The 72089-nt window shown below is 32.9% G+C and overlaps 1 protein-coding gene across 1 annotated transcript; it reads left to right on the top strand.

Moving 5' to 3' along the window:
- The first annotated feature begins 27831 nt into the window (after nucleotides 1–27831).
- LOC142238949 (uncharacterized) lies at nucleotides 27832–62360 on the top strand. Its single transcript, XM_075310711.1, has 4 exons — nucleotides 27832–28445; nucleotides 54862–55623; nucleotides 56123–56269; nucleotides 60749–62360. Exons 1-4 carry the CDS (start codon nucleotides 27954–27956, stop codon nucleotides 62213–62215), a joined length of 2868 nt encoding a protein of 955 aa, XP_075166826.1. The 5' UTR covers nucleotides 27832–27953; the 3' UTR covers nucleotides 62216–62360.
- The last annotated feature ends 9729 nt before the right edge of the window (nucleotides 62361–72089 follow it).

The following is a 72089-nucleotide window of genomic DNA, read 5'->3' as shown; positions in this document are numbered from 1 at the left end:
TGCTTTGTTCTTTTTCAACATTCTCCCCATTAAGATCTTTACATTTTGCATGCGATTGAGTCAATTGTCGAAGCACTTTTGCCACACGCATTGAGATATCTCCAAACATGCATTTTGAACGTATCAACCACTTCTTCAGATGTCGAAAAACCTTGAAAATACGAATCAGGACTACACGGCGGATGACCTATCAAATCGATGTTTTCAGTGCTCAAAAATTCAGTTACGAGTTGTAAGAGCCTGCGTTGTCGTGATGAGGAGAGATCCGTCTTCGGCGGTTGGTTTATCTAATTTTTTAGAAGACAACTGGTAAACTCAGAATTTACTGTTCGGTGTTGTTTTACACCGAAAGAATTTTCTTCGTAAAATGAACGAAAAATTTCGTTAAAAGTACGAAATCTGTCATTGTTTTACAACCAAAGAAACTTTTCATTAAAAGTACGAAATATTTCGTACTTTTTACGAAGAAAAGTTCTTCCAAAATTTTCGTAGTTTGTAAGAAAAAAATTCGTACTTTTTATGAAGAATCTTCGTACTTTTTATGAAAAATCTTCGTACTTTTTATGAAACAATTTCGTTCTTTTTATGAAAATGTTTCGTACTTTTTATGAAAAAATTTCGTAGTTTTTATGAAAAATGTTCGTAATTTAATTTAACGCAAAATGATTCGTAAAAACTTCTTCACAAAATTCATGAAATATAAAGAAAGTTTCGTTAAAAGTACGAACTTTTTACGAAGAAAAGTTAATGTAGAATGTTTCGTAGAAGTTTCGTATATTCGTAAAATGTTCTTCGTAAAATTTAAGAAAATGAATGAAAATTTCGTTATTTTAATGAAGAAGTCAGGAAGAATAGTTAATGAAGAATTCTTCGTAAAATTAACGAAGAGAATTATTTCGGTGTAGAGATACGGTTGCCACATATCGCTTTTTCTGAAAAAAACATGGGATCATTTGCTTGGAGTGTGTCATTGGTGAGTAACTTCCGTTCAGCGGCGGATTATCCCACCTCTGTAATGCTGGTGACATTGCCGAGTGTTTCAAAGCTTCTCTTTGTGGTTTCAATGCAATGTGGGATGCCGTTCGGACTCGGTATGGAATCGGGCAGCACTCAGTGATAAGAGTGAAGTTTACCACTCTGGTATCACAATGGACTGAATAGTCTAAGTGAGCCTGATACATCGGGCTGCCACCTAACCTAACATAATTTCGCGGGATCCAATGCTAAACAATTTTTTCGAGGGTGAAATGTTCATGCAATGTAGAATGTATACTGATGCTACTAATGCCTAAGGTTGCCTCAATTTCACGATAGGTCAAATCAGCTACTGATTCTTTTTTTTTAAATCTATTCAAATCGACTAAACGACTTTTGATAGTGACTAAAATTTACTTGTAATAACAGAATAGAAAACTCGAATTTCGATGCTTCTGCGCTGACAACTAATAATGTTACGGAAAATCCTTACTTCAAAATTCAACTTTCAATAATCTTAGATGTCGAAAATCATCTTTTTCAAATATTGAAATATCGACAACTTGACTCTTAAAAGATGTTAAAAAATCGAAAAGAAGACTTTTTAATTCTCATTCCCATCCCTTAAAGAGTGTACTGCAAAATTTATTTTCTATGTCAGTGCAATGGCCAAGGGATTTCTTGGTGTGTAGTTGTAGCAAGAAGCTGAAGACTTTTGTTATGTGCTACACAGCTTCAGTATGTCTCCGAGTGCTCCTCGACAGAGAAAGTTCTAGAGACCTATACATAAAATTTACAATTTCCCCACAGCTAAAGTAGCCACAAGTAAGAGCCTTTACTTAACCATCACGCTCAATTGCCTATATTCAGCTCTCGATCGTCTTAACATTGCACTATGATGAATCCCAAATTTTTAAATTAATTATCAAAATTCTCTACTTCATTCTCATTATTGAATTCGGCAACAACAATGAATGAAAAATAAATTGCCATTAACTTTGGCAATATCTTCAATGGATTACAAATGCAATACAGAAGTGTGCTTCTACTTTATCAAATTTGACAACATAGATCTCAATTTTCCTGAGAGCAGACAATAACAATTTGGTTATCTTAACGGAGATCTAACGGTTAGTGTCATTCTCTAAAACTATGATGAGAAAAAACGCCACTGCTACCAAGCTACGAAGTAACACCAAATAGCCAAAATCTCTAGCCTTTGGGGAATAAATAGAAGAAACAAAAGAGTAAAGATAACAAATGCTATGAATATTTTAAACATTCATAATGAATGAACAGAAGTCGAATACGATCTTGCTTTTTGGTGGTTGTCTTCTTCTGCTTCTACATTTTCTCATCTTCTTCCTCGTTGCTTTAAGATTCAGATTATAATCATAATGGAAATCATATGGAGTTTTGTCAAATGCAGCTAACACATGCTATGGGCATAAATGCATCTATGAATATGTGCTTGTTGCCACTGAATGAACCTCATTCACGTGATGTCTAGCACAAAGACGACACTTCAAGTTTGTGGCTTAAGTCTTTTGATTTCTATGACTGGAGAGTATTACCTCTTAGAAAGAGAGACAGAAACATTAAATAAATTCATTTATTTTTTTTATTTTTTTTTTTTTCATTTTTTTGTAACATTTATTGGTTTAAATGATTTTCAATTTTAGATTTGTATTTTTACCAAAACCAAAAAAAAAAAAAACATACCGTTACTTGCTGGTAGACAGTCTCCATACCCGTGGCCATTAGGGGATGGTAGTCAGTATAATGGCTGGTAGTAAGCTAACATCGATTTTGATCTCTCATTCATTTGTTTGTGTGATAAAGAAACGAAAAATCTTTTAAAATCCATACACCATCATTGGCCTCTGGAAGCTATTGTAATAATGCATGACCATTGATTGAAAAAAAAACTCAAAAAATGAAAAACCAAAACAACATGGGATCACGTGGTGATTATGATGGCTTGAGATTTTTCCTCTATGATTCACTTGTCGTTTTGTTGAAATTCAAAATGACTTTAAGTCTTGTTATTGCGATGACTATAGAATACTATTCAATTAAATATATGTCAGGCTATGTGTATTGTCATTGCTATACAGTTTTCGTTTAGGCTCATTTTTTCTAATTCTATGAAACATATGTTCATTTCTGTTCCTCTTTAGGCAGTTTTAACAACTTTTGAATACATATTTAGTTTAGACAGGTGCGTATGTTATTTACGGATTTTTCGTTGTAAGCGGGCACATTTATTTTTATAATGCTGTATTTTTGATAAATTATTAATGTGAATCATTAACAGAAAACATTATATAATAAATATTAAAGTTAACTTTATATATACACTAAAAAACATGCCCGATTCCACAGATTTTGTCTTTATGTTAATGATTTTGGTATTGATTTTGAGATAAAGAAGCGGAAAATTGAAGCAAGGATATTTTTAAAACACAACTCAATTTTAAATTTTAATTTTGTGTACTTGATTCTAGGAAACAAATTATTATTTACTGTTTTTTTTTTTTTTTTGTTTTGTTAAATTAAACTTAAATTTCCCTATCCAAACTCGTCTGCAAGTAGAAATTATGTTTTGTTTACACTAAAACAAGTCTTTGAGATCTCTTATTTTTGAACTATTTTTTGTGCCTTGTACACTGAAAAAAAATATCTACGCGATATTAAAGATTACGCAACCTAAATTTTAGAATGCGAACTTATTTTGAGGATTTAGCGACTTTGGTTTAAAGTTTTTTTTTTAATTAAAAAAAAAACATTTTTCACTTTGAAGTATCCGTTATAATTTGCATTTTTTAACTGGCACTTGGTCAAAATCAAAATCTTTGAATCCAAGTAAACTTTTTTTTGAGTGTAGTCAAGCTACAAATAGTCAACAAATTCAAAGACGATATCATTAATTTTGAAGATTTTTTCAGAATTATTAAAGCCAAGTTGACCTTTGTCAAACAAAATTTTCTTTCATATATTGACAACCATTTTAAAGACAAACCACTAAACTATAAGGACAAACCGACTTCATCGAAAAGTTTAGCGATATTTGAACCAGGAAAAAAGCTCTATATATCAGAGAAATGCGTCTTCTATTCTAAACTAAACTTCCCATTCGTATTTTAAAGACATGAAATCATTAGCCTCACTACAATATTATTTTAAATATACAGTAATTGGTCTAGACTATTATGACTGGCATATGCTTTATATTTACAGATGGGTGTAAAAATCAATTCATTAAAGACATAAACCAATTTTACATATCAACAACTGAGAAAGGTTCAACCGCCGATCGATTTATTTGGGGTTTAAATGTGATATATGCTACACAGAAAAAAAAAAATTCAGTAGTTAAACTAACGCTAAATTTAACTTATTTTTATTGGAAAAAATTTATTTGCTTGTAGTTAAATTTTATTATATTTATCGAAATTTTCCACAGCTTAATGAAATCTTACTTTTTTTAAGTATGTCTCAAAAATTTTATGAACTACACGTGAGTGTAGTTCAATATGAACTAAAGCAAATGGAAATTTTCGTACGATTCCCAAAAATAGTAAGAATGAACTACTGTATTGTTAAAATGGTCAATGATTTTCTTCTTTACTTTTAGTTAATTTTTTCTTCTATGAGATGATGTAATTTCGTGAACTGTAGTTAAAAAGTACATGAGGGCATTAAAATTTCCTGGTTTTAACAACGCTTTGTTGAAATCTCAAAATGTGGAGTAAAATTTAGTTCAATTTTCGTGCGACATAGTTCATTCTTCCTATAAAACATTGGGTGATTTATATGGTATTGGGTGATTTATCTACTTATGCACCCTCTAAAAAATCACTTATATTTTTTCAGGATTGGTCCAAACAAAATATTGTTTGTATTGTTCACACTTATTATGTTTCACGCCAATTGGTTACATATATAATTCTTCGCATAAAACATTTCGATTGTGTGTTTATAAAACTGTTACGTTTATTATAATAAAAAGTTTAAGATTGTACTACCAGGTAATTTATATTTGGGGGTGTCTCAGTAGTGTATTTTTTATTTAATCGTTTCTGAGTTAATAAAAGCTCATTAAATCAATTTTTGTCCGGCAGTTTCATTTTGGGCGTGAATGGGTTAATGAGTTAATATTATAACAGATTTTGAAACAAGGATAAAGCAACATTTAAATAAATTATTGTTGAAGCTTGTTTAGCTTTAATCCAATACTTCAATATCTCAATTCATATAAAGATTATTTTTACTAGAAAAAATATTTTCTTTGTATTAAGGCAAATAGGCATTTCTTTAAAACATTCGAAGTTAAAATTTTTGAAAACAAAATTTAAAACACATTATAAACGTTCTTCTACTTAAAAATGAATTTAAAAAAATAAAACCTGACCTGGAAAAAAGCTTGCTATTAAAATAAACTCGCTTACCAATAAATCTCTAGTAGTCTAGTTTAATGCATTTTTTTCCAGCCAAGGATCCAGTTGACTGATTTTACCTCAACTCACAACTTTCGCTATCCTACTGTATAACTATACAAAATATATAATAAAAGATGATAAGGATTTGCACACACATTTGAAATTCACTGTAGACAAATGTTTTCAATAAATTACCTTAAAAAAAATCTTCCATTTTTAAAGACAAGTCGTAAGAATGAAATATTTAAATGGTATTTCATGACTTCTTCATGAATGGCAAACGAACAGGTGAATTTCTTTAACTATCACTCATGTTTACAATATGCGAGTGTGATCTACACGTAGTGTAATCCTCATCAACTCAAGCCTCTACTAATTATAACTCCTTTGCAAATGACTGTTATGGTTGAAAGAAGCCAAACGATGGCCCACCATCATCATTTTTCAATGATTTCATAGCATATATATCTATCCACCAAGTGTGCCGCATTTGCAACAGGTGGCCAGTGATTGCTGAATTTTAAAGAGAAAGATATAAACACGTAGAGGAAGATTCAGGATAAATACAACTACATCACATATGGTCATACTACGTTATTATATTGTCGTTTTAATTTAATATATATTTCTGGCAATTGAATATATCGAGGCCATAGATATTGGAGGCTCTCTCGGAAAGGGTTTTGTTTCAGTGTAATGCCATTGAAAAACATTTAGTATTTTTAAGCAATAACATTTATAAACAAGTCGCCCATGTTACTATATATGACCCACACGGAAATCATAATTTATATTTTAGTTAAACTATTTGTGGAAAATGTTTACAAACATATGCTAGTGGAAAAAATCATTGATTGATTTCCTTTTTTATCAGACAACAAGTGTTTTAACAAACAATTTTGCTGATATGAATAACTTAACTTTTTTGGGTGTATGCTTTCACTCCATTCTTATGAATTTCTGTATATTACGCGAGAATAATCATTTTATCAAACACCTAGAAATGGACCAAATCAGCCCATGAACCCACCGGGAAAGCAAATGTATTGAAGGTACCCTAAGGGAGCCACCGAGATGCAATGGTTAGCATGCCCGCCTTGCGTATAAATGGTCGTGGCTTCAATCCCTGCTTCGACCGAACACCAAAATGTTTTTCAGCGGTGAATAATACCCTCACAGCAAAGCTGGTGACATTTATGAGTGTTTCAAAGCTTCTCTACGTGATTTTACTGAAATGTGAAATGCCGCTGTGACTCGGCTATAAAAAGAAGGTCCCTTGTCATTTTTCTATACATGGAATCGGCCGGCACTCAGTGATAAGAGAGAAGTTCACCACTGTCGGATCACAATGGACTGAATATCCTAAACGAGCCTGACATATCTAACCTAACCTACACTGAAAAAAATATTGTCGTGAGGCCAAAGATTTCATGTCTTTACAATACGAGTGGAAATTTTGCTTAACGTAGAAGACGCATTTCTCTGATCAATTTATCGCAATTTAAGTCAAATCGAATTCAAATCTGACACAAGTATGTGATTGGGTCAGAATAGAACCCTATTGATTTTGGAAGAAATCGGTACAGTTTTAGATATAGCTCTCATATATATCTTTCGCCTGTAAGCACTTATATGGCCCCAGAAGCCAGAATTTTGTCCTGATATGCTTTATATTTTATACTGGGAGTAGAATTAACGATCTCGATACACATTCAAATTTTGGTTTAAATCGGTTCAGAGTTAGATATAGCTCCCATATATATCATTCGCCCGATTTACACTCATATAACCACAGAGGCCACAGTTTTACTCTGCTTTAAGCGAAACTTTACTTAGGGCGTAGAATTAACGTTCTCGATATTCACGTCAAATTTTGTTGAAATCGGTTCAGATTTAGATATAGCTTCCATATATATCTTTCTCCTGATTTTCACACATATGACCACAGAGGTCAGAGTTCTAATCCGATTTACATGAAATACACAGGGGGTAGAATTAAAACTGTAACTACGCATGCCAAATTTGATTGAAATCGATTTCGATTTTGATGTATCTTCCACACGCAAAAAATAATTCTTTCCTCCCAAACGAAATTTTAGACAAACAAAGTTCGTTTCTCATTTGCTTTTCGCTGTAAGGAAGTGTATTTGGAAGAAAAGTATATACTTTTTGTGATCAACGTTTATTCTTTTCCAGGATGTAAAAACAATTTCATAAGGACAAAGTCAAAAAACAAAAACATTGTTTTCTTGCTAATTGCATTTTCCCTCACATCTTTCTCACATCCACGATGTTTTTTAGTTCTTCACACCTTTTCCTGTAATACCAACAATGTAGAAGAAATTATACGATTTTATAAATTTTTAAAATTTTTTTACCTTTGGCCTGGACGGAGAATCGAACCGCGGACCATGCACTTTGTAAGCCAACACACTAACCACTGAGCTATTTACCTGTTATGGTCATGAATAGATAAATATCCATATAAGTTATATTTATATAGCATAGCTTGCGGCGCCCACGAACCGAATCAACAAAGTTTATTTGAGAGAAACAAACATTTAGTTTGGCACCGTGGAGAAGTGGTTGCTACGTCCGACTTGCATGCCAACCGTCGAACGGAACGGACGTGTTTTTTAATAGCGGATAAAATCATCGTAATAAGTACCTACTACGAATTTCAAGTGTGGTGGGATATTAGGCCACCATGCAGAGAAATTCAAAGACATCCACTGGGTTGCTAACTTCAGGGCCCAGTGGACGGGTATCGACTGAAGTTATAAATTTGGGCAATGACCAAGAGTTAGGCCCAATTAGTCGACCTGTAGACGGGTCGACAGGTGGCGACAATTTGACAAGTCGGACCTTATCCAAGGTAACGGCATCAAAAGGAGGTAATCCCTCACGAAAGAGATTCAAAGAACGCAGAAATGCTTTGTTTATCGTATAGAAATTAGGATCAGTCGACCCAAGCACGTTGTCGGCTAAACAAAGCGATTCCTTAAAATGGGCTCAAGGAATTCTTGAGGCTGGAAAAAGGGAACGATCACCGGATGAGCTGCCATCCTCCAAAAGGGATCAACGATCGTTTGCCTCAGTTGCTAAAGACAGCCTTGTGATGGCTATCATAAATAAAGGAGCATTGGACGGTATGGTTCCAAAGCAAAAATGGGGGGAAATTGAGAATGCTTTGTCTGTCGTCTACTCACAGGTGCTGGAAAAGTTTCCCGGCCCAGATCCTCGACACCAAGAGGCTGGTTGGTATCAAGGACGATTTAAGCTAGTCGCATTTGAGGACCAGAGGTCTATAGAATGTTTTAAAGCTGCTCTGATACTAATTGGTGAAGTTTGGGAAGGCGCTGCTCTAGAGTTAGTCGAGAAGAAAGACATACCGGCTAGACCAAGAGCACATGCGTGGATACCTGCAAACCCTCCTGACCCTGAATCTATTTTAAATAGACTGAAACAATGCAATCCAGATCTTCCAACAGCTGATTGGAAGGTTGGCCGTTTGGATGAAGTGGATGGGCCAAGACGGCATGCAGTGTTTATATTGAACACTCAGTCTTTGCCACATCTAGCAAAGTCCCAGGGCCGTGTGTGTTATGGCTTTCATTATATCCAAATGAAGGTGTATAAAAACGATCAGCTAAAGGATTCAGAAATGGACAAGCCTCTGTCTGAATCAGAAGTAAGCGGATCCTCTTGCGAAGTCGAGGGGGATACCAAGACATTTGAAGACATGGATAGATACCGTATGCGTGAGGAGGCTTCTACTGCCTCAGAACTCACCAAAGTTGAACCTATGGTTATTGCGAGAGTCACCGATATCTCTGAAGAGGACATTCTTGATGACTCGATTGAAGCGGCTGATGTGACGGTTGTTGAAAATCTCGATGGTCCTACGGATCCTCCAGATAAATCTTCATCATTATAAGGCTGCATGTGCTGCCTTAAAAGTTCTCCTGATGAAAGGGGACATAGATATAGTTCTTATTCAAGAACCATATGTTTATAAAAACAAAATATGTGAATTAAGTACTCCGGGGTTCAAACTATTGCAGTATAGTGGTAATGATGTAAATCGAGCCTGTATAATTGCTAAAAACGAGCTCAACTTGTTTCTGCTTCCTTCAATGTGCAATACAGACACTGTCGTTGCAAGTTTAGAAATAGCCAAATGCAAATATTGGGTATCTTCGGTCTACATGGGACATGACAGGGAGATGCCTCCATATGCCGTTAAGACCTTAGTGGAGGAGTCACTGAAAACAAAGACGAAACTCATTATGGGATGCGATGCGAATGCACATCATAGTATATGGGGAAGTAGTGATACTAATGCAAGGGGAGAGTCGCTAATAGAGTTTATTTTGCGTACTAATCTGGTAGTTTGCAACAAGGGAGATGTCCCAACCTTTGTCACTAAAAACAGGCAAGAGGTTTTGGACATCACCTTGGCCTCGCAAGAACTGAATGAAATGATATCTGAGTGGCAGGTTTTAAGTGAACACAGCTTCTCAGATCATCGCTACATCAGTTTCAAATTTGATGTTCATATCACCAAGATCATATTTCCGCCAAATGTTAGGAAAGCTGACTGGAATAGGTATAGGGAATCGTTCAATATGATGGTACCGGAAATAACAGAGACAAATATGAGAAATGTGCAAGATATCGAACACGCAGTGGAGCGGATTACTAAGGCCTTCAACATCTCACTGAAAGCTGCATGCCCTAGAGGAAAGCCAAGGGGGAAACATCGACCACCATGGTGGTCTACGGAAATAAGTAATATGAGGAAATCTTGCAGGAAGCTCTTTAACAAGGCAAAGTCCACCAGAGCCCCTGAGGACTGGGACGCTTACAAGAAGAATCTGAGAGGATACAAGCGAGAACTGAGAAAGGCTCAGCATAACTCTTGGAATGCTTACTGCAGCAGTATTGAGAATACGTCCGAGGCTTCCAGACTACGGAAGGTTCTAGCATCCACCAACTCCGCTCCAGGTTTCATTAAAACATCGGAGGGCAATTGGACAACGTCCAGTGAGGAGACGCTGGAGGTACTATTGGACACACATTTTCCTGGAAATCAGACGGTTGAACCATGTACTGGCGGTGCCACAGTTGCTCAGCGGTCGTTTCCTGTCGAGGACATTGTATCGGAAACTAGTATAAGATGGGCGCTAAATAGCTTTGGACCATTCAAATCCCCTGGACCTGATGGAATTACTCCGGCGGAGTTACAAGCTGTAACTGACAAAATTATCCCCTGGTTGTCGGTGATATATAAAGGATGTATCAACTTATCATATATCCCAGGAAAGTGGAGGGAAACAAAAGTCGTTTTCATACCTAAAGCGGGAAAAGCCTCTCACTCGAGGGCGAAGGATTTCCGACCAATCAGCTTATCCTCATTCCTACTTAAGACTCTGGAGAGGATGATAGATATTTATATTAGAACTAGCATCGATTCAAGTTTGTTCTCGAAACGACAGCATGCATACTCGAAGGGCAGGTCTACTGAGACCGCACTACATGAACTAGTCAGCTTTATTGAAAGCTCACTATCTGTCAAAGAATACACAATCGTGGCGTTTCTAGACATCGAAGGGGCGTTCAATAATGTCCATCCGAGCTCGATATTAAATGGACTGACAACTCTGAATGTTGATCCATGTATACTCAGGCTGTTAGACGAACTGCTAATGAAGAGACGTATTTCAGCCACACTAGGACAAGCAAACATACAAAAGTATGTGAACAGAGGCACTCCTCAAGGAGGAGTTCTATCACCTCTTCTTTGGAATGTTGCTATAAACGACCTTCTGGTTTCCCTAGAAAAAGAAAGGATACAAGTGGTGGCATACGCAGATGATGTGGCGCTAGCAGTCAGGGGAAAATTCCCATCAACAATTAGAGATATTATACAGAGAGCCCTCCGGATGACTGAGAAATGGGCGAAAGATAATGGTCTTGGGGTAAATCCTGCAAAGACAGAAATAGTCATGTACTGCAAAGATCGCAAAACTCCCACGGTTAGGCCCATTTCCTTAGGGGGTATTGAAATTCCCTTTAGGGAGTGTGCAAAATACCTTGGCGTTATTTTGGACAGGAAGCTGAACTTTAAGCTTAATATTGAAGAAAGGGCGAGGAAAGCAACGGTAGCTTTATACTCGTGCAAAAAGGCAATAGGGAAAAAGTGGGGACTGAAACCAAAAATTGTACATTGGCTATACACGGCAGTGGTTAGACCTATAATGCTATATGGTGTTGTAGTCTGGTGGCCGGCACTTCAGCAACCGGCAGGTTTAGATAAAGTTCAGCGTATGGCGTGCTTGTGTATCTCAGGTGCATTCAGCAAGACAGGAACAAACTCCCTTAATGTCATACTGCATCTATTGCCTTTAGACATTTTGGCCAAACAGTCAGCTGCAACAACGGCTGTGCGGTTGCGCGAGCTATCGCTGTGGTCGGAAAAAAGTTACGGTCACAGTTCGGTCCTCAAAATAATGCCAGATGTGCCTAACGTAGTGGATTACACTTTGGCGAGTCCACTTTTCGACAAAAAGTTTGAGACTCTAATTCCCAACAGTGAGGCGTGGTGTACACGGACCCCGGGGAATAAAAGATATATAGATTTCTACACTGATGGCTCCAAATTGGATGGCCAAGTGGGTTTCGGAGTATATTCTAAAGATCTGGAACTTCGAATAGCGAAAAGATTACCTGATCACTGTAGTGTTTTTCAGGCTGAAATATTAGCAATAAGAGAGGTGGCGAATTGGCTGAGAAGTAATGTTCCAAAAAATGTGGGCATTAATATATACTCAGACAGTCAACCTGCAATAAAATCCTTGGACTCTGTGTTCCTCAACTAGAAAACGGCCATCGATTGCCGCAAATCTCTCAATGAGATGGCTGAGCAGTACAATATTCACCTAATATGGGTGCCTGGCCATAGGAACATACCGGGGAACTGCGAAGCGGATGAGTTGGCAAGGCTAGGGACTACCTTACATATTCCAGGGGAACTAGAATTTGTTGGTATGCCCCTAGCTACCTGCAAGCTCATGCTGCGTGAGAAGGCTGTTATGATGGCAAATGTTCGATGGGAGAATTGCAAGGGTTGTAACGACACCAAGCAAATATGGCCCCATTTCAACTTAAACCGCACACTAGATATGCTAATGTTCTCGAGACGTCAGATATCACTCCTGATATCTGCTATAACGGGTCGCTGCCTGATAGGAGATTTTGCAAAAACTATTGGCGCGAAGTATAATGACTATTGTATGAGCTGTCATGATGCGGAGGAAAAAGAATCAATTAAACACCTCTTGTGTGAGTGTCCTGCATTTTGTGTAAAGCGCAAGCAACTTTTAGGAGCATATAGCTTCAGATTACTGGCGGATCTGGAAAACGTTAACTTAAGCAGTCTGCTAATATTTTTGGAACAATCTGGTTGGTTCAACAAAGAAAAATAATCAAGAAGGTTCAGCGGTTAAAACTAGAAGTGCCCATATGTAATAGGTACTTTTAGTTAATGTGGTATCACAATGGACTGAATAGTCTAAGTGAGCCTGAATCTTAATCGGGCTGCCACTTTAACCTAACCTAACCTTCGATCCCTGCTTCGACCAAAGTTTTTTTATTTTTTTTTTTTTAATTTTTTTTACATATATTCCAGATATGTTCAGAAGATTCCGAAAAAATGTTCAACATTACATTGTAGTATATTAAATTTTGAACTGTAAAATGTGTCTTATTAACGACCTAAACGAAACGAAATGGACTGTGTTGTTGATTCAAAAATAACTTTTTTTATTGGAAAAATAAAAATTTTGTAACAAACGAATTTTTTGTTGATAAAAGTTTAAAATTTTCGAAGCAATTCAAAAAACTCTAGCAAAAGAAAAACGTTTTCGGTACACGTTTTCCAAACGGATTTTTTTTCTTTGCGTGCATATATATGTTTTTGTGATTTCGGCAAAAATGGCCAAAATACTAACATATTCCTTGTAAAATCGCCACTGTTAAGTCGAAGACTTTTAAAAATGACTAAAATTTTCATATATTTCTAATACATATCTATCGACCGATAAATCATAAGTACATTTTTGCGATGTTGTCTAAAAACTGCTTCAGATTTAAAGGTTTCCTATATTTTTTTACTAACATAGTGTTCCACCCCAGGGCATAAGCCGACTTAAATTTTAAGTCTATATATTTTGTAGAAGTCTAACAATTTTTTTCAGATCGAATCAGATTTAAATGTACGTATTTGGGACAAAAACCTTTATACATGCCACCCAACTGTGCCATATATCGGTATCGAAAATGTGGATCTACAAAGTGGTGCAGGGTATAATATAGTTGGCCCGGCCCGACTTTCCTTACTTCTTATACAAAGAAAAATTCCTCTTTCTTGTAAGGAACTTTTTTATGAGAAAATAAACCCGATTTTTTTGTCTCAAATTTTTTGTTTTTGCTTTAATTTTTTGCGTCAAGAGAAAAGTTCGCTTTTCTAAAATTTCATTGCTCATAAAAATAAAACTCTCTTTTCGTTATAGTAAAACCATTATGGACGACTGTTTTAAGAAGAGCAATCCAAAATAAAATTCGTCCAAGCCGAATTACTAGTAGTATATATAGTACACTTGCCTCATATTGAGGCCTTCTACAATCGGACATTTTCTCCTCTTTTTCCCTTCTCATTGATAGTTTCTTTTCGGAAAATTATCACAGGTAAAAGACATAGTTTTATTAAGTGCCGTCTATATACGTTTATATGTTTTAAAAATTTTTTGCCATTTCAATTTGATTTATGGTCATTGGCAAAAGTCTTCATCTTCGCAATCATCTCTAGCATCCCAGGCAGACAGCTGCTGCTACATATGAAAGATATATCTAACTTAATTGTGGGCAAGGCCAGAAGTTGTAGAAAATTGACAAAACGTTTGAATGAATTTAGTGAGTGAAAAACAGGGGAAAATTCATATAGACAACACATTGTTTTTATCACCAATAGTATCACCACAGTAAGCTAGCTCATCATAATATTACCAAAAATGGTCAAGGAGCAAGCACATCAACACCATTGCAAGCACATCTTTCCTAACTTTACGACGAACTTTATGGCAATGCAGATGATTATAGTGGGGATGACGATGATGATGATGATGTTGAAATCAAATCAATGGTATTGCCTTAGGTCGTCTAAGTCGATAAATTAATTATAAGGTTTTCATTAATATTTCTATAGAGTTTTATATGTTTTGGAATTTATATTTTTCATTTAATTGATAACCAAATACCATCATTGATTCCGAAGAGTAAGGGACAAAAACATAAATGCAAGAAACTAATGATAAATGATTAATGAAAACTCAAACTCTAGTTTGAGGTGTGAGAAAATATTAGTGATAATGATTTTTGTTTTTTTTTTCTCCAAATTTTGCAATGTTTAATGACTGCATTTAATTTTACTTGACATATAATTTTGATTTTATAAAAATACCTTTGTAATTAAATGTTGTATAATTTGTTTTTTTCTCGTATATTTTTTATATTTATTCTCAATGATGTCGTTTCTCTGTGTATGATATAATATTGCAAATGAGTCATACATTATCTGTTTGATTTTGTTGAACATATAAAAATAAAATATTTAAGAACAATTAAACATGACTTCCCAGCAAAAAAAGTGTCGCCAAAAAAGTAATGAAAATGTTCTTTTTGGATCCGGAAGTGGTGCAAAATTGGCGCAGAAGCGATGAATTTAACATGGGCTTGTCATAGGACGGAAGTCCTCCATTTCAACAGCCGTTGCACTGAATTTGCATCATTTCTTTAGGTGTGATCCGAATTCAATGTTTTGGGTGTAAATTAAAAAATTCTGTGATATTTTGTCAAATAAATAATTTTTATAGTTTTTTATTCTTTTTAATGGATTCTAACGCTTGTCGCAAACGCTTGACCTAAAATATTTTCAAAAATTCACACTTTTTTCAGATTGGATTTAGCATGTTTTTCGACAAAATTTTAATGATTTGTACCATTTTATGAATTCTTACTCTGTTTTTAACCTATTTGAAACAAAAAAGTTAACATTACCCATTAAAAATATGAAAAAAGCGAGCTATAAAAAATTGAATTAAAAGAACTTCCTGCGTAGTTAAAATAAAGAACATCATTGGGAGTGCATCTTCTGGAAGTGCTTTTAAAGTTGTGCCTGTGGAAGAACTTCCAAAATTTTTTGCTGGGTTATTATGTTATTTTGTAGAAAAAATTCAATGTTTGAACTCAAAAGAATTCCTTCCAGAAAGGAATGTATAGATTAATTTTAAACAATTTTAAATAAACTGCGTTGCAAACTCACGACTCATGCGTGAGTCACGACAATTTCGAGTCACGTGCACACCTCTAATAGATACTCTCCCAAGCAGATAGGTTCAAATGGTACGCTTCTTGAAGTTTAAAGTTTACGTTTAAAACTTATACATGGAGACTATTTCATATTCTGGTTTTATAACAACCATTATTGTTTGGGGAATAAAAGGGTTAGCATGACCACCTTGGATACAAAAGGTCGTGGTTTCAATCCCTACTTCGACTAAACTCCAAAACATTTTTCAACGGTGGATTATCCCCGCTCAGTAAAGCTGGGTGTTTACACCTTCTCTAAGTGGTTTCACCGCAATGTGGAATGTTGTTCGGATTCGGTTATAAAAGGGCGATCCCTTGTCATTGAGTTGAACATAGAATCAAGCAGCATTCAGTGAGAAGAGCACGGTTGCAAGAGTTGGTAGAATTCTACCAAAAATGGTAGATTTTTCACTGTTGGGTAGATTAGTATAATTCTTGATGTTTTGGTGGATTTTTCAATTTAATCATCTCCAACTAAAAGGTACTTCAAAAATTTTCTACAGAAATAAAATTTTGACAAATTTTTCTATATGAATAAACTTTTGACAATATTTTCTATAGAAATAAAATTTTGACAAAATTGTCTATAGAAATAAAATTTTGACAAAATTTTCTATGGAAAAAAAATGTTGACAAAGTTTTCTATAGATATAAAATTTTTCCAAAAATTTCTATAAAATTAAAATATTGACAAAATTTCCTATAGATATAAAATTTTGCCAAAATTTTCTATGGAAATTCAAATTTTGACAAAATTTTCTATAGAAATAACATTTTGACAAAATTTTCTATAGAAATAAAGTTTTGACAAAATTTTCTATAGAAATAAAATGTTGACAAAATTTTTTATAGAAATAAAATTTTTACAAAATTTTCTATAGAAATAAACTTTTAACAAAATTTTCTATAGAAATAAAATTTTGACAAAGTTTTCTTTAGAAATAAATTTTTTGAAACATTTGCTATAGAAATAAAATTTTGCAAAATAAAATTTTTTGCTTTGGTAGTTTTGGTAAATTTTTCTACAAATTTTGGTAGATTATTTTGGGCTCGAGTGGCAACTGTGGATAAGAGAGAAGTTCACCCTGGATTGAATAGTCTCAGTGAGCCTAAAATATCGGGTTGTAAAGTATTATCCTATGAATAAGATGGGTTAATACATGAGCGTAATGTCCAATATGGCCCATTTGTAATACAGCTACTTGTGCCACATGCAGTTAAAACCAAAGCTTATCATAAACTTGGATTTTTTCCTCTTAACAAACTTAATTGCAAACGGGAATTTCGCTTGCATAGGGCGTTTTCGTTTCATGTAAACTATACGCATATTTTTTTCATTTTTCCCGCAATATGACAAGGTTCTTTTGTAAAACATTAAGAATTTCTTCGGTAGCAATGAAATAGGTTTGGAAGATAAACCTCATTTCCATATATAAGAAAATTAAGGGGCACATCCTTGGGGAAATTTATCCCAATTTGAACTGAAATGCTTGATATTAGCAGCAATACTTAATTTTACACTAACAGATTTACTATGTCACTAATATGAGTCCATTATTAAAAAATAGAAAATCGGTCAATATATTTATGTAAGAGCTATATGTTAGTCTTAATAAGATCGGGTAATACCTTTAAATTTGAAATTTGAGTAACATTTGTTATGAATATATATGAATTTTATGCCAATTTTGACGACGGTTGGTTAGAAAGGAAGCGCAGTGTGACCCCATCTGTCGGGCGATACATATATATACGGGAGCTATATCTGAATTTGATCCGATTCGATCCTACTTCAATAGCATTCGTCCTTGTGCCAAAAAAGACCCTGTATCAAATTTCTTCAAAATCAGTTAGTAACTGCGACCGGAATCCTGCTAGGGCTAGATCGACTCAGGAAGTGATTCTGAGGCCGTTTTCAAAATTACTTTGGATTTTGTAAATTGTAGTATAACGAATAAAATTGTTATTGCCTCTGCTAACGGCAAGCACACATCACATAGTCCGATGTTTTCTAAATTAAGCCTTTATTTGGTGGTACTGGCACACTCACACATATTTTGTCCACCAATAAAATTGCAAAATCGTTCTTAATACTTATATTTGTGCAAAGTCTTTTTGACTTCCATGCAATTAAAATTACCACCAATTCGTCAATCAGCATAAATTCTTCCATTTTTGTACAAAACAGCATTTAGATTTGTAGGCAGGTATATCAGAGCATAATTTAAACACGTCTTGTGGCACTTCATCCATCCATGCATTCATTCGTCTGAAAATAAAACTATAAATCTTATTGACAGAAAAAGGGTGACAAAGTGTTAACACAATTTTGTAACACCAACAGAAACAAAATAAAATCAAAAACAAAAACTATAACCACTATAGAGCACAAATAAAAAAAAACAGATTAAGCAAACAAACAAAAAAATCACAAGGCTTGGATTGAAGTGTCGCCACAAATTGTAAATATAAGGAAAAAAGTCATAAAAAACATTTGCATAGAATGCAAACCGTTTAACCAAACTATGCCACTCAGTCAGACAATTTTGAAACTCTGGCCCCAATTTTTTTTTTTTTGTTTTTCTTCATACTGGTAAGTTTTTACTTCATTGTGAGGCATTAGCAATCCGAATTGCTGACTTTGAGTGACACTTGGCGGTGACCGATCGAGTTCAGTGTGATTTAAGGAAAATAAATAAACAAAAAGGTATTATGCAAAAGGTAAATAAGGAATGTCCCATTGGACCATGGGATCATGAACATATTTTAGATGACTCGACATGAAGAATATGGGTGATATGTGGGTGATATACAGTACAACCTCCTTGATCCGAATTACTATCACGGTTGCCACTCGTAAAAAATCATTCTTTGAGGTTCTCAATTATATTTTTGTGGTTATTTTATTTTTTTTATCAAAATTTTATTTATATAGAAAATTTTGTCTAAATTTTATTTCTATAAAAAATTTTGTCAAAATCTTATGTACCCTCCCCCATGGGATGCGTAGAAAGTTCTACTAGAAAATTGGGTTGCGGTAACACTTGGTATCTTAAAACTTCTTAGCATTGTTGAAGGCCATATGGAGGCAGAAAATATACCTATATAAGTAAATTCAGTTCTTGATCGGCTTATATAGAGGACTCTGTAAATAGTTAAAGTCGTAGTCTTTCAACTAAAGCAAATTTTAGTAAAGAACAAGTACACACAGCAGTAAATTCGGCCGGGCCGAATTTTAAATACCCACCACCATGAATCAAATATGATAGTTTACTTTGAAAACCCTTCGTCGTAGTGGGTTACTTGGTCATATATATAATTGTAGGGGGGTTTGATGACAAATCTTTTCCCAAGGCAGTCAGCTCCCGAAGACAAACTTAAAAGATTCTACCTATGAAGACCAGATTAAATTCTAGATTTATGAGAACCAATTTTGTTTGAGTTTTTGAGAAATTATAAACATATCGTGTATATGATTAAATTACGCCTTGATTTGAAATCTTAAATCTGTAGATTTTTTTCGCCATTATTTAAATAAATACGATGAGTAAAATCTGGAAATCTTAGTTTCAGTTTGAAGCAATTTTTATGATCAGTGCGCCTGCTATTTTAGAGAATTTTAGAGTGTAATAAACGAAAATACTTTATAAGAAAAGGAAATTTCGTTTGTCTAAAATTTCATTATAGATTACTAATTTCCAGCAAATCGGATAAAAACTACGGATTCTAGAAGCCCAAGAAATAAAGCCGGGAGATCGGTGTATATGAGGGCTATACCAAAACATGGACCGACAGGTACCATTTGCTACTCACATATTTGTGATCTTAAAATACCTCCAGAATTTCAAACAAATCGGCTAGAAAACATAGTCTCCAGACGTCCAAGAAGTAAAAATCGAGAGATCAGTCTATATGGGGGTTATACCAAAAAATGGACCGATATACCTCAATTTCGGCACACTTATTCGTGGTCTAAAAATACCTCTAGATTTCGAATTTCAGGCAATTCGGGTAATAAATACAGTTTATAGACGCTCAACAATTTCAGGTAAAGCGGATGGTAAATATAGTTTCTAGAAGCCCAAGAAGCAAAATCGGGAGATCGGTCTATATGGGGGCTATACCAAAAAATGGACCGATGGGCACCATTTTCGGCACACCTTTTTATGGCCCCAAAAGAACTCTAGATTTTCAATTTCAGGAAAATCGGATAGAAAATATAGTTTCTAGAAGCCCAAGAGGCAAAATCGGGAGATCAGTCTCTATGGGGCCTATATCGAAACATGGACCGATGAGAAGCATTTTCGGCACACCTTTTTATGGTCCTCAAATACCTCTAGATTTCCAATTTCAGGCAAATCGTATTGTAAATATAGTTTCTAGAAGCCCTAGAAGCAAAATCGGGATATAGGTCTATATGGGGGCTATACCAAAACATGGACCGATGGGCACCATTTTCGGCACACCTTTTTATGGTCCCCAAATACCTCTATATTTCCAATTTCAGGCAAATTTGAAAAAAACTACGGTTTTTATAGGCCCAAGACTCCAAATCGGGAAGTTGGTTTATATGGGGGCTATATCAAAACATGGACCGATACGGACCATTTTCGACTCACCTCTTTATGGTCCCAAAATACCTCTAGATTTTAAATTTCATACAAATCGGATAGAAAATACTGTTTCTAGACGCCCAAGAAGCAAAATTCGGAGATCGGTCTATATGGAGGCTATATCAAAACATGGACCGATACGGACCATTTTCAACACACCTCTTTATGGTCCCAAAATACCTCTGGATTTCCAATTTCAGGCAAATCTGATAAAAACTACGGTTTTTATAGGCCCAAGACCCCAAATCGGGAGGTCGGTTTATATGGGGACTATATCAAAACTTGGACCGATATAGCCCATCTTCGAACTTGACCTGCCTGCAAACAAAAAACTAATCTGTGCCAAATTTGGGGACGATAGCACCATTATTCAAGGCTGTAGCGTGATTACAACAGACAGACAGACAGACGGACAGACGGACATGCTTATATCGTCTTAGAATTTCTCCCTGATCAAGAATATATATACTTTATATAGTCGGAAATCGATATTTCGATGTGTTACAAATGGAATGACAAACTTATTATACCCCCGTCACCATTTTATGGTGGTGGGTATAAAAACAGTTTTGATTTAAATCAACTGAAGTATTGAATCTTTAGGTTTAAAATAAAAATACTAAAGGCTAAGACTTATTTTGAGGTTTTTGCATCTATGGTTTAACTTTTTATACCCTCCACCATAGGATGGGGGTATATTAACTTTGTCATTCCGTTTGTAACACATCGAAATATTGCTCTAAGACCCCATAAAGTACATATATTCTGGGTCGTGGTGAAATTCTGAGTCGATCTGAGCATGTCCGTCCGTCCGTCCGTCCGTCCGTCCGTCCGTCTGTTGAAATCACGCTAACTTCCGAACGAAACAAGCTATCGACTTGAAACTTGGCACAAGTAGTTGTTATTGATGTAGGTCGGATGGTATTGCAAATGGGCCATATCGGTCCACTTTAACGTATAGCCCCCATATAAAGGGACCCCCAAATTTGGCCTGTGATTGCTCTAAGACAAGCAAATTTCATCCGATCCGGCTGAAATTTGGTACATGGTGTTAGTATATGGTCTCTAACAACCATGCAAAAATTGGTCCATATCGGTCCACTTTTACGTATAGCCACCATATAAACGGACCCCAAATTTGGCTTGCGATTGCTTTAAAAGAAGCAAATTTTATCCGATCCGGCTGAAATTTGGTACATGGTGTTATTATATGGTCTCTAACAACCATGCAAAAATTGGTCCACATCGGTCCATAATTATATATAGCTCCTATATAAACCGATCCCCCGATTTGGCATGAGGAGCCTCTAAGAGAAGCAAATTTCATCCGATGTGGCTGAAATTTGGTACATGGTGTTGGTATATGTTCTCTAATGACCATGCAAAAATTGGTCCACATCGACCCATAATTATATATAGCCCCCATATAAGCCGATCCCCAGATTTGACCTCCGGAGCCTCTTGGAGGAGTAAAATTAATCCGATCCGGTTGAATTTTGGAACATGATATTAGAATTTGGTCTCTAACAAACACGCAAGAATTGGTCCATATCGGTCCATAATTATATATAGCCCCCATATAAACCGTTCCCCAGATTTGATCTCCGGAGCCTCTTGGAGGAGTAAAATTCATCCGATCCGGTTGAAATTTGCAACGTGGTGTTAGTATAAGGCCGCTAATAACCATGCCAAAATTGGTCCATATCGGTCTATAGTTATATATAGCCGATCCCCAATCAAACAAAAATTGGTCCATATCGGTTCATAATCATGGTTGCCACTCGAGCCAAAAATAATCTACCAAAATTTTATTTTTATAGAAAACATTGTCAAAATGTTATTTCTATAGAAAATTTTGTCAAAATTTTATTTTTATAGAAAATTTTGTCAAAATTTTATTTCTATAGAAAATTTTGACAAAATTTTATTTCTATAGAAAATTTTGTCAAAATTTTATTTCTGTAGAAAATTTTTTCCAAATTTTATTTCTATAGAAAATTTTGTCAAAATTTTATTTCTATAGAAACTTTAAACTTAATTTAATCGGCCCTTTTGTAGTTTTATATATACCACGTATGGACTATGTGGTATATATTACGTTGTTAGGAAGTTTTATGATACCTTGCCATCGGCTTCAGTAGACGTTTCTACGCAATCCATGGTGGAGGGTACATAAGCTTCGGCCTGGCCGAACTTACGGCCGTATATACTTGTTTTAATTAAGAAAACAGGTATTAGTTTATACGTGAATAGGTTTATTAGCCCTAGCGCTGGCACTATATGCGAATCCAATCCGCAAAGCCATATACGGATTCCAAAACTACACAAAACATTTCTTTTTTGAAACTCTTGTCATTTCAAATATTTTTATCCGATTTTTATGCGCTTTGGACTCAGTGGCCAATTTTTCGCGCTCTTTTATAAAATGTACATATTTAACAATATTTTTTGCAATATAGCAGTTTTCCAATAAATTTTTGTATTTTTCATCAAAATCTGCCACTATTTACAAATGTAAATATATAGGGTTTAAGATACTTTTAGTTGACTTTTTTTTTTGTTAATTATATTATATTATTATGTTAATATTTATATTTTGGGCAACTGTGACATAGTAGCACAGCGGTTTTTACTTTTGAATATCCTCTGTCACCTTCATCACACTGAAAAAAATATTGTAGTGAGTGATTTCATGTCTTTAAAATACGAATGCAAATTTTGCTTAGCATACAAGACGCATTTCTATAATATAAAGTTTTTTTTTCCTTGTCCAAAAGTCGATGAACTTTTCAATGAAGTCGTATTGTCCTTATAATTAAGTTATTTGACTTAAAAATGGGTATCATATCATGAAAGAAAAAATGTTTGGGCTAAGATCAACTTGACTTTAATAATTCAGAAAAATTCTTTAAAATTAATTAAATTGTCTTTAAATTTTTTTTCATTTTGCATCCTGGCTACAAAGTAAAAAAAAACGTTCAAATATAGGACATGTTTTCCAACACTTTATTTTAAAGCATAATTTCTACTGGAAGTCGTGTCTGAATTTGGAAAATAAAGTTGTCGTTAACTCGTTTTTAATGAACTTTGATAGCATATGAAGAAAAAAAGCTGAAAAAAACGAAATATTAAAATTTGCTTCCTAGAAGCAAGTACACAAAACCCAAATTTAAAAGAGAGTTGTGTCTTAAAAGTGTCCTTAGTTGTATTCTCCGCTTCTTTGGTTCGGAATCAATACCAACATTTTTAGACTAAAGACAAAATCTTTGGACCGGGCATGCTTTTTTTTCAGTGCAGGCATAAAAGAAATAGTCAATAATTGTATGGATACACCGATAATGTGTCTACAATGCTCAATTTTTTTGGTAATTGGTTTAGGGCCGATAAAACGAGATTCACGAAAGTTTTTATATATTCGCATTCATTAGAGTTTTGGAGGATTTTTGTCCAATTTAAATCCATCTTTACCAACCACGAATTGTTGCCTGACGCCACTAATTCAGAAAAAATTTGGCATGCCTACCTAGAATGTTGCGAAATTTCACGTAAATAGTAGAAAAATTTAGGACAATATGGTCATATGTGTATAAATCGGGTGAAAGATATATATGGGACCTATATCTAAATCTGAGGCGATTTAAAAAAATTTGTCATGCAAAGTTAGAATGTTAATTCAAAACCGTTTGCAAAATTTCATGTAAATCGGAGTAAAACTTTGGCCTCTGTGGTAATATGGGTTTATATCGGGCGAAAGATATGTATCTAACTCTGAACCGATTTCAATAATGAACAAATTATGTAAAAAACAACAATATGTTATTTGTAGCGAATATAAGAAGGCAAACAAAGAAAAAACAGTAGTTGCGAAGCTAAAAATAACAAAGGAAACAAAATATTTACAAATGTAAATATTGGCAGATAATGTAAAAAAAAATTGGCGCCAAAGCTAGGGTTAATATATCGCACAAAGACAATGAAAATTCTACAAATGAGATCTGAATCCAAATTTTAATTTTTATTGATTGAAAGCTACGTAGGCCCCTAAAAACGTCCTTGTTTTACACAAGCCGCCTCTTTGGCTCGGAATCAATACCAAAATCCTTAAGGGAAGGTCAAAACCTTTGGATCCAAGTAAACTTTTTTTTTTAAGTGTGACTCCAGAAGTCAAATTTGGGGAACGGTTTATATACAATTTTTGCATGGTATTAGGGGCCCTATACTATATGCCGAAACTGTTTTATAGGTAGAATAAACTTACATGCGCGAAATTTATACTCCACATTTTGAGATTTTCACAAAACGTTGTTAAGACCAGGAATACTTAATGCCCTGTTGTACCTTCTAACTGCAGATCACAAAATTACACCCTCCCATAGAAGCAAAGAGTAACTAAAAGTAAAGAAGAAAATCATTGCCGTCAAATCATAATGAAATTTGCATCTCCGGGAATCTCTGGAAATCAAATCTGGAGATCGTTTTATATGGGGGGCAATACATACCCAGCAAAACAACCCAAATATGTATTGAATATGTTCTTTTTGGATCCGGAAGTGGTGCAAAATTGGCGCAGAACCGATTAATTTAACCGTTGTGTCGTTGCACTGAATTTTCATCACTTCTTAAGGTGTGATCCGAATTCAGTGTTTTGGATGTGAAGTTTGTGAATAATTTTTACTGTTATGTAATCTATTTGAAACAAAAAATTAAAATTACCCATTAAAAATATGAACAAGAGAGAAAAATTTAAAATAAAGACCGATTAAGACCAATTTCTGCATGGTTGTTAAACGGCATATACTAACATCACGTGACAAATGAGATTTGCTCTTCTGGGCGGCTCCGTAAGGTAAATCTGGGGATCGGTATATATAGAGGCTATGCCTCAAAGTAGTATGATATAACACAGTTACAACACCATAGTCGTTAGCGTGATTTCCACAGACAGACGGACGGACGGACCGACATGGCTACATCGACTCCGAATTTCACCACGATATGTACTGTATAGGGTCTGAGACCAATATTTCGACGTCTTGCATGCCAAAGTAAGTTTATACCCTCCACACTGAAAAAAAAGCATACTCGGTTCCAAAGATTTTGTCTTTACTTTAAAAAAACTTGGTATTGATTCCGAGCCAAAGAAGCGGAGAATACAAGTAAGGATACTTTTAAGACACAATTCTCTTTTAAATTTAGGTTTTGTGTACTTGCTTCTAGGAAGCAAATTTTAATTTTTCGCTTTCTCAGCTTTTTTTCTTCATATGCTATCAAAGCCCTTTAAAAACGAGTTAACGGCAACTTTATTTTCCAAAATAAGACTCGACTTCCAGTAGAAATTATGCTATGTTTCAAATAAAACGCGTCTTTAAAATAAAGTGTTGAAAAACATGTCCTATATTTGAACGATTTTTTGCTTTGTAGTCAAGATGCAAAAAGACAACAAATTTAAAGACAATTTCATCAAATTTAAAGAATTTTTCTGAATTATTAAAGTCAAGTTGACCTTAGCCTATAAATTTTTTCTTTCATGTTAAGATACCCATTTTTAAGTCAAATCACTTAATTATAAGGACAATACGACTTCATTGAAAAGTTTATCGACTTTTGGACAAGGAAAATAACTTTATTTTGGAGAAATGCGTCTTCTATGCTAAGCAAAATTTGTATTCGTATTTTAAAGACATGAAATCTTTGACCTCACGACAATATTTTTTTCAGTGCACCATCCTATGTTGGAGAATATAAAAAAACAGAATGTCTTATTTCCAAGCGTCTCAGAAGAGTGAAATTACCACAGTTAAAATTATGTTGTTGTATTTTAATTTAAGAAAAGGTAAACATTTTTAAATATCGTAATTTTTCTGTCTTCTACCAGGTATAACGGCATGAAATGTGGCACCCATTTTCCACACTTTTGGAGCTTTCCTATAGCTTTTAAACGGTCAAAAATTGTTTGATGTGCGTGAACATTTAACATTGCTGCCATTTTCTTTCGACTCAAAGTGTCCAATTCTCCATCCAATTCGGCGTCTTCAATTTTTTTGGTGGTCTTCCACGTTCTTCATTTCTCACATAAAAATCATTACGTCTGAAACGTTGAAACCATGCTTTCGCATGTTGCTTCTGCTAGAGCATGATCACCATGTGCCTCGACAAGCATTCGATGCGTCTCTGTAGCACTTTTTTTTAAATGAAATGCTTTCCGCAAATCATCACTTTCTGGTACAAAATTCGATATTTTTAACACGATGAAAAAATATAATGTTGTCTGTTCAATGACTTACTGCCTGTTCATGAAACACAAAATCGACTCGAGACGAATCGTACTTCTAAATTGAAACTAAAATAACTTTAGATATATTTTCTAAAAAATCCTGAATTTTGTAATGAACTCATTATTTATGATTTACTATCGAACACCGAAATAATTGAGATTTCACGGACTCTGGATTTCGAGATATCAATATGTGATTTTTGACGAATCGTTCGTCTCGAGGCGAACGAAAATTCCACGAACAGGCAGTTAATGTATACTAAATATTTTTCACAGATATCATAGCAAACAAATAAACAAAATAAGGGCTAGTTCACAACAAATATTCCCTATCGAGATATTTATATCTTGACGCTCACTTCATACCGGTATACATGGCATAAACTGATATTATAAAAAAAAACAAGTACAGATTTACTGTTTCTGTACAAAAAATTAACATATACAGACTTTTAAAAGCGGATTGTACTTTACATAGGTTGCTTTGGGACAAGCTAATTATAAAATATGTCGATTTATGTTATTTTGTTTATTACAAATGGTTTGAAAAATTTGTATCGATTTGCAAAAAAACGATGAGTTTTTTGAACGATATTTTGAACGATAATATAATAGTATGAGAAATATTACAATTTATGTTGTATTATCAAAAGTCCACAGATATTCCACCCAATTTAAAATTTGAAATAAATAAGAGACTGAATTTGATTAATACTATCAAGTACTCACCTCCTACCTGAAGCTATTTAAAATGAATCGTATGCCAAATTTGTCATCCGATTTTCGTTAATGGTCATCCACATGGAGCTTATATGCAATAAAATCGATAAAAATGTAATCGTTTCATACCAATTTAAAAATAATAGTTGCCTGAGATTGCGTTTTTATTGGTTTCTCCTAATATGTGTGCATGTTATGTCCACAAAAAGCATTGATGAAGAGAAAAAAATAACGTAAGGTGATAAATGTTTACACTATTTTCCGCAGACAGTAATTGTAATTTATTGATATGTTCCCAACACACCCAAGTGTATACAAATATTTACTTTCAACGACAATATTCCAATTAATCTTCTTTTTCTCTTTGTTACAGCTGCAATATACAACTAGACCAGGGACTCCAAATAGCATAAAAGACGGGGGCAACCACACCCATAGGCTAAGATAGTAGAACTTCTATATTGGGTGAACTATTACATCGTACACAAAAGTGCTGCCTAAATGATTGGCACAGATGAAATGTCATCATCCACTGGTATGGATATTAGTGAATCCTTTCGACCGGAGGATATATCGAAAACAGATTTTTTCGATTTTGTCACAGCGCCCGATATGGGCATCGGTCTGGGTGTAAATGTGAATCTTCATCATACACATCATAATCATCATCATCATAATCACCACACAATAACATCACCTCAACAACAACAACATCAGCATCAATCGCAGCATCACCATCATCACCTGTCCCCCCAGCAGCAGCAACATCTTCACCAGCATCAGCACCATTCTCAGCCGACACATCATAATCCAGACAGTAGTCCAATGACTCATGATGGGGGTGGTACTGGTGGTCCTAGCGGTGGTGGTGGAGGTGGTAGCAGTAGTGTCACCAGTGTCAGTGCCAATGGTAACGATAGCCATGGCGACACAAGCGGTTTGAGTGATGGCAGTTCAGCTAGTACCACAGATCCTACCCTGCATGGCTATGAGGTAAGTGGTTAGATAAAAATAATGCTCGCGTTAAACTTGTTATCTCAAATAATTGCCATAGTTAATGAAATCTTACAAATTGCAATGGATTTAATTTGTCATTCATTTTACTAGAAGAAATCACATTGGAATTAAAAAACAAAAGACTTAAGCAACAAACTGGAATTTTAATCTTTCTAGAAATATTATTACCTTCATAAACTTGTGAAACAGATTTTTCATTACTGCAATTAAATAAACCAAAACCATAAGATTTGATACTTCAAACATCAAATGCATTCATTGATAATAAACTAGGCCTATTTTTTGTTTTATGAGAGAAAATAATTGCAACATCACATCTTGTGAAACTTGTTGGACACATTAAGTTTATGGATGGAGATTGTGAAATAATATAAGCCTAAAATCAAGAGTAATGTTATTAACATGAAAATGGGCCACTAGTCAAAATCTTGTGAAGAAACTTAGGAAGTGTTATTGGATAAAATTTGTGACGAAAGAAATTTTTCCGACCCATTTACTAACAGTACCATAACAAATCAAGTATCAACCATGACCAAGGAAATTATACCTAAACCTACGATTATGTGGAGATTAGAAAATTTAAAAGTCTATGATCAGATGTACTCATTTGGAGTGTAACAGTACCACAACTACTTGTGTATTTCGTGGAAATACTAATGTTGTAAAGGAAAATTAAGGGAACCAATTTATTTGAGGGGAGAGGAGCTTATATGACCCTTAAAGAAGTATAGAATTTTATCTAATTCAAAAAATATGAAACTTTTGACAAGTTCAGCTTTGAAATCATAACAACATCAATAACTGCAGGAATTTTACTTAAATTTTTGCACAATTTTATATATCAGCATAAACTTACGAAATATTGACGAAAGGTTAAAGACAATGAACCCATTATGACACACTTCTCCTGACATGACCCATGTGCTAAAATTTAATAAAAGTTAAGCGAAAAGTACTTTATTTTATTTCAAGAATTTTTTATTTATCCACTTAAAACAAACAATATAACAATGCTGTGTATGAAGTTATATATTTTGCAAAATATGCACTGCGAAGAAAAAAACTGAAGAGAAATTAGTGCATTCGCAATTTATTAGTATTAATTATTGATTCTATTTAACAATATGAACTTACATTGTAAATTGCGATTTCAAAATTTTGGAAAAATCGACTACTGCGAAGAGAACTCTGACAACTTTCAATGCAAATTCATCTTTTCGTTTTTTTGATAAAATCGATTCGACTCAAAAACAATCAAAAAGTTGAATTCGAAATTTATAAAATCCGACTTCTAAAAGCCCATTTTTGATTCAATTTATGACCCTACTTCAAATTTATATAAACGTGACTAAGTGCTTAAATTACGAGGTTTGTTTTTATACCCTTCACCACTACTGTGGTCAGTGTTGCCAGTATTGGGGATTTTTCCCCAAATCGGGGATATTTTTTCGTGCATGGGACAAAATTTTTGAGTTGGAGACTTGGGGATTGGGTGGGGAATTTCCACAAATTTAGGGATTTTTGTGGGGAATTTTCAATATTTGTTCAGTATACGAGTAATTATCACAGTAAGAACTATGGTTTATATGAAATTCTTTACATGCTTAAAAAAAGGCTTAAAGAAGTACAGAGATTCTCAAAAAAGTAAAAAACTTTCCTCCTCTTTATTCCACGGAATTTATTTGGGTGGCCCAAGAGCTTCTTCACAATTTACTCTTTTTCCTAAGAAATTTTTTACTATTGTGAAATTATTTCGTAAAGACTCATATGGATACATCACTGATTTTGTACATGTAAAGGGTGATACGGTCAAAATTTGGTCAAGGGAAAACGCGTGTAAATCGGTGAAATCGTTTATTTAAAAAATCAAATTAAATTTCTTTTTCAAGTTCAATTAGTATAAAATTCAGGAAAACTATTCAGTTAGGCTTTCGCTTTTCCAAATCCGAATTGCCGGGCCTCACGCTTGACACCTGCCATCAGATTTTGTACAGCCACCTTGTCCACCTTCTTCGCCGCAGAAAGCCAGTTTGCCTTGAACTGCTGCTCGTCCTTAGCGGTTTTTTTGGTCTTCTTTAGGTTCCGCTTGACAATAGCCCAGTATTTCTCAATTGGGCGGAGCTCTGGCGTGTTGAGAGGGTTCTTGTCCTAGGGAACCACCTGCACGTTGTTGGCGGTGTACCACTCCATGGCCTTTTTACCGTAATGGCAAAATACCAAATCCGGCCAAAACAGTACGGAACAACCGTGTTTGTTCAGGTTGACAGTCCCGGAAGCTGCTTTTCAAGCCACAGGTACAGATGGCTTGCCAAACCAGATATTTCTTTGCGAACTTTGACAGTTTTCTGTGCTTGAAAATATCTGCTACCTTTCCCATTCCTTTTGCCGTATAAAACTCCTGTCCCAGAAGCTGATTGTAGTCGGCGTTGACGTAGGTTTCGTCGTCCATTACCACGCAGTGAAACTTCGTCAGCATCGTCGTGTACAGCCTCCGGGATCGCGGTTTGGTCGTCGTATTTTGTTTATCATCGCGATTTGGAGTCACTACCTTCTTGTAAGTCGATAGTCCGGCTCGTTTTTTGGCTCGATGCACGGTTGTAGACGATACACCCAGCTTATTTGCGGCATCTCGGAGAGAGAGGTTATGGTTTCGCTTGAAACTACCGGCAACTCTCTTTGTCGTCTCAGCGGCTTCCGGTTTTCGATATCCCCCCGATCCAGACTTCCTGGCTGTCGACACACGTTCCCCAAACACTTTAATTACATTTGCAACGGTTGATTTGGCAACTTTCAGCGATTTTGTCCGCTTTGCGTGCGAGTAGCTCGGATTTTCGCGATGCGCCAGCAAAATATTGGTACGCTGCTCTTCTTGGTTGAACGGCATTTTGACAACTGAAGAGTGAATTCCAAAATCAAAATAGGAGCAACATTCTACACACACACCTTCAAAATGAGGGTGTTCAGGTTTTTAAATGCAAAATTGAAAGAAATACGTCAAGTTTATAGTGACCAAATTTTGACCGTATCACCCTTTATCCCATATCCCGCACATACAGAGTAGAGTTCATATAGGGACAACAACGCATTTTGATCGATAAGTCAATTTTATTTCTTGACTGTATGTTGACCGAACTCCCATTTCTATTTCTCGAGCGAGGATTTGCATAAGATGACTCGATGACTCTTTATACCAATAATTAACTCTGATGGGGGCTGATATCGGATGATGCACCCGTCTCCTGGTTTTGTGTTTTGAAATCTTCATTCAATTGCATATTCTTATTTTATTTAAAATGTTTTTTTTTTAATTTTGTACGGATTTGCTACAGCAGAGTCTATTCGTTTATTTTTTTTATAAAAAACTTGCCAACAATTTCTTGGGGTTTTTTATGGGGAATTTTTAATTCAATTGGGGATTTTTGGGGATAAAAGCGATCCATTTTGCGGACAAGAGCTCGGAAAATACTGGCAACACTGACTGTGGTACATATATAATATAATAAGTTTGTGCATTTGTATGTAACGCCAAGAAGAAAAAGTCTAAGACCCATCGTTTAGTATACCGTTCGTCATAGAATTAAATTCTGAGTCGATTTAGCGATGTTCGTCTGTCTGTCTGACCGTCCGTCTGTCTGTATATGTAATTTTGTGTGCAAAGTACAGCTCGCAGTTTAAGTCCGACCGTCCTCAAATTTGGCACAGAGTTTTACTTTGGCTCAAAGACAATCGCTATTGATTTTGAAAATAATCGGTTCAGATTTAGATATAGCTGTCATATATATATATATATATATATATATATATATATATATATATATATATATATATATATATATATATATATATATATATATATATATATATATATATATATATATATATATATATATATATATATATATATATATATATATATATATATATATATATATATATATATATATATATATATATATATATATATATATATATATATATATATATATATATATATATATATATATATATATATATATATATATATATATATATATATATATATATATATATATATATATATATATATATATATATATATATATATATATATATATATATATATATATATATATATATATATATATATATATATATATATATATATATATATATATATATATATATATATATATATATATATATATATATATATATATATATATATATATATATATATATATATATATATATATATATATATATATATATATATATATATATATATATATATATATATATATATATATATATATATATATATATATATATATATATATATATATATATATATATATATATATATATATATATATATATATATATATATATATATATATATATATATACATATATATATACATATATATCACCGATTTGATCATAATTGACGTATTTAACAACCTATTTTCTTAAAATTTCGGACAGCCAAATCTTTTAGGGCTCTCGTAAATATGCAAAATATCAGCCAAATCGGTTCAGATTTAGATATAGCTCCCATATATATCTTTTATCCGATTTGCACTTATATTGCCTCAAAAGCCAGAGTTTTGCCCTGATTTGCTTAAAATTTTGCACAAGGAGTGCATTTAATAGTATCGTTAAGTGTGCCAAATTTGGTTAAAATCGCTTCCGATTTAGACATAGCTCCCATATATATCTTTCGTCCGATTTCGATTAATGTGGCCTCAAAAGCCAGAGATTTGCCATGATTTTATTCAAATATTGCACAAGTAGTAGGTTTAATAGTACCGTTTATTATGCCAAATTTGGTTGAAATCGGTTCAGATGTAGATATAGCTCCCATACACATCTTTCGTCCGACCACGGAGCCCAAAGTTATTCTCCCATTTACGTGCAATTTTGCATAGATAGCAGAATTATTATTCTAACTATGTAACTATGTATTTAGTCAAAATCGGTTCAGATTTAGATATAGCTCACGTATATATGTACGACGGAGTTTCATATTTTAGACTCATTTCCATTGAGGAAGTTTGTTAAACCCAGTTTAACAGTCATTGTCTATTTTCTAATTTTATTTTTAAATATATCTTTAAGAAACTGAATTACTTTTAAATAACTTGAATTAATGAATTTATCGTCTTTACTTCCAATGAAAATAATTACTCTTTTCATATCTACTAGTGGTAACTCTATTTTAACTCTTCAAGCAAGAAACGCTTTTTATACTTTAAGCCTAGTTGTCTCACTCCAACTGAATTATATTCTCTCTCATTGTAATATTTGCTCATAACTTACCATAGTTTAATTACTTCACTTCGATTGTACACATCAACCTGGTAAGCAGCAGCGATCCTTGAATAAAAACCCTTATAACATACTTTGAATCTGAAACCCGCCTTTGTTCTTTTTCTTTTACTTTCGTTTTACGTGTGTCAACTTTGATCTAGTTTGGTTCAGATTTAAATAATGCCTCCATATATTTGTTCTTCCAGTTTATACAAATATGGCCAAAATACCCACATTTTACACAAAATTCTGTGATGATTTCCCCATATCGTAGTCATATTCTACACACTGTAAAGCTAGACTTTCCACAGAACGGTCGAGTTTTTAATAAAGCTGCGACTTGTGGAAAAATCGCCCAACTTGGCTAAATAATATATCACAACCCACAATTGACCAAATATTTTGGCGAGATCTCACCAATATCTTTGTAAAATCGCCACTGCTAAGTACCAAAAATTTTAAATATTACTCAAATTGCTCTATATCTCGAATACATTTTTTGTACAATTGCATTAAAAATGCTCTAGCCCTCCACCATAGGATGGGGGTATATTAACTTTGCCATTCCGTTTGTAACACATCGCAATATTGCTCTAAGACCCAATAAAGTATATATATTCTGGGTCGTGGTGAAATTCTGAGTCAATCTGAGCATGTCCGTCCGTCCGCCTGTTGAAATCACGCTAACTTCCGAACGAAACAAGCTATCGACTTGAAACTTGGCACAAGTAGTTGTTATTGTTGTAGGTCGGATGGTATTGCAAATTGGCCATATCGGCCCACTTTTACGTATAGCCCCCATATAAACGGAACCCTAAATTTGACTTGCCGATCCTCTAAGAGAAGCAAATTTCATCTAATCCGGCTGAAATTTTGTACATGGTGTTAGTCTATCGTCTCTAACAAAAATGCAAAAATGGGTCCACATCGGTCCATAATTATATATAGCACCCATATAAACCGATCCCCCTATTTGGATTGCCGAGCCCCTAAGAGAAGCAAATTTTATCCGATCCGGCTGCAATTTGGTAGATGGTGTTATTATATGGTCTCTAATTACCACGCAAAAATTAGTCCACATCGGTTCATAATTATATAAACCCCCCATATAAACCGATCCCCAGATTTGACCTCCGGAGCCCCTTGGAAGAGCAAAATTCATCCGATTCGGTTGAAATTTGGGACGTGATGTTAGTATATGGTATCCAACAACCATGCCAAAAGTGGTGCATATCAGTCCATAATCATATGTAAACCCCATATAAACCGATCCCGAGATTTGGTTTTGGAGCCACTTGGAGGAGCAAATTTCATCCGAGTCAGTTGAAATTTGGTACACTGTGCTAGTATATGGCCGTTAACAACCATGACTAACTAGGTCCATATTGGTCGATAGTTATATATAGCCCTCAGATAAACCGATCCCCAATCACACAAAAATGGGTCCATATCGGTTCATATTTGTATATAGCCCACACATAAGCGACCCCCATATTTCAATGCTGGATCTCTACGTACCGTGCTAAACACCATATCGATTCGTAATTATTTGCAGACTTACCTATATATACATTTTTTGGCCAATATATACCACGTATGGACTAACTCACAATATAGAAAACGATGTTAAGAAGTTTTAAGATACCACAACCCAAGTACAGGGTGATACGGTCAAAATTTGGTCAATATAAACTTGACGTATTTCTTTCAATTTTGCATTTAAAAAACCTGAACACCCCTCATTTTGAAGGTGTGTGTGTGTAGAATGTTGCTCCTATTTTGATTTTGGAATTTACTTTTCAGTTGTCAAAATGCTGCCCAAGCAAGAAGAGCAGCGTATCAAATCCGAGCTACTCGCACGCAAATCCGGCAAAATCGCTAAAAGTTGCCAAATCAACCGTTACAAATGTAGTTAAAGTGTTTGGGGAACGTCTGTCGACAGCCAGGAAGTCTGGATCGGGGGGAAATCGAGTTTCAAGCGAAACCCTAACCTCTCTCTCCGAGATGCCGCAAATAAGCTGGGTGTATCGTCTACAACCGTGCATCGAACCAAAAAACGAGCCAGACTATCGACTTACAAGAAGGTAGTGACTCCAAATCGCGAGGATAAACAAAATACGACGGCTAAAGCGCGATCCCGGAGGCTGTACACGACGATGTTGACGAAGTTTGACTGCGTGGTAATGGACGACGAAATCTACGTCAAAGCCGACTACAAGCAGCTTCCGGGACAGGAGTTTTATACGGCAAAAGGAAGGGGAAAGGTAGCAGATATTTTCAAGCACATAAAACTGCCAAAGTTCGCAAAGAAATATCTGGTTTGGCAAGCCATCTGTACCTGTGGCTTGAAAAGCAGCATTTTCATAGCTTCCGGGACTGTCAACCAAGAAAATTACGTGAAAGAGTTTTTGAATAAACGTCTGCTGCCTTTCCTGAAGAAACACGGTTGTTCCGTACTGTTTTGGCCGGATTTGGCATCTTGCCATTACGGTAAAAAGGCCATGGAGTGGTACGCCGCCAACAACGTGCAGGTGGTTCCCAAGGACAAGAACCCTCCCAACACGCCAGATCTGTCCAAGTGAGAAATACTGGGCTATTGTCAAGCGGAACCTAAAGAAGACCAAAAAAACTGCTAAGGACGAGCAGCAGTTGAAGGCAAACGGGTTTTCTGCGGCGAAGAAGGTGGACAAGGTGGCTGTACAAAATCTGATGGCAGGTGTCAAGCGTGAGGCCCGGCAATTCGGATTTGGAAAAGCGAAAGCCTAACTGAATATTTTTCCTGAATTTTATAAATACTAATTGAAATTGAAAAAGACATTTAATTTGATTTTTTAAATAAACGATTTCAACGATTTACACGCGTTTTCCCTTGACCAAATTTTGACCGTATCACCATTTAATTCGATTGTGGCTGACATTCTGTCGTAGAAGTTTCTACGCAATCCATGGTGGAGGGTACATAAGATTCGGCCTGGCCGACCTTACGGCTGTATATACTTGTTTTAAATTACATTTTGTTTCATCCCAGTGCTTTTAAACTTAAATTGAAATTGAAATTTTAAATCTAGATATATTGTAGATGTACGCAAAATTGTCTCCAAATCGGTTAAGATAAAATATTTTATATGAGAATATAAACCTTCATAATAGCTTCCAACAAATTTGAAGGAGTTGAGATGGTAACACAATTTTGATCTACATAGTGGTGAAGGGTATAATATAGTCGGCCCCGCCTTACTTTAGACTTTACTTACTTGTTGTTTTTTTTTTTAATATATACTTTGGGATTAGGAAACACTGGTATTGGGATATACCAGCTGATAATACTATCGTAAAGCTTGACATTTTTAATGTTAAATGTACTCACTCAGTTTTGACATACGAGTTGTTGGGTTGTTTACATCAACCAGTGTTTATCGATGGTATGGTGAACTTAACTGTATTCGTAGCCCACTCCAAGACGAATTTCGTGATGTTCGTTCAAAGTCAGTTGTTGTCCCGGAAACCATTAAAAATTATAATAATATATTTAAAGGAAAGAAAGCTTAAGGCCTATGAAGCTGTAGCTAACATTCATTAAGTAATAAGTTTCTATTATTTATTAATAAAGTAAAAAAAAAATGAGTGGTTAGCGTTTTTAAACACCTGAAGAAGCAGGTGATGCGTTAAGAACGCATGCAAACGCATGCAAAATTACATGGATCTTAAAGACCAATATTTTGAAAAACAATACGAGATTTTTGATGTCAAAATTGATTAACACTCCTATATAAATTTATCATGTGATTTTGAATTACAAAAAAAAAACAAATCCTAGAGAAATATTGACGTTGGTAAAATGTTGGGTATAAAATATTCGCTTCCGACCGGTTTTAGTTTTCCTTTAAATAATTTGGATATGTATGAAGGTAACTCTATTATTTATCCAATACTCTGTCCACCCAAATGTCATACAAAAATCCATCAAAATGAATGCGTTTACTAAAATGCCGAAACAACTATGTGGTATTATGGCCATATAAATGCTTTAAGATGCTCATTTCTTTTCTTCTGTTCAAAGCTAAACAAAACAAACTAAAAACCACAATCATCTTAAATTCACACAGATGTTATATGTTTAATAACATCAAATGCGTAAATAATACAAAATTACACGCTTTTACTGTCAAGCGTCACACGGTCTCACAATACCAAAAATAACAGCAGTCGCATAAAAAAATACCACCAAAAATGTTTAAAGTTGCAAAAAAAAAAAACGCAAACATAAATCATGTTAAAAAACACATAAACTCCTCTAAAATGAAAAACCACATGATATATTATAACCGTAAAATTTCACTAACACCAGCATACTAAAATATGACACATTCGATGATGAAAAATTTTTATAAAAGGCAATGTTTAATAAGAATTAAAATTACAATTTTATGGTAAATTTATAAAATAAAAAATTGGTAAAACAACAAAAGATCCCTAAACTACGTTTTTTTTTGCAAACCAAATCATACAAAAAGTCAAATTGATGAAACTATCGATGAATCGATTAGGTGTTTAAGTGTGAAAATAATGATTTTTATTTGCAACCAAAAAGAGTTCGCTTCTTAAGTCTTTTGATTTATTATTAAAGAGTAAATGTTGGGGAAATAAAACGAATCAATTACGACTTTAACAAACATCTTCATGGCTATGCATATGTTGGTAGTAGGATCAAAATGGAAACTGAATCCAAAAATATCAGTCTGGATATATGTAAATGTATTTATTTAAATTCGATCCTAACAGACCCGCCTATAGTCTTCATGACATCAATGCTGACTAAGTGCAATATAAGAGTACTGCAAAGAGGCCACTCGACTTGATCTCTCGGAATTAGTGAGTGGGGCAATGATGGGTAAATGGGTAGTCCCATATATATACCCAACATAAAACAAACAACTCTGCTGGAAAATCGATATATCGGTAACAGCAAGATAAGATCAATCACTCTGAAAATTCGAGTATGTCCTTGTTGAAGCAATAAAATAATGTATATATTAAAAATTTTTTTAATTTTCAATTTCGATTTTTGTTTTTAATTTGTGCCTAAATTGGTCTATCTGTTCATATATTCCCATTTATGCATTGCAAGAAATTTTGATTTTTTTCTATTAAATCTGTGATTTATGCTACACGATGTTTGTGATTATTTTACATTTTAAATAGTGAAATACAAATTTAATTTTATATAGTGAATCTCCACACAAAAATAATAAAAAACAATGATGTCTTTCCTCTCCCATTCACAATTACTCACCTGCTGGAAACATCCCCAAAAATTGTTATAGCTTGCCGATTCTCTTAAAAATCTATTTTATCTGGGGCAATCAAACAATGGCTTGTAGCTTCAAATTCTCAGCTGTGTATGTATGTTTTCCTCAAATCGTGTAGCTAGACAATATACATTGAGTATTGTGAATAACATTTACCCCCACCATTAAATTGGAGCACAACATCTATTGTCATTTAAAAGCAAACAAGTATCGATATCAAATTATAGGCTATTCGATTTTAAATCCCCAGCACGTTTAACGTATAACACCTTGTTAATAAACTTAGGTAGAAACAAAAAACGCACATACCTCTCTTCCATAAAATATTTCCTTCTCCATGGACAACCAATACACTACAGAAGTTGCTGTAATGGAATAAGAAATTTAGTATTTATGTCACATGATTGAAATAGAAAAAAACAAGTGTTAAGACTGCAAATAAAACATCCAAAAAAAGATACAACTTCAAAATAATCAAATACATGACATCGTAGTCTTAACCATTATGATTCGTACACCGCAAATATTAAAAAAAGGCATGCTTAATGAAGCTAAATTTAAAATGCACACATATGGAGACCATATCAGATTCTGGATCTACGAAATATATTTTATTTGAGTTCTATAAGAATTTTAATATCTCTTTTAAAAGTGAAAGAAAATTTAAAAATTGGATTAAAAGTCATTTCCATATAGGCCCGTTAAGCTTTAAGTGTCAGTTAATAGAAAGTAAATTGTACATAACATATCTTCTATTTTTTATTTGTATTTTTGTTTTTTTTTTTATTTGTATTTTGTATTTATTGACATACCCCGTAAAACGCGCTGCCCAGTCCAGTAAAGGTATATCACGAGACTTAAAAAAGTTTTTTGTGAGGCGTACAACATGGATAGGAGCATTATCTTGTTGGAAAGTCCAAACTTGACCATATAACTCATCTGCAAAATCTATTAAATTGTTCTCCAATAAATCTACATATATCTCTGCGCTCATTTTAGTGGGGACAAAACATATTTTAGATTTTCCTCGTGCTCCAAACGCTGCCCATCCATAAAAGATCCACCCCCGTGGGTGCGTTTATAGCAAGTTTGACGAGGGTACCGAAAATCTCGCCAATATTTGTGATGGCCATCAGGATCCAAATTGAATTCTTTTCGCCGCTAAATATAACCGTTTCGAACTCTTCGTCCCAAAAAATGTATTTTTCAGCAAAAGAAATAAGAGCATTTTTATGGTGTGTTAACACAACACTTAAGAACGGCTTAAGAATTTTATTTTTTTATTTTAGTCCTATATCGGGAAACACCGTGGTGCAATGGTTAGATTCCTGCTTCGACCGAACACCAAATTCAGCGGTGAATTATCCCACCTCAGTAATGGTGCTGACATTTCTGAGGTTTCAAAGCTTCTCTAAGTGGTTTCACTGCAATGTGGAACGCCGTTCGGACTCGGTTATAAAAAGGAGGTCGCTTGCCATTGAGCTTAACATGGAATCAGGAAGCACTCAGTGATAAGAGATACCAATGTGGTATCACAATAGACTGAATAGTCTAAGAGAGCCGGAATCTCCCTCTATACCTATCCTAACCTAAGGCCGGTGGCCATTCAATTAAAATAAAAAAAGCAAAAAATTTACATTGGTTTTTTAATCCTTTTCTAATTCGTTTTCATTTTTCGCAGTGTTTTTAAAATTGTTGGTTTTGTAAAAATCAAGACATTCATAACAAATATCTTAACAAAATCCAAATAAACAATAATGATAGGCGATGTTTTGAGTTGAGTTTTAATATAGTTTTTGTGTTATACATCAGGTACCCCTATAGACATGCGAAGAAATACTCTACATACTATGTTGTAGAGAGAGGAATTGCACACCACAGTAAAAATGAGGAAATATTTGAAAAACAATAACAGTGCATATAAAAGCAAATACAAAATTTATGCAAGTATGTTTAGTAAGACAAAAATTTTGATTGGTATTTTCATTGAAATGTGAAGGAAAATCATTGCATTGTATATTACAGCAAAAATAGGTATAATAAAAAAAAAACGATAAAATATTTTAAAAAGATTACATTGAGTACACTGTTTCATTGTAATAAAAAATAATGACATAATATGACAAAATATTTTTTATGTTTTAGTTGAAATTTGTATATTGGAAAAACAAAAAATAAATTTTTAATTTTAATTGTGTGTTTCCTCAAAAAAAAAAAAAACAATATTTCAATTAAAAGTTTTAATTAAAACAATTTAAATCACAAATTGCATTTTTTAAAGGCAATAGTAACCGGTACGAATAGGACCATATCAAAATCACACACGTAAATTTAACAATAGTTTTTTTTTGTGTATCCTCTTAGATTGGGTTTCTCATAGATAAATCGACGATTTGAATGATCTACGCTTATGAGATGCTGTTGCTATAAAAGATATGACAAACTAGTTTGTGTCTTAAGTCTTTCGTATTTGCATTAACACTTGCCTTATGTATTGAAGTGGGTTTGTTTCTAATTAAAATTGCTAAAATAATTAACATTAAATATCAATTGTTGTCTCTTTTGCTCACAATGCTAACTATGGTCGTTAGATTTTTATTTAAGTTGCATTATGAATGAATCCAAAAAATGTTTTTGATTTTATACCGCTACCAATTATCACAGACAATGCAGATAAAATGTATTAAAAACAAGTACATACGGCTGAAAGATCGTCCAGGCCGAATCTTATGTACCCTTCACCATTTATTGTGTACAAAGTTCTACTACGGACTGTCGAATCGAATTACTTGGATTGTGGTGACTATTGCCGATGGCAAAATACAGTTTTGTAACACATCGAAATATCGATTTCCGACTATATAAAGTATATATATTCTTGATCATGGAGAAATTCTAAGACGATATAACGATGTCCGTCTGTCTGTCTGTTGTAATCACGCTACAGTCTTCAATAATAAAGCAATCGTGCTGAAATGTCGTACAAACTCGTCTTTTGTCTGCAGGCAGGTCAAGTTCGAAGATGGGCTATATCGGTCCAAGTTTTTATATAGTCCCCATATAAACCGACTTCCCGATTTGGGGTCTTGGGCTTATAAAAACCTTAGTTTCTATCCAATTTGCCTGAAATTGGGAATCTAGAGGTATTTTATTACCACAAAGAGGTGTGCCAAAAATGGTGAGTATAGGTCCATGTTTTGGTATAGCCCCCATATAGACCGATCTCCCGATTATATTTCTAGGGCTTCTAGAATCGATAGTTTCTATCCAATTCGCCTGAAATAGGAAATCTAGAGGTATTTTAGCACCATAAAGAGGTGTGCCAAAAATGGTGAGTATCGGTCCATGTTTAGGTATAGCCCGCATATAGACCGATTCCCGATTTTACTTCTTGGGCTTCTAGAATCCGTAGTGATTATCCAATTTGGTTGAAATTTTAAATCTAGAGGTATTTTAGGACCATAAAGAGGTGTGCTAAAAATGGTGAGTATCGGTCCAGTTTTTGGTATATCCCCCATATAGACCGATCTCCCGATTTGGGGTCTTGGGCTTATAGAATCCGTAGTTTTTATCCAATTTGCCTGAAATTGGAAATCTGGAGGTATTTTAGAACAATAAAGAGGTGTTCCGAAAATGGTGAGTATCGGTCCATGTTTTGGTATAGCCCCCATATAGACCGATCTCCCGATTTTACTTCTTGGGCTTATAGAAACCACAGTTTTTATCCAATTTACCTGAAATTGGAAATCGAGAGGTACTTTAGAACCGTAAAGAGGTGACTTGGGCTTATAGAAATCGTAGTTTTTATCCAATTTGCCTGAAGTTTGAAATCTAGAGGTATTTTATGACCATAAAGAGGTGTGCCAAAAATGGTGAGCATCGGTCCATGTTTTGGTATGGTCCCCATATAAACCGACCTCCCGATTTGGGGTCTTGGGCTTATAGAAACCGTAGTTTTTATCCAATTTGCCTGAAATTGAAAATCTGGAGGTACTTGAGGACCATCAAAAGTTGTGCCGAAAATGGTCCGTATCGTTCCATGTTTTGGTATAGCCCCATATAGACCGATTTCCTGATTTTACATCTTGGCTATTTCGGTCCAGGTTTTGATATAGTCCCCATTTAAACCGACCACCCGAATTTGCCAGAAATTGGAAATCTAGAAGTATTGTAGGACCATAAAGAGGTGTGCCTAAAATGGTGAGTATCCGTCCATCCGTCCAAAAAAAAAGCATCGCAAAAAAGGTAATGGAAATGTTCTTTTTGGATCCGGAAGTGGTGCAAAATTGACGCAGAAGCGATGAATTTAAAATGGGTTTGTCATAGGACGGAAGTCCTCCATTTCAACAGCCGTAGCACTAAATTTGCATCACTTTTTGAGGTGTGATCCGAATTCAATGTTTTGGATGTAAATTAAAAAAATCTGTGATATTTTGGCAATTAAAAATTTTTTATAATTTTTAATAATTTTTAAGTATTCTAACGCTTGTCGGAAACGTTTGACATCAAATATTTTCAAAAATTCACAATTTTTTCAGATTGGATTTGGCATTTTTGGCGACAAAATTTAAATGATTTGTACCATTTTATGAATTCTTACTTTGTTTTTAACCTATTTAAAACAAAAATGTTAAAATTATCCATTGAAAAGTATGAAAAAAACCAAGTTATAAAAAATTGAATTTAAAGAACTTCCTGGGTAGTTAAAATAAAGAACATCATTGGGAGTGCATCTTCTGGAAGTGCTTTTAAAGTTGTGCCTTTGGAAAAACTTCCAATTTTTTTTGCTGGGTTATAGAATCCGTAGTTTTTATTGAATTTGCCTGAAATTGGAAATCTGAAGATGGTTTAGAACCATAAGGAGGTGTGCCAAAAATGTTGAGTATCGGTCCATGTTTTGGTATAGTCTTCATATTGACCGATTACTTCTTGGCCTTCTTTGCCTGGAAGTGAAAATCTAGGGGTATTTTAGGGCCATAAAAAGGTATGCTGAAAGTGATGAGTACAGGTCCATGTTTTGATATAGTGTCCATATAGACCGATCTCCAGATTTTATTTCTTGAGCTTATAGAAACCGTAATTTTTAACCAATTTTCGTAAAATTGGACATCTAGAGGTATTGTAGGATCACAAATACGTCTGCCGAAAATGGCGTGTATTTAGTATAGTCCCCATATCAACCGATATCCCGATTTTACCTTTTGGGCTTGTAGAAACCGTAGTTGTTGTTCAGTTTGCCTGAAATTGAAAATATGGAGGTTTTTAGGACTATAAAGAGGTGTGCAAAAAATGATTTTATTGTTTGAGATTCTAGAACCCGTAGTTTTTATACAATTTGCTTGCAATTTTAAATCTAGAAGTATTTTAGGACTATAAAGAGGTGTGCCGAAAACGGTGAGTATCGCTCCATATTTTAGTATAGCTCCCATAAGACCGATCTTCCGATTTAACTTTTTTTATCCGATTTGCCTGAAATTATAAATATAAAATATAAATAAATATACTGGTATTTTAGACTCACAAAATCGTGTGTTCTTTTCGGTCCATTTGGTAAGGCCGATTTCACTTCTTGAGGGTATAGAAAGCGCATTGGTCATGAAAATTGCTTGAAACTGAATGTAAAATTTTAAGATTTTGCTACTTGTAATAATTTACATAATGGGGGCGAAAATCTACAGAGTTAAGATTTCAAATCAAATCGTTATTTAATCATTTTCGTGCACACCTACAATGGATGTTAATGATTCCTCTAAAACTCAAACAAAAATGGTTCTTATAAATCCAGAATCTGATATAGTCTTCATAGGTAAAATCTCTATATTTATATTCGGGAAGTGTACTGATTGAACTTCTTTGCTTGGTAGAATATCTCTCATCAAACCCCCTTGAAATTGGAAAGGAAACTACAATATTTTATTCATGGTGGTGGTTATTTAAGATTCGGCCCAGCCGAACCTACTGCTGTATGTACTTGTTATTTCTTACCACTGCCATAATGGTAATAAATAACTTGCTTATAAATTTGTCATTTTTCGGTCGTTTTTATTCTAGTTGATCTTATTACTTACGTTAGAATATCATCTATACAATGGTTTAATTTTTTTTTTTTTTTGCGGGAAAAGGTCCATTGTAAAATACGATTTTTTTAAATTTTGGCTTTTTCGCATCTATATTTTTGAGCACCTTATCACAGATCCAATTATACACGATTATTCGTTCATTATTCATCTTTTTAATACCTTTCATTTAAGTACCAACAACGATATAATCGGACATTTCTAACTCGAGATATAATTTGTTTAGTGAAAAAAGAGCGAAAAACTAAACATAACGGGATATCTCGAAAACTTTTTCATAAAATAATTTTAAACATTTCTTTTTCGAATTCAACAGATCAAAATACATAAGAAAAGTCAACTCTCATCAAGTGTAAATTTTCAGTGTAAACTAGTGTTATTGGATATTACTGAAATATTATTATGTTTGTTTTATGTTCGAAGCATTTTGATCCCAACAATATTATATTATATAAAAATGCCTTTTCGTTATTTTTTATGAAGATCCATTATACTCATTTTAATTTTCCAATTAAATAATATTTAGACATACTTAAGTCTTAAGTCAAATTTGTGACGAAGCATTATTAACATGCTATGCGCATAGCCAAAACAAATGAACTCATAAAATAATTTTCCAAAAAAACATACAAGCTGTTTCACACAAGTTGCTCTCTTTTGATTCTCTCGCTGTGTTATGTTGATATCTTTCGTCAACCCTCCCGGTTTCCACATCCATTTCTCTCTCTCTCTCTCTGAATAAAATATCAAAACATATTTTGTTGATCTTAAGTCTATAGATAAAAATATCCTTACATACTAAAACTAATTATACAATGGGTAAATATATACAATAGTGGAAATGTTTACTTGCATTATTCTTATTAAAATCATTTAAGAGGTGACGGAGGAAATAATTATTAGCATAGTTACTTTGAAAATATTGAAAGTTTCTTGTCGGTATCATTGGAACCTACAGTTATATTCTACTTTGAATGAAATCCGAAGTAAGTTTACCATGTATAATGTTCATAACAAAGTTTATATTTAACATTTTTCTTCGGCTGCTCAATGTACGCAATTTAATAATACCGATACGATCCTTATAAGAGGGGAGATTATGAAAATCCCAACCGCTATTTCGAAGACAAAAAACGAAGCTACTGTTTCTAAACAGATTCTATTTTGTTCGAATAAATGCTAGAGACAGGATCCCATACGACAGAACCATATTCTAGCGTACTCCGTACGAGGGAAATATATGTATAATTTTTTTTAATAAACTGATCAGTGAATTCTTTAGACCACTTTTCATAAATCCAAGTGAACTACTCGCTTTGTTAACATCTGTTTGTTAATCAACAAAATATGTTGCTTAACATTTATATACCATTTTTTAGATGGAGTTCGTTGTTTTTTATTCAGTTTGATCATGTGAAAAGTTCGAATTTATTGGACACTTCTATAAAAAGTTATGGTTAATATTGTACGTAGCCTGTGAGTAAAGTTTTAAAAATTTCCAATCCAAAGCGGGCAAAAAAATGTCTTCGTTCTAAAGTGGTCTAAGTCATTTTTAGCCATATTCTATTATCACTGTTTTAAATTCGTACATACTACAAAAACTACAATAAACATGATTTTAAGACCGAAAAAGGTGAATTTATATCTTATACGGTTTTTGAGAAATTAAAAAAAAAAAAACAAAAAAAAACTTTGAATTTATTTCCTGTATAATTCACTTTTTAGACTTAAAGTACTTTGGAATGGAGACATCGATATATACTTTACGGAATGACAAACTTATTATACTCCCATCACCATTCTATGGTGGTGAGTATAAAAAGAAAACTCAAATTAGATGACTGCGAATGCCATCATTATTATACCATCGCCATACTATGATGGTGGGTATTAAAAAGGGATAGCAATAGTCAAGCAATTAATTATCAATACTAAAAGTTGGTTCGTGATTTAGAAATGCATTTTAAGTTTGAGTATGTTTTTATTTATAAATAAATAAATCATAAATCAATACATATACACTGAAAAAATAGTTTTGATGATTGTTCACCAAAAATATCTGGCACCACACCAAGGACTCCAATTATTAGTCACTCTAAACTGAAAAAAACAAACAATAGTAGACGACATTTATAAAATGTATGTACATTGAGATTTTTTATTATTCTTACATTTTTAAATTTAGGCAAAAAATTTCCTTATCGTTATTTTGGGAGATATCCCTAAAGCAAGAAAAATTTAGAAATAATATTAAAGCTTTTAATACAATTCTGCAGATTTAGTCTAATAATGTAACCTCTACACTACGAATGTATTAATATTAGAAACCATAATTTGTCCCTTTCCAAAAAATCCATAATAACAACTTTGTGTCTTAAGTCTTTCGTATTCTTTCGTAGTCATAAGGCATGATGTTGAAAATCACTTTCTTTTAAAGAATACAATTTAAAATGTAACAGTTTATAGTCAATCGTGAAAAGGCTTAAGTAATATTGGCCACTTACAAGTACTTGTGCATTTTAATGGTTTCATCGCGACATCTTCTGGTAAACACTTGTAAGATTTTCAAACATTTTGTCCGAGTAATCAACTTAAATAAAGTCTATATATATTTTTATTCACATATATATGGTTATTTTCACAATTCACTTGTCCGAAATTTTTTAAATAAAATGTTTGTTTCTTACGTCTTTTTAATTTTGATAAATTAAAAAGAAAAATCTAAAAATAATTTCAAAACAATTTTTGTTTTAATTAATAGTCAAACATTCTGCATATCTACTAATAAAACAAACAACAATTTAGTAATATCGAAAACAATCCCTTTGCCTTTTCTGAAGTTTCATGAGTAAAGAGTTTGTGTCTTGAGTCTTTTGTTTCGTTTTTGTAGTCGTAAACCATGATGCGGAAAATCACTTTCTTTGAAAGAATACAATTTAAAATGTAACAAGTTTATCTTCAATCATGAAATGGCTTAAATCATATCGGCCCCTTACAAGTGTTTGAGCTTTTTATTGGTTTCAGGCAATCGCCTGAAATCCATCTCCCTTTCTTTAAAGCCGCAGCTTACAAAACTATGAATGGTGTAGTCGAGTGACCTTTTCCCCCCTCAGATTTCCGTACTTGTTTTATATGGCACGTGCTGCCATTATTCGAGATTGTCTTCAGCATGTTACCGGTTTATATTTTTCGTTACGGGAGATTTTAAGGAGATTTGTTACAGGGGTTTTTTCATCATTAACCATTTCTTGTTTTGGATTTATCGTAAGCAATATAAGTTTGCTCCAATTTTTCAGTTAGATTTTTGTACTATGTTTAGCTGGATTAGGTTATGAGTTTCTTGTACAACGGAAAGGGGCATTCAGTGAATAAAAACATTGAAAAAAAATGATTGTTGCCTTGGAATCTTTTTTGTGTGACGTTGAGATTGCTGCAATGGCTATTGTTGCTGGTTTTGTTGTCACTGTGTGTTAAAGAAATGTTTACAGATAACGTGCCCCGGGTTACGTGTATGATTGTTATTGACATGATCCAAGCTATAGAAACCACAATATCGGTGTAAGCTACAGCTACGAACGACAGGCATACGACCATATTAAAGTATTGACACTGACAACAGCAGCAGCAGAATAGGGAAATAGGGATGCCAGATGGTGCTTGGATTAGGTTGAAAAGAGTACAAATGATCATTTAAGAACTCATTAGCAGTCGGTACTTATAGTTCATAGGGCCATCACGGTTTTCTTGTTTGAGTAAGGGGCACAACAAATTTAATTCTAATTTCCGCCTAACCACAACAATTTTAAAAATCTTCGAATAATCGGTTTTTACCTTTTTAAAAGCCGAATCAAATTCTTTAAAACTCCAATCAAATCAATGTTTGATTTTGTTCAAAATTGGCTAAGCGACATTTTGTGAAAAATCGAAAAGTCTGTTTTCGTTAGAAAGGTTAAGATGATGTAGAGCTCTTAAAACTGACAAACAAGTTTTTAGAAAATTGAACGTAATATAAATATTTTTGGGCTGACAAAAGGGTCGAATATTGCGACACCAAAAGTCGTCTTTTAAGTAACTTTTTTCCTCTGTTGGTTAAGCTACCCTTGTAGTTTAGTCAACGCATCGTTTCAAGCTGAAATCAAAGAAAAAATAATAATGATTATAAAAATAATAATGAGAATAAATCAACAAAAAAAATTGCACAATTTAGCAACAGTTAAAAGTCTAATTTTTTGAAATTTTCAACAACATGAAATTCGAATTTCCGCCTAACCCCGAAAACTTAAGTAATCTTCAAATTTTGCCTCTTTAAAAGTCGAATCAAATTCTTTAAAACTCCAATCAAATCGATGTTTGATTGTGGTAAAAATTGGCTAAGAGACTTTTAGTGAAAATATCGAGAAGCCCATTTTTTTAGAAAGGCGAATGTGATGTAGAACTTATGCTGACAAAAAATCGAAAAGTCAGTTTTTGTTAGAGACGGGAACGTTATACAGAGTTTTTTTCTGACGAAATAGCCGAATGTTTCGATGTCAAAAGTCGACTTTTCAACATTAATGTAACTTGCCCACATTGCATTGTAAAACCATATATTGTCATTCCTACTCAAATGTATCAGTATGGCATAAAAAGATCAAAAGTTAGATATGGATGTCCAATGCTTGAGCCGACCATTCATTTATTTGGTGGCTGTTGGTTATGTTAGAGTTTTAGAAATGCATTTCTATGACATCTTGTAATACACGTTTCAAAGCCTTTCTTTTTTAGCGTTGTTTTCGAAGAAATTTTCCTTAAATTCAACAACAACAACAAACAACAATAACTGGTGGCAATATTATCAAGACAGCCCCTCCCCCACAGTTTTCTTAAATTCAAACCCCTGCACTACAAAGATGTGGGTTATTCGTTACCGTTTTCAAACATATGTCAATTGGTAGCGATTAAGTTAGAAATTGATACTTGTCGTTTTGTCGTGGTTTCTTGTATGCCTTAAGATGACATCTAACATGACAGGTACATTTATTGTTAGAGTTGCACTCTGAAAATATTAAACCCTTCAAGAGTGTCGCCAAAGGCAAATATATTTTTTATTATGTATTATAATTTAGGATAGTAAGTGTGCGATGTCCTGGAATCGAAAGTGATTTGAAATTCATAGGCATCCTGATTTGTATACTAATGATGCATGTCAGAATGTCTGTATATCTATTTATGAAGATGTGCAAAATTGGCTCATTTCTTTGAAATAATTTTCTTGTCTTACTAAGTTATATTTTTTCCGGCCTTCGGCTTCAAGAGGCCAATTACCCAAGCAAAATCTTTTTGAATAATTCATTTCATATATAATAGTCCCAGTGTTGAATTTGTCTCAGTCAAAAGACCCAGTACAAATAAAACAAACAAAAAAAATATAAAAAACAAGTATATACGGCCGTAAGTTCGGCCAGGCCGAAGCTTATGTACCCTCCATCATGGATTGCGTAGAAACTTCTTCTAAACACTGCCATCCACAATCGAATTACTTAAGTTGCGGTAACGCTTGCCGATGGCAAGGTATCTTTAATCTTCTAAATTGTATGTAAGTCCATACCTGGTATATATTAAATCAAAAAAGATCGATCCAATACGTATATAATTCAGTTTGACAAAGTAGACATACAATTTTGACAAAATTTTCTATAGAAATAAAATTTTAACAACATTTTCTATAGAAATAAAATTTTCACAAAATTTTCTATAGATATAAAAATTTTGACAAAATATTCTATAGAAAGAAAATTTTGACAAAAATTTCTACAGAAATAAAATTTTAACAAAATTTTCTATAGAAATAAACTTTTGACAAAATTTTCTAAAGAAATAAAATCTTGGTAGATTATTTGTGGCTCGAGTGGCAACCATGATTATAAACCGAATAAAATTTGAACAAAATTTTCTATAGGAATAAAAGTTTGACAAAATTTTCTATAGAAATAAAATTTTGAAAATGATGAAAATTTCATTATGAACCGAATAAAATTTTAACAAAATTTTCTCTAGAAATAAAATTTTGACAAAATTTTCTATAGAAATAACATTTTGACAAATTTTTCTATAGAAATAAAATTTTAGTAGATTATTTTTGGCTCTAGTGGCAACCATGATTATGAACCGATATGGACCAATTTTTGTTTGTTTGGACCAATTTTGGTATGGTTGTTAGCGACCATATACTAACACCACGTTCCTAATTTGAACCGGATCGGATGAATTTTGCTCCTCCAAGAGGCTCCGGAGGTCAAATCTGGAGAACGTTTTATATGGGGGCTATATATAATTATGGACCGATATGGACCAATTCTGGCACAGTTGTTAAAGATCATATACTAACACCATGTTCCAAATTACAACCGGCTTGGATGAAATTTGCTTCTCTTGGAGACTTTGCAAGCCAAATCTGGGGATCGGTTTATATGGGGGCTATATATAATTATGAAGCGATGTGGACCAATTTTTGCATGGTTGTTAGAGACCATATACCAACATCATGTACCAAATTTCAGCCGGATCGGATGAAATTTGCTTCTCTTTGAGGCTCCGCAAACCAAATCTGGGGATCGGTTTATATGGGGGTTATATATAATTATGGACCGATGTGAACCAATTTTTGCATGATTGTTAGAGACCATATACCAACACCATGTACCAAATTTCAGCCGGATCGGATGAAATATGCTTCTCTAAGAGGCTCCACAAGCCAAATCTGGGGATCGGTTTATATGGGGGCTATATATAATTAAGGACCGATATGGACCAATTTTTGCATGGTTGTTAGAGACCATATTCCAACATCGTGTACCAAATTTCAGCCGGATCGGATGAAATTTTCTTCTCTTTGAGGCTCCGCAAGCCAAATCTGGGGATCGGTTTATATGGGGGCTATATATAATTATGGACCGATATGGACCAATTTTTGCATGGTTGTTAGAGACCATATACCAACACCGTGTACCAAATTTCAGCCAGATCGGATGAAATTTGCTTCTCTTTTAGGCTCCGCAAGCCAAATCTGGGGATCGGTTTATATGGGGGCTATATATAATTATGGACCGATATGGACCAATTTTTGCATGGTTATTAGAGACCATATACCAACACAATGTAAAAAATTTCAGCCGGATCGGATGAAATTTGCTTCTCTTTTAGGCTCCGCAAGCCAAATCTGGGGATCGGTTTATATGGGGGCTATATATAATTATGGACCGATGTGGACCAATTTTTGCATGGTTGTTAGAGACCATATACCAACACCATGTGCCAAATTTCAGCCGGATCGGATGAAATATGCTTCTGTTAGAGGCTCCACAAGCCAAATCTGAGGGTCCCTTTATATGGGGGCTATACGTAAAAGTGGACCGATATGGCCCATTTTCAATACCATCCGACCTACATCGATAACAACTACTTGTGCGAAGTTTCAAGTCGATAGCTTGTTTCGTTCGGAAGTTAGCGTGATTTCAACAGACGGACGGACGGACGGACGGACATGCTTAGATCGACTCAGAATTTCACCACGACCCAGAATATATATACTTTATGGGGTCTTAGAGCAATATTTCGATGTGTTACAAACGGAATGACAAAGTTAATATACCCCCATCCTATGATGGAGGGTATAACAAGTATATACGGCCGTAAGTTCGGCCAGGCCGAATCATCATGGCCGCAATCATCATGGATTGCGTAGAAACTTCTACTAAAGACTGTCATCCACAATCGAATTACTTGGGTTGCGGTAACATTTGCCGATGGCAAATTATCTTAAAACTTCTAATCATCGTCTTCTAAATTGTAAGTCAGTCCACACAGGCCGATTAAATACGTGTATAATTCAGTTTGGTAAAATTTTCTATAGAAATAAAATTTTGACAAAATTTTCTACAGAAATAAAAATTTTCACAACATTTTCTATAGAAATAAAGTTTCGACAAAATTTTCTATGGAAATAACATTTTGACAAAATTTTCTATAGAAATAAAATTTTTACAAAATTTTCTATAGAAATAAAATTTTGACAAAATTTTCTACAGAAATAAAATTTTGACAAAATTTTCTATAGAAATAATATTTTGACAAAATTTTCTATAGAAATAAAATTTTAACAAAATTTTCTATAGAAATAAAATTTGGACAAAATTTTCTATAGAAATAAAATTTGGACAAAATTTTATATAGAAATAAAATTTTGACAAAATTTTCTACAGAAATAAAAATTTTCACAACATTTTCTATAGAAATAAAGTTTCGACAAAATTTTCTATGGAAATAACATTTTGACAAAATTTTCTATAGAAATAAAATTTTTACAAAATTTTCTATAGAAATAAAATTTTGACAAAATTTTCTACAGAAATAAAATTTTGACAAAATTTTCTATAGAAATAATATTTTGACAAAATTTTCTATAGAAATAAAATTTTAACAAAATTTTCTATAGAAATAAAATTTGGACAAAATTTTCTATAGAAATAAAATTTGGACAAAATTTTATATAGAAATAAAATTTTGACAAAATTTTCTATAAAAGTAAAATTTCGACAATGGCAACAATGGATAGTCAATTTTCGAAGAAAATCATCTTCAGTGATGATAACGAACTTTTTATGGCCCGAATTGGAAGATATGGATGTGGACGATATGTGGTTTCAGCAGGAAGGTGCCACTTACCACACAGCTAACGAAACAATGGCTCTTTTGCGCAACAAATTCAATGGCCGTGTTATCTCACGTAATGGCGATGTCAATTGGCCGCCAAGATCATGTGATTTGACACCGTTGGACTTTTTTCTTCGGGGTTATTTGAAAGAAAAGGTGTACGTCGATAAACCAGCAACAATTCAAGAGCTAAAGGATGAGATAATTCGGCACATTAACGGCATAGAACCTCCATTATACCTCAGCGTCATCGAAAATTTGGACCATCGGATGAAGGTGTGCCACCGAGGTCGCGGCGCCCATTTGGCCGATATTTTGTTCCATACATAATTGAGTAATACCAATATATCATAATAAAATAAAATTACAATAATTTCCTAAATAGTTTGTGTTTTATTCAAAATCAGAACCGGTTTCAACCAAAATTGGCATGTATATCCAGAAACTTAATTCTACTCCCTATGCAAAGTTTTAAGTAAATCGGAGTAAAACTTTGGTCTCTGCAGTTATATGATATATAGGGAAGGTATATCTAAATCTGAACCGATTTTATCAAAATTGGCACTTTAAGTCGATTGGACTAAAATTGCGACCTAGCCTTTGATCACAAAAATGTGTTCCAGACAGACGGATGGACGAACAGACGTACATGGCTAGATCGACTCAGGGGCTGACCCTGAACATTATTGTACCATACACCATATATCTATCTCGTCTCCTATTGGGTGTTGCAAACATATGCACTATCTTATAATACCCTATTCCACAGTGTGGCGCAGGGTGTAATTTAAAATTTGATTTTCAGAAAATGTCCTTGAAGACACTGCCTCATTCTCTTTTCTTTTATTTGTTGAAAGATTAGAATAAATACATATACTAAAATTTGTTCAAAATTTTACCTTTTGCATATATTTTTGAAAACTGTTAGGAAAATCGACCAGTAGAAAGAGTTAATATAAAACTCAATCATATTTAAAAATCGAATATTAATTCTTGTTTGTATTTTTCATAATTTCATTCTTACAGTTCTGGGCCTCGGATAAAGAGCATACCTCAACAATATTCGAGGATTTAGATCGTTACTGCTGGCAGCAACAATCCAATTCAAATGCAACAACAGCATCAACTGTCACAGTACCAAATAATGGTACGGCCAATAATTCCACCACAACTGCCAATAATTCCTCCAACCAAATGCATCATGTACCCTCACCTGCCAATTCACTAAATCCCCTGCACTCGTCCCTGGTAAATCCCTCATCACCGCATCATCATCATTCACCAGTTGTCACACCAGTGAGTACGACAGCATCATCATCGTTGCCCACAACACCAGTATCACAGACCCAATTGAATAGCGATGGTACCATATCGAACATCATCAGTACAGATGGACAAATTTATACGTTAACAGTATTAAATGGCAATGAGCCATGGTTGAAACGTGAAACGGATACAAATCTTCAGAGTACTTTGGATTTGGATAGTCTGTTGGGGACATTTCCAGGCTATATTAAATCGGAATATCCTTATGATGATAGTGGTTTCAGTACAGATGGTTGTAAAGATCTCAATGGGGACTCTGGAAATATTATGGGTACAAATAGCCAGCGTTTGCCATCATTGCTCAATACGATATCGTCGGTGACGAGTAGTGGTGGTCTATCTGGCGTTGGTGGGCTCGGCACTGATAGTGCGGTGACGGCTGCATTAAGTATAGGCCAACAATTGGATCAGTTTCATAATAACAACAATGATTGGCATATGACGGATCACAATAATGAACAGGTAAGCGAATTAGATAACCACTTATAAGTTATATACTCGATTTTAGTTAGAAGCATACTATATCTTATGGGCTAGGGCCTAAGTATAAAAGAAAGGTATCGTTAAACTTCTTAGCATTGTCTCCTAAATTGTAAAGTTAATCCATATGAAGTATATGCAAGACAAAACAGACAGATTAAATACTTATATACGCTAATTCAGTTCTTGACCAGTATACAAAGGGGAATCAATAAATAATTACGAACTGATTTGAACCAGTTGTTGTGCGGTAATTGGAGAGCCACAAATGAATTTGAGGGTCGGTTTATTCGGGGGCTATATATAATTATGAACCGATATAGACCAACTTTTGCAGAGACCATATATTGTATATTTACCGTGTTGCTACATTTGTATAGATCAAAGTTATTGTGATATGACCACTTAGATGCATAAACTAAACATAAATATACATAATCTTTTGTTAATAGTATTTTCTTTTATATCTTTTTACAAACAGAACTCAGCTGAATCTCTACTGAGAAGTGCTCTGCAGGGAAAAGGCTATACCAAAGGTCTCCATATGCACAATGGCATTGCTTTAATGCCATCATCACCGTCAGTGAAAGATGATGATATGAGAAGGATATTGTTTCCGGTCGATGCGGTAAGTTGCAACATTAATGAAAATGTCTAGTAGTAATAAAAATTCATATTCTAAACGATATATAAAATTAAACAACATACTCGTAATTATTATATAAATAAATGTTAAAGCAAATCAATCGATTCGATTTAAATCAAAGTCCATTTGATGGACCCTTGAACGTTTTCAGTACCTAAAAAACTTAATTCGAGTTCGCTATTCAGCCACACAGGGCCGTTTCATCATCCATTTACAATTTTGAATTTTATTAAATGAAAAGCAAGGAGTTATTTTTACATTTTTTATTAGATGCAAGATTAAATTACATTAAATTATATGTATATTGCGACAAGAGGAGTTTTGTGAATCCAAACCGATTTTACCAATGTCATTAAATACGACTGAAGTGGTTGATAATCGCACGGCGATTAAAAAATTATGATAAAATAATTAAATATATAAACTTAAAACTAAAATGAAAACAAGCAAAAGAAAACATACTTGTAAATATAATTCATAACACCAAGAATAATATACAGATAACTATTATAGAAATTGTAGAAAATCAGGAAAATACACACTTGGGAGGGAAGAGGTCAATTAGAAATGATGATGGCCACGGCAAACATGATAAGAAACGCAGTAGTAATAGAGGAAGTAACATCAATACTCCATTGTTAACATATTGTGCGAAATTTTCTTCTACAGTCGACTTCGCACTACTTCGCGATGATGTTCCAATGCTGTTCGGCTGTCTTCATTTTTTCTATCATTTCATTTTGTTTAATTTGATTTATTTAATTTTATAATTTGATTTAACCCTTTCACTACCGAAATATATCTAATGTTAAAAACTTTAATTTTTCTTCTATTTTTACTTGTACTAACAGCATGTAGAGCAAAAATTGTCATTTTGAAAACCTACCTGAATTACTTCAAGAGCTATATGAGCTTGTTCTGAAAACTTAATTTTTGAATTGTGACCAAATGGCCTTACGAAAATAAGCGCTATTTGGCCTATAATATCCTTCAAGATGTGAGAAAAAATACAAAAAAGAACCTGAAAAAATATTAGCTATAGTTTTTGTATGAGTGCGTACTTACTAGAAAGATACAGTCGAAAAATTGTCTCGTTCTCGTATTTTTCGTTTATTGCTAAAAAAAAGTTTATAAAATGTATTTTAGACCGCACCAATATAGAAAGAAATAAATCGAAACAAAGTGGGAATAAAATTTGGTGTCTTTTTCGAATGTCCTTCTAAGTGGACATCGGTAGTGAAAGGGTTAACGCAACTTTTTAATATTTTTTACTAATTTAATTTAAATAATTTAATCAAATTTCTATTGGTAATATAATACCTATTTTTACTTATTTTTGTCATTTTTATATATTAATTTATTTATAAATTTACAATCATAATAAATTATAAAAACAAGTAAGTAAAGTCTAAAGTCGGGCGGGGCCGACTATATTATACCCTTCACCCCTATGTGGGCCAAAATTTGTGTTACCATCTCAACTACTTCACATTTGCTGGAAGCTACTTCACATTTGCTATCTATGCGAAATTTCAGGTAAATGGGAGTATAACTTTGGCCCCCTGGTCATATGAGAGTAAATCGGACGGAAGATATATATGGGATCCATATCTAAATCTAAACCGATTTCAACCAAATTTGGCACAATTACCAATACTACTAAACGTACTCCGTGTGCGAAATTTGAAGCAAATCACGGCAAGCCCTGGATTTTGAGGCCATATAAGTTCAAATCGGACGAAAGATATATATGGGAGCTATATCTAAATCTGAATCGATTTTGACTGTATTTGGCACATACAATAGTATCGTTAAAAGTACCGCTTGTGCAAAATTTGAAGTAAGTCGGGGCAAAACTCTGTCTTTTGAGACCATATAAGTCCCAATCGGGCGAAAGATATATATATGTGAGCTATATCTAAATCTGAAACGATTTTAACAAAATTTTACACACTTACCCAGCAAAAAAAATTGGAAGTTCTCCCAAAGGCACAACTTTAAAGCACTTCGGGAAAATACACTCCCAATGATGTTCTTTATTTTAACTCCCCAGGAAATTCTTTTAATTAAATTTTTATAACTTGGTTTATTCATACTTTTAATGGGTAATTTTAACTTTTTTGTTTCAAATAGGTTAAAAACAGAGTAAGAATTCATAAAATGGTACAAATCATTTAAATTTTGTCGAAAAAAATGCTAAATCCAATCTGAAAAAATTGTGATTTTTTGAAAATACTTGAGTTTGAACTTTTCCGACTAGCGTCAGAATCCATTAAAAATTATATAAATATATAAAAATTATTTATTTGACAAAATTTTTTACATCCAAAACATTGAATTCGGATCACACCTAAAGAAGTGATGCAAATTCAGTGCAGCGGCTGTTGAAATGGAAGACTTCCGTCCTATGACAAGCCTATGTTAAATTCATCGCTTCTGCGTCAATTTTGCACCACTTCCGGACCCTTTTTTTGCTGGGTAACGATACTAAACGTACCTCTTGGTAGAATGTCAATTCTACCCTCTGTACAAAATTTCACGAGGATCGGTAGTAAACGTTGGCCTCAGTGGTCATATGAGTCTAAATCGAACGAAAGATATATATAGCAGCTATATCTAAATATGAACCGATTTGGCTGATATTTTGAAAGATTTTCGAGATTCATAAAATACTTGGATGTACGGTATTTCAAGAAAATCGGTTGATAAACACGCTAACTATGACCAAATCGGGGATAAATATATATGGCTATATCTAAATCTGAACCGTTTTTTTCCAAACCAATTGCGATTGTCTCCAAAGAAACGGCTCTATGCCAAATTTGACGACGATCGGACTTAAATTGCGAGCTGTACTTTGTGCACAAAATTACATATACAGACAGACGGACGGACGGACAGACAGACAGACGGACATCGCTAAAGCGATTCAGAATTTAATTCTAAGCCGATCGGTATACTAAAAGATGGGTCTATGACCACTATTTCTTGGCGTTACATTCAAATGCACAAACTTATTATACCCTGTACCACAGTAGTGGTGAAGGGTACAATAAACAGAATAAGATAAGTGCTTTTTTATTTACATTAATTTAAATCACTTAAATTTAAATTAGTGCATTCTAAATAAGACGAATTAATTTTACTATATTAGTTTTACAGTAACAAAATAACTAAATTGACTAAAATAATTCTTTATTGTAATCTAACTTGATTTTTTTTATTCTTTATTGCAAAAAACAAAAAAAAAAACAATTACATAAAAAAAACAATTACATATAACACAACTAATATAAATATATTATTTCAGTTTATTTATTATACATTAAATTAAATTATTTAGATTAAATTAGAAAAAAAGTTAATTAGGTTGCGTTAAATTTTATAAAAAATTATAAAAATCAAACTACATTAAACTAACAACAATTTTTAAAAGCCAAAGAATTAAATTCTTCAAAATAAATTGGTGAATAATTAGACTAAATAAATAATAAATATATCAAATTTAATATGTCATTTAAATAAATAAATAAATAAAATAATGGTTTTTATTGTTATTATTTATTATTATTTTTTTTATTATTTATACTAATTATAAAATTTAATTTTAATTGTAAAATATTGTCATTAAGCTAAACTTGGAATCGGGAAGCTTTGAGTTACAAAAGATAAGTTCATCACAGCGGTATCACAGTGAACTGAATGGTCTAAGTGTGACTGAAACAACGAACCGCCCAATACTAAACCTTAGCGAATATAATAATTTTTTTTTATTAATTATTATTATTACATTTAATTTAAAATATAATTAATATTACACTTTAAATGCCCCAAAATCGGTACTTCATCCTCGGGGATGTTATATATGTATATTTAACCCATTACCAGCCAAAATTAAACTGCCACACAAAAATTGATTTGATGGGTTTTTATAAACTCAGTAACGACCAAAAAATATTTTTAGAAAAAGGGGTGTCCCCATTTCAGGACATTGAGCAGATTCAAGTATGAAATTCTGCAAAAATCATCCTTTACTTTGTAGTACAATTTTAAACATTTTATTACAATAAACTTAACAGTTTTATCTACAGACAATCGAGATATTATATACCAAGAATTATAGATTTTAGATCACTAGGAACAAATAAAACTAGAAAGTATTTTACGAAAGTTATCCTGATAATAACAAGAATATAACGAACTAATATGACACTTGTTTATCAAATTCGAACAAGTGTCTATGTTTATAGTTCAGATGCGTTAAAGCTGTCATATGTGTATATAAAATTACAAAAATAACGGGTAGCTTATAGTTGTTTAACTTTAAACAGGTGTCCTCATATGGGGACAGGATGCAACTGATGCATCCTTATTTGCTTAAGCCTAATATCTAGTTCAAAAACTCCTGCTGTTTTCCGCTCTACATATAAAAATTTGTTTTTGAATTTATCTTTTTTGCAGGATGGTTTAAATTTCTCCGATACGTCATTGAGTGCAACACAAATTTTCGATGATACTCAAAATGCCACTGGAGGCCATAATACCCATATGATTGTACCGCATTCACCGGTAACTAATGGACCCCTTACACCAGTCACAAATTCCACCAGTATCAATCAACAGAACAGCAACAACAATGTCAATGCCAATGGTCATACGGGTGGCAGTAATCAAACCAATAGTATGTTGGTTGACGATATGTTCCTAACTTTGGAGAATGCATTCAGTGATGATTTTGAAAAAATCAAACAATTCTGTAATGCCAATGCCAGTGCCAATGAATATCATCATCACAATTCCGAGGGGATGATGCAACTATCACCCAATGTCACAGGCGGTGCAGTTGCACAGACAACGGGTACGTCATCAATGAATTCTATTTCAGTGACAACGGGACAACAACAATTGCAGGCATTGCATACGACAGGATTATCAAGTACGCCGGCGGCCAATGCCACAACAATGGTTGTCAATCCAGTGCAGCAACAAAATCCGCCTCCGCAGCCTTTGAAACCAGAAGTTACGACCTCAAGTCAAAGGATTGGCCCAACGGGGAAAATTACCAAGAAATACAAACGTACACTTTCGTCACATGGTAGTGGTGTTAGTAACAACAACAACAACAATCCCAATGCTATTAATCACAATAATAACAATAACTCGAGTAATTTAAGCACATCCAAAGGAACAGGAGCTAATTTACCTTTGGCCAATGGATCTGGTGGTGGTGGTGTAAATCGTAATGGTTCTGCCTCAAGTGGCAGTAGTACAACAAGTAGTAATAGCCCTACACATTGTAATGGTGGCAATGGGGTTGGAGGTGGTAACTCCTCTAGTTCAACTACTACAACGACTTCGTCTACATCGTCTTCGACCTCAGGAGGTCAACGAAAGGAACGTTCTTTACACTATTGTTCGATATGCTCAAAAGGCTTCAAGGACAAATACTCAGTAAATGTTCATATACGTACCCATACGGGCGAAAAACCTTTCGCCTGCACACTATGTGGCAAAAGTTTTCGTCAAAAAGCCCATTTGGCCAAACATTATCAGACCCATATGGCCCAAAAGAACAATGGCAATTTGGTCAAAGGTAATTCAAATAAACATCACAGATCTTCGGCAGCTGCTGCCGCTGCGGCAGCAGCTGCAGTAGTGCAACAACAGCAACAACAACAACAACAACAAGGATTAAATTCCTCTCCACTAATTCACAATCATCACCAGCGTCCTATAAATTCAGCTCCCACAACGCCGACTACACCTACCCTACCCCATGGCTTGGGTATGGTGAATGGTCTATTGACCACCTCATCGGGTCTCACCTTGGGTTTAACACAACAATCTTCCTCTCTAGCTTCCAGTGCACCTTCTACACCCACCACAACAATACTGCCGCCAGCAAATGGCTTACTTGCCAACAGGTAGAATTAACTGAAATAGGTCCTTTTTTTAAGGACTTTAGATAGGTTTTCTTATATTAAGTCACCACTGTCATCATTTCGAATCTTTTTGTTCCTAATTTATGAATACGCTATACTTTCGTCATCTGTCTTAAAAAACTGTTTTTATTTTATATATAATGCTATATGCTATTTAATTTTAAATCTTGTTATTTTACTCATATCCCTGCAATCGAAAATACTCAAAAGATCCTCAAAGGATATTTTTTGTGTTATTGCCTACTCAATACTCAAACGTCATACTGTCCAAAAGAAAGAAATTTCTTAACGAATTTATATACTTGTATTTATATTCTTAATGTATTAGTTTAGTGACTATTTATTTTTGATTATTTTTTCTATAATTGTCTTTAGATTAATCTACTCTATTCAAAGATTTCCATTCCTCAAGGATATTATGGGAAAGGTAGAGGAGATTGATCTTTTGTAGAGAAAAAAATTTGTGGCCCTTGTAATTGAATTAAATTAAAGTAGTTTTCAATTCCGCTCAAGCTTTAGCTTTAGGGATAGGCCCTCAGCCTATCCCTCGCAGTAGTAAGGCGTGGAATTGATCTCTTTATACTAAAAAGAGTAAAATTCCTGTTTTCAATTTCTTCAAAAAGTTAAACCCTTTAGTTTTTGTTATTTTTTTATCAATGGTTCCCTTAATAATGAAGGGTGCCCCCAAACAAATATGATAAATGCCGGCAAAAAATATAAAAAATTTCAGAAAAAAACACAGTATGACAAAATGTCCAATATTTAAAAAAATCCATATCATTTATGAAAAAATATTAATATATTTAAAAACAAATTCATAGGTATCCATTAGAATTTAAATAAATGGAAAAATCTCAAGATAGAAAATATTTATGTTTTTTTTTTTTCAAGATACTCTTACACAGAAAAAACGTAAACTACATTATGGGAAAAATTAACTATCTCGTGCGAAAATTGAACTAAATTGCATTCCAAATTTTGACATTCATTAAATTAACGAAAATTTTCCGATATTTTTGGATTTTTAATTACCATTTACGAAATTCATTTTCCTCGAAAAGAAAAATTTAGCTAAAAATAAAGAAAAAATCCCATTTTAACCACACTGTAGTTCATTCTTATTATTTTTGAGACGTGTTCGTAAAACTTCTTCTGTTTTAGTTAGAACTGAACTAATTTGTTTCGTAAAATTTTTTAGACATGCTTGCTGGGTTGGGGTTTTAGACAAAATCGTTAGATTGGGGAAAATTTCTTACAAAATTTTAAAAATAAAATAAAACAACATAAAATTTTTGCAAAAAATATTAGTTAATTTTAGCATCAGTTTTACAACAGAATTTTTTGCTGTGTAAGGACGAGTCAGCGACCAGCGTCGCGATCACGGTTGCCGTAGTTGGTAGAATTCTACCAAAAATTTTAGATTTTTCACTGTGTGGTAGATTTTACAAAATAATCCTCTAAAAATAAGAAGTACTTCATAAATTTTCCAAAGAAATACAATTTTGACACAATTTTCTATAGAAATAAAATTTTGACACAATTTTCTATAGAAATAAAATTTTGACAAAATATTCTATAGAAATAAAATTTTGACAAAATTTTCTATAGAAATAAAATTTTGACAAAATTTTCTATAGAAATAAAATTTTGACAAAATTTTCTATAGAAATAAAATTTTGACAAAATTTTCTATAGAAAAAAAATTTTGACAAAATTTTCTATAGAAATAAAATTTTGACAAAATTTTCTATAGAAATAAAATGTTGACAAAATTTTCTATAGAAATAAAATTTTAAAATTTTTTATAGCAATACAATTTTGACAAAATTTGCTATAAATGGTGAGGTAGGGATACAGAAGATTTTGTCAAAATTTTATATTAACATTTTACTTCTAAAGGAAATTTTGTCAAAATTTTTTTCTATAGAAAATTTTGTCAAAATTTTGTTTTTATAGAAAACTTTGTCAAAAAATTTTTTTGTAGATAATTTTGTCAAAATTTTATTTCTATAGAAAATTTTGTCAAAATTTAATTTCTATAGAAAATTTTGTCAAATTCTATTAAATATTTTCTATAGATATAAGTTTTAGTTTTCTAAAGAAAATTTTGACAAAATTCTATTATATATTTTCTATAGATACACAGAAAAAAAATCCGTAGTTAAACTAACGCTAAATTTAACTTATTTTTATTTAAAAAAAAATTATTTGTTTGTAGTTAAAGCTTCATGAAATCTTACTTTTTTTAAGTATGTCTTTTATGAACTAAACATGAGTATAAAGTTCAATGACCGCACACATAAGTTCAATATGAACTAAAGAAGATGTTCGTACGATTCCCAAAAATAGTAAGAATGAACTACTGTATGGTTAAAATGGTCATGATTTGGCGCCAATGATTTTCTTCTTTACGTTTAGTTAATTTTTTCTTCTATGGGATGATATAATTTCGTGAACTGCAGTTGAAAAGTACAACAGGGCATTAAAATTTCCTGGTTTTAACAACGCTTTATGGAAATATCATGTGGAGTAAAATTTAGTTCAATATTCGTGCGTGGTAGTTCTTCCTATACTTCCTATAAAACAGTTCACTTTTTTTCGGTGTGTTTTTGATAAAATTTAAAATTTTCTTTATTTTAAATACACAGGAAGTTATTTTAACTAAAATTTTTATAACTCGATTTTTCCATATATTTAATGGGTAATTTTAATTTATTGTTGTTTCAAATATATCATGAGTAGAACTATTAATATGGTACAATTTATATGTAAAACATGCTAAATCCATTCGAGAAAAATTGCGATTTTTGTTTTAAATATTTTAGGTCAAACGTTTCAGACAATCAATGAATGCATCATAAATTATTGCAAAAATTATTTTTGTGGCAAAATATCAAAAAAAAAAATTGTGATCTTTTGCCACGGAAATAATTTTTACACCCAAAACACTGAATTCGAATCACACCCAGAAATTGATGAAAATTCAGTGCAACAGCTGTTGAAATGGTGAACATCCGTCTGATGACAAGCCTATTTTAAATTCTTAAATTCTCTTTTGCGCCAATCTTGTACTACTTCCGGATGCAAAAATAACATTTTCAATACTTTTTTGGCCACCCTTTTTTTTGCTGGGCTGTTAGGATAAGTAAAAGAAAATAAACTATCCAAATGCAAATAATAATACCTAAATTACATTAATAGATTGATCAAATGATTTGCCGCTCACAAACACTTTACGCTCCTCTACACTTAAAAAAACAAGGCACCAAATTATTACGTTATAGTCTAAAGTTTTCGTCACTTTAATTATTTTTTTGTTTACATTGGTTACATACTCTAAAACTAAAAAAAAATGTCATAGATAAATGAATCATGCAATTGTACTGAATCCGATTTTCACCGAAAGTACTTCAAAATATGCTAAAGTTTCTGAAATTTTCCAATAAAAAGTGTCAATCTTGAACTTCGAATGGCTTTCGAATATTTTTACAAATTTGCTCATAACACAAAAAAATAAATGTATTTTTTTAATTTCATCAAAAGTAGTTACTTATATTTATCATCTCGACAATTATACTTTAGTTTAACTAAAATTTTCTAAAATTAACCTACAGTTTTATTTTATGATGCATTCACTGTTATGAGTGTAGGTAGGCTTCAATGCGAACCATTATCATTTTTATCGCATACTGTCTCGGATGTTTTATTGCATAGTGGGGTTTAATATTGTCATTGTTTGTACTTTACATTAATACTTGACTGAATTGAATAAAAAATTATTAAGATAAATAAATTTCTTAAATGGAGTAAGCATAACACTTTTTCAAAAATTTCATGTTGGCCGTCGGAGTTTAGACATCTTTAATAGTTTCTCTTTTAGTTCTTTTTGAAAAATTGATCAAACTTCCGTACCTTTCCTATATTTGTCCACCTTAGTGTTAACGACAAAAGTGTATCTACGCTAGACAATCTTATTAAGAATAAAACAAACGAAAATTAAACATTGTACTATAAAATGTGCCAAATAAAAACAAAATTAAGAATAAAAAAAACAGAAAAAAAATATGATAAACAAAATCCCACAAAAAAATTAAAAAGTGATAATTAATATAAATAAAATAAATTGTAAAATATATAAGGAAATAATTAATGCTAAAACATTTTCTAAATCGCAGTAATGTTTTATGTTACAAAGAAGAATTAGATCTTAATTAAGAAATTGTTCCATGTACGTATGTATGTATTACATTATTATTGATTTTAAAATCAAAAATAAAAATAATAAATAATTGTAAGTAATTGTACATAGAATTTACTTGCCATTTTTTGAAATCATCATAATGTAAAATATTGTTTTTGTAAAAAAAAAACTTTTAAAATAAGCAGAATTTCATAATTTTATGAAAATGTTCTGTTTCATAGAAAATGCCAAGTATTTTGTTTACTTCATTATTTTATTACTTAACTGCCAGTTGCTGTTTTTTTTTTATTAGAAACAGCTGGAACAATGTGTGATCTTTTTTCTTATATACCGATGTGCACAAACTCTGCTCATTTAGCTTTCTGATGCGATATTAACTTCCACATTATTTTTGCAGATTTTTTAATTATAAATTATTTTCATTCCAAATGATTTTAAGACAAGTAAAATTTGGGTAATTTGTGCTATTTTTAATTTTGTGTGTTTTTTTTAGGTTAGTTGCAATACATTAAATCTTCTTGGGAATTTCAAAACTCAATTTCTACATCAAAAGCTTTAGGGAAGTTTACAACAAATGTTGTGCATACTTTTAGGCTGACCATTTTGAAATACCTATGAACTTATTAGTTACAGATTGAAACACAGCTCAATGTTTGTTGATGGGGAGGATATTAATTTTAAAGTACAATTCCCTTTATTTGGTTTGGACGGCAGGTCATTAATTAACTCATTAAAAATAGAATAAATCCACTTAATTAATTAATGAGATATTTTTAACGGAGTTCCATTTTATTAAAACAAGACAGAGATAAAACCAGATAACAAATCCTAAGCCAATTCTACTGCATCAAATTACAAAGAAATAACAATAAACAAAATTCACTATAACAATGTTAACATGTAAGGGAAGTCTAAATTCACGCGGGACCGACTATAATATATCCTGCACCATTTTGTAGATCTACATTTTCGATACCATTATCAAATCCTTCAAATTTGTTTGGTGCTATAACATATATAAAGATTTATGTTCCTATATATATATATATATATTTAAACCTTATCCGATTTGGACAAAATTTGTTAGACTTCTACAAAATCTGCACTGAAAAAAATATTGTCGTGAGATCAAAGATTTCATGTCTTTAAAATACGAATACAAATTTTGCTTAGCATAGAAGACGCATTTCTCTAAAATAAAGTTATTTTCCTTGTCGAAAAGTCGATAAACTTTTCAATGAAGTCGTATTGTCCTTATAATTAAGTGATTTGACTTAAAAATGGGTATCCTAACATGAAAGAAAAAATTTATAGGCTAAGGTCAACTTGACTTTAATAATTCAGAAAAATTCTTTAAATTTAATGAAATTGTCTTTAAATTTGTTGTCTTTTTGCATCTTGACTACAAAGCAAAAAATCGTTCAAATATAGGACATGTTTTTCAAAACTTTATTTTAAAGAAGTTTTTTACTTCAAACAATGCATAATTTCTACTGGAAGTCGAGTCCTAATTTGGAAAATAAAGTTGCCGTTAACTCGTTTTTAAAAGACTTTGATAGCATATGAAGGGAAAAAAGCTGAGAAAGCGAAAAATTAAAATTTGCTTCCTAGAAGCAAGTACACAAAACCTAAATTTAAAAGAGAATTGTGTCTTAAAAGTATCCTTACTTGTATTCTCCGCTTCTTTGGCTCGGAATCAATACCAAATTTTTTAAAGTAAAGACAAAATCTTTTGAACCGAGTATGCTTTTTTTCAGTGTGTAGACATAAAACCTAAATCGGCCATGGGAAATATTTAAAGTCATTTATGATTTATTGGTTTATAGATGTATTTTAGAGGTATAGGAAAATGTGAATAATTTTTACATCTTTTCGACTTAGCAGTGGCGATGTTAGATATGTGTATTTGGCCATTTTTTTGCCCAAATTGAAAAAAAACATATATGTATGTGGGTTTTGTCTAAATGTGAGACAAATTTGGCGCACATTGCTAAAATGTTAATTGTGCTCTCTTTGCAAATTTTAAGTAAATCGGATTGAAATTTTGACTTCCGGTGGTCATATTACTCTAAATCGGGCGAAAGTTATATATGGCACCAATATTTAAATCTGATACATAGCTACAATGAAAATTCTGCTCTCTGTGAAAAATTTCAAGTAAATCGGAGTGTAATTTTAACAAACGGTGGCCATATGAGTCTAAATCGGGAGAAAGATTTTTATGGGAGCTATAGCTAAATCTGAACAGATTTTAATTCATTCATTTCATTTCAATACAGTTCTATTCTGACATAAAACAGATAATTGTGCCAAATTTGAAGTTGATTGGTCTAAACCTGCAAACTAAACATTGATTACAAAAATTTAGTCACAGACAGACGGACATGACTAGATCGACTGAGAGGCCGGCCCTGAACATTATTACCAAAGATACCTTGTATCTATCTCGCATCCTTCTGGGTGTTGCAAACATTTGCACTGACTCATAATATCCTGTTCCAAAGTTTGGCGCAGAGTATACAAATATTGCAGTCAGAGCGAGGCCTATTTCCAGTCGGAACTGAGGCCTATTTCCATTTCCATCGAACAGTTGGTCACAGTTAACCACCGAGATTTTGAAATTTACTATCTCCGACTCCTTCGGTGGGAGTGAAAGACGGACAGACGGACATAGCTAGATCGACTCTGAGGCCAGCCCGGAGCATTACATTTCCACACTGAAAAAAGCATACATTTCCACACTGAAAAAAAAAATATTGTTGTGAGTCCTTAAATTACGAATGCGAGTTTTGGTTACCATACAGAAAAAAAAATTCCGTAGTTAAACTAACGCTAAATTTAACTTATTTTTATTGGAAAAAAATTATTTGCTAGTAGTTAAATTTTTTTATTCGATATTATTATTTCGATATTATTTTTATTGAAATTTTCCACAGCTTAATGAAATCTTACTTTTTTAATTATGTCTCAAAAATTTTATGAACCAAACGTGGGTATAAAGTCCAATGACCGTACATATAAGTTCAATATGAACTAAAGCAAAAGTAAATTGTTGTACGATTCCCAAAAATAGTAAGAATGAACTACTGTATGGTTAAAATGATGTAATTTCGTGAACTGCAGTTAAAAAGTACAACAGGGAATTAAAATGTCCTGGTTTTTACAAACCTATGGGGAAATCTCAAAATGTGGAGTCAAATTTAGTTCAATTTTCGTGCGAGGTAGTTCATTCTTCCTATAAAACAGTTCACTTGTTTTTCGGTGCATACAGTTTTGCCTTGTCCAAAAGTCGACAAACTTTCCATTGAAATAATTTTTTCCTTATAGTTAAGTGATTTGACTTGGAAATGTGTATCTTAATATTCCGTTTGACTAAATTCAAATAAATTCTGAAAAATACTTTAAAACTAAAAAAATCGTCTTTAAATTTGTTGACTTTTTGACTTTAAGCACAAAAGCATTCACAAATAAGAGATGTTTTTCACTTTATTTTAAAGACGTTTTTACTTGAAATGTTGCATAATTTCTACTTGAAGTCGATTCTGAATTTGGAAATTTAAAGCAATTGAAAAAAAAGAATAAATTAAAATTTGTTTCCTAGAATCAAGTACGCAACTCAAATTTAAAATAGAATTGTGTCTTAAAAGTATCCTTACTTCAAATCTCGGCTTCTTTGGCTCGTAATCAATACCAAAATCATTATTGTACAGACAAAATTTTGCATGGCATGCTTCTTTTCAGTGCATTAACTTATACTGTGTTCCACAGTGTGGCGCAGGGTATAAAAATCTTGCAGCCAGGAGATTTTCTTATTTTGCGTAAACGCTTTCATGAACCTTGTTAATCCTTTAGCCCTCAAAGAGTTGATCTTTAACTGCAGTTCACGAGATTACACCCTCTCATAGAAGAAAAAAGTAACTAAAAGTTGGCGCCAAATAATGACCATTTTAACCATACAGTTGTTCATTCTTACTATTTTTTGGAAATCGCACGAAATTTTTCCTTTATGTTAGTTCATATTGAACTTATGTTTGAGACTACATAAAAAAAGAAAAATTTAATGCATTTTAACACAAACAAATATTTTTTTGCAATAAAAATAAGTTAAATTTAGCGTTAGTTTAACTACGGAGTTTTTTTTTCAGTGTAGATATCTTATGATTCGCTTCGAATGAACATTCGGCCATATATTTTTATCTTATATTTGGTCACATAGTCTTCAATTTCTGTCGCTGAATGCTCACAAAAAGAAAAAGTAATCGAAACATTAAAGATTTTTGTTAGTTAACTAATGTTCCTAAATACAACGAAAATTATGTTACTGCAACGAAACCAAACATTTTTTTAATGAATTTGTCAATTGATTAACAAACACTTAGTGTAATGTAGTGGAACTCGTGACTTTAGACCTACCTTGCTAATTTTTTGTTTTAATGAACACAAAATAAAAACTTAACAGCTTCATTTAAATTGTGGTTACAAAATAGAAAAAAAAAATTAATGTTTAATAATAATTTATTAATGTTTAATAATTCCGTTATCTCAATTCTAATACTCTAAAGATATTATTTCCAAAATACTATTACAAAAAACACAATGGTGGAAAATCGCATCAGAAAGTTAATACTAAACCAAATTGATTTTTTTTATTTCTGGTAAAAGGTGGAGGCTTTTCTACTCTTATCAAAACTGCTGCTACAACTACTACCACTACTGCTATAACCTAAGTCCTACTACGTTTATTCATAGTTATAAATTAACTATAAAATATGAATTATTATAAAGCTTAATATTATAATTACTATTTATTAATTGATAGCATCATTTTGCTATGTTAAAATATTTCATTTTCTTCTTAAATGAATGTATTATACCTAATTATAAGTGTTTTGATAATGCCAATAAATAACGAAGTAAACACACAGCCAATTTTAAGAAATATTACTAAATAAAAACTTGATTTTTATTATAGCTTAATGTAATTACTGTACATTTTCTACTGTCATGAGATTTGTTTTTTTTTTTTTTAATTATTTGTTTATATATTTATCTTTTCTTCTCGTAATTAGTATAATAATTTGTTTGAATTATCTTTAGTGAAACTAAAGGTGATTTCTGTAAAATGTTTATATATTTTTTTGCATTGTTGTTGTTCTTATTCCGTAGAAGAAACTACAATAATCAACAAATACCGATAGTTAATGAACTTTTTTATGCAATAGAATTAAGTAAATATATTGAGCATTATTATTATTAGTAATATTAAAAGCCTTAAATAAATCTAGAATTGTTATTAGCCAGTTTTTTTTTTTTATTTTGAGATTAAGTTTTTTTTTAAATATTTAATAGAAATAATTTTTTTATAGATAAAACGTTCGCGTTTTTTACTTCATTATTTGCATAAATAAACACTTTTGCAATGATATCATATTAAATTGGTGAGTTTCAATCTTTAAGCCAATTCAATTGGATAGTGGTAAGTACAAAATTTTATTTAAAAGTCGTATTTCCATACACGCATAGTGCATATCGTATGTGTGTGTCGAGCCTCTCTGGAACAGTGTTGCCAGTTTTTGGTTTTCCCCCTAAACGTGTAAGTTTAGGGGGTTTTTGGGGTAACATTTATTTGGGGGTAAAAAAATATCTTAAACCTTATATA

This window comes from Haematobia irritans, chromosome 1 (genome assembly GCF_050003625.1).
Source record: "Haematobia irritans isolate KBUSLIRL chromosome 1, ASM5000362v1, whole genome shotgun sequence".
In the NCBI taxonomy this organism is placed as follows: Eukaryota; Metazoa; Arthropoda; class Insecta; order Diptera; family Muscidae; genus Haematobia; species Haematobia irritans.
This window is presented reverse-complemented; position numbering and strand designations above follow the sequence as displayed.

Coding starts and splice junctions, on each gene's coding strand:
- LOC142238949 (XM_075310711.1), top strand. CDS start 27,954: ATGATTGGCACAGATGAAATGTCATCATCCACTGGTATGGATATTAGT. Junction 28,446..54,861: donor CTACCCTGCATGGCTATGAG/GTAAGTGGTTAG, acceptor TCATTCTTACAG/TTCTGGGCCTCGGATAAAGA. Junction 56,270..60,748: donor TATTGTTTCCGGTCGATGCG/GTAAGTTGCAAC, acceptor TCTTTTTTGCAG/GATGGTTTAAATTTCTCCGA.